Genomic DNA, 72089 nt, shown 5'->3' on the forward strand with positions numbered 1-72089 from the left:
ACCTTTCCAAGGGGAAAGTGTTTAGTAAGTATGAAAGGGAAGCTTCGTCTTTCCCTAAAGGCATGAAAAAAACAATAGACCCATCTTAAAGAAGATATTACACTATCCCGCAGAAGAACGGGATACTAGTTAGCAGACAAGTGAATGCAAAGAAAGAAGAAATAGATGGCAATATATAACTACTTTTTCCTCCCTCAGGAAAGTTTGCATGAGACATGCAATGAGACTTAAAATAACTTGCCTAATGCAATAGCTAGTAAGCGGCAGGGTTGGCATTTGAACCTAGGATATCTGAATCCAAAATCCAAACTCCTTCTGGGATGCCACATTGCTTCATACACAAAATCAGTCAACCTCTGAATGACATTCTTATTCATTCATTCACTCGGGAATAGTGATCAAGTGCAATCCAGGTACTACATAAGAGTTGAGAAGGGGAGTAAAAATAACAAAACCAAGGACCAGAGCCCAAGATTTTATACTTTAGTATAACTCATAATATAACCATAGGAAGATTATAATTGATATCCAACTATCCATACTGATATTCCATTAATTAGGTCAAACTATCAGATATTCACAGATTGAACCAAAGAAATTGAAGAAGCAGTTAGATATTATAGACCCCAAAATGCTTTGACCAGAGTTAACTCTAATTTTTCATGCTTTTAAGAGCCTCGAAATCCCTCTCTTCTGCCCCCGCCCCCCCCCCCCCCAACCAAAGTGATAGTAATCACTGCTATTGATGGTGTCTCAGTTGGTGCAGATAGTAATCCAGTAACCTTGAGAATAACTGCTTGGTGTATTTAGACCAATTATTTTGAATATATTTGAAAAAGAAAAGAAATCAAAAAATGACCTTGAGAGGAGCACTGATAAAACTTTAACGAGGACAATGCCTAAGGCTGGATTTCAATGTCACTAAAAACACACAAATTATATGCAAACCTGAGACTATGCCTCTGGAAAACCCTTGTAGAAGCCACAACTGTAGATCATTTCAAATTGATGACTTTAGGCAGTGATGACACTTTTAGGACTTTAGTCTACTACAATCTATCCAAGTAGTTTTCTGCCATAGATAATATTCTATATAAATATTGAATTAGCGTTGTTAATCAGCCCACTTAAATAATATTAGTTATATGTATAAATTATTAGGCTAAATTATGACTGCAGACATACTTTAAAAATCAAATTTTCCTCTGCTAAGTCTAGAGTTGTAATGTTAAGTGTGAAAATAAGTAATGAGTTATAAAAAGAAATTGGCAGACTCAAAATAAGCTAGGGAAATACCTTTTTGAAAAGCTAGTTACAAAACATCTAGCAGAATCAGAAGTTTCAGAACACTAAAACAGGATAAAATTGTAAATATTAGATTCCATCTAATACAAGTTAGTAAATCAATCATTCAGTAAAAAATTTACTGTGAAGAGCTAAGAGGACAAAATGTGGTCTTAGCCATTATCATATAGGGAACTTTTTCAATGCATTTGAAATACATTCTGAGCTATGGGCACCTTAGTGCAACAGAAAAGAAAGAAATTCTTCTACTGTCCAAGGCTAGGAAATCTTCACAGGTCAGACTGACCACAATCCACACCTTGAAGAAAATAAAAAGACAAGAGAAGGATGTCCTAGGGAAGGGACGACAGGCATGTGAAAATTAGTCAAACGGCAATAACACAGAAGTAGACAGGGATGGTTTGGCCTTGTGAGATGCAGGAGAAAATGGTATGCCTGACTGACACATATGGCCCAGGATAAGCGGATTATATAAATTTACATTGGATTCCTGAAGACTGAACCATGACCCCGCCACTCCCCCAAACTATGTCACATCCAGAAGTGTCCCAGCTCCGCTATTCACCATAACTGGGATTAGTGCAAACAAACAAACGTGTTCTGTTAGTCCACCTATGCTCCACAGTTTCATGGGCCCAGCAGGTATGTGCATGTGTGTGTGTTGAGGGGGGCACAATATTGTTGTGGTGGAGAAGGAAGTACATAAATAACAGCCCTATACCTTTAAATGAATGCAGTTCATAGCCATTTTTTCCAGTTTTATTCCCAGGCATAAATATTTCTAATTACGTATTGGGAATCTTGTTTGGAAAAAAGAACATTTTAGTGACCAATTTTCAGCCATTACAAACCAATCTTCTTTGCAGTACAGAATTAACCTTCATGATTGATCATGGACAAAAGTGCTTATGTTTTCAGAGAATGGCTTGACTCTGCAAATCTGGCCAAATGTTACCTATTACATAAAACTCTGTATACGGTGATTTGATGAATTTTTATTACAAATGCATAATAGAGCTGTAAATAGAGATATAAATTTGGGAGTCTTCAGAGTATACAGTATTTAACACCATGGAACATTATAAAATTACCAAGGTAACAGGTGTATCCAGGAAATATAAAAAGTGTGAGGGCTAAGGCAAGGACATAGCAATATTTAAAAGGCAGCAAGATGTTGAAGAAAACAATATGGACAGAGAGTGGAAAGGAAATACCAGGTAGGCAAAGAAGAACTGAAAGAGACTGTGTCTAGAAATGAAGATACGAACAGCTAGGTCAAACCATGCCGACACTTAAAGTAAAGCAAGGTCTAATAGTTGCTCATTGAGGTGAACAGAGTGGATATCATTGGTGAGCTCTATAAAAGCAATTTTAACAGAACAGTGAAGGCAAAATCCTGATTGAAATGGGTTCAAGAGGAAATAAATTCGAGACAGCAAGGTACAGGCATGTAGGAGCAAAGGAAGGGCAGGAAGAGTAGAAATTTTAGATTCTGAGATGACTGTTGGGAAAAGTCATCTAGAGAGGTGGGAAGAGAACCACAGATAACTGTGGAAGGCCATCGCCGGGGCCCTTTATCTCACAGTGCAAAACGCAAATGCAGTGCATTTTATTAGTTATAAAATAGTCATCTAGGAGAGTGGCAGAGTGAATGAACTAGGTGAACATGATGGGCACCAAGGGCCCACCTAAGGCTAGGGATCATGAAATTAAAGTTCAGGTGTGTCAGCAGGTTTGGGTTTCATTCTTCAGCCATGTTAAGCTGTCCATCTACATGGCGTAGCAGCAGTAGTAATGAGAGAAATATATTAAAGGGTTATAACGAGCCCGACGTCACAAAATAGGCTTTAGAGGATTATTTCATTTAGTTTTTACAACAATCCTAGAAGGTACTGAATAGTTACAGCTTTCAATTTACAACTTCCACAACTTTACAGATTAGGAAACAGCTCACCATGAGGAAGTGGCAAAGCCAGAATTTGAATGCAGACAGTAGTTAAGAGCCTGGATTCTTAACCACTCACTACTCTACAGTGCCTCAGGCACTCTATTTCATTCTGTGAACAGCAACCTCACTACCTTTTCTAAGTCTGGTTAGTAAGTAATCCCATTCTTTCTCATGCCACGGTCCAAACTTCTCCTTGGAGTTTCAGACCCAAATATTTAATGGCATAGCTGGCCTTCCCACTGGATTTCTATTTAATTCAAAATCAGCATGACCCAAGCAGCTATTTATTCCTTCTCCCCAAGCCAGCTCCTTTTTTTATTTTCCCCATCTTGTCATATAATAATTCAATAGAGTTAAAAAAGTCCAAAGTGTTTATGGTTATCTATAGTGGTGAAAAAAGGAAACAAAAAAGTCACTAGAGTGAAAATTATAATGGCCATGGAGGCATGAAAAATGGATTAATGGAATATTAAGAAATAAAAAAACCTGCACAATCATACACTTACTACAGTTAAAACTAAGTTTATATATAAGCGTCGGGGAAAAAGACTAGAAAGGAATATGTGCAAATTAAAATATTTATCTTATCAGATTAGACCATTTATGTTTCTCTTTGAAAATTACTATTTTGGTTAATTATCATCACAGCTAAGGGGGTAAAAGCAAGACATTTAACATAGACACAATATCTGACAACAGACACAAAATATCTTTTATGTGTTTTAAGAACAGAAACTGGTCTTAAAGTGTTGCTAAGTGATACTTACCTCCAAGATCATACTTGTTAAAATTATTATTTTACTCTTTCTGCTTCAGTTTCTACTTACTCTTCTTCAAGTTTACTGCTTCTTTCCTTGGCTGTGTCAAGTCTACCAATGAGCCTGTCAGAGGAATCTTTTGTGTCTAAAATCATGATTTTTATGACTAACAGGCTAGCATTTCCTTTTATCTGTTAGAGTTTCCATCCCTCTGCTTAACTCTACCATTTACTAGTATACTTTACAACTAGATCCTTTAGCAAAGTAATCATAATTATTTCAAAGTTCCTATTTATAATTCCAATATCTGGGTCATCTCTGAGTCTGGTTCTGTTGACTGCTTTTCACTTGACAATGGGTTGCTTTTTCCTTCCTTTTTAATGTGTCCTGTGATTTCTGGAATGTCAGATGTCTTGAGTAAAACAGGAGGGACTGAGGTAAATTGTATTTATACCTGGAAATGGGCATGTATCTTCTTTTGTCAGGCCATTAGTGTCTGGGATTAAGTTAATCTAATCAAGAAGGATATCTGGTTTTATTGTTGCTATGGTTATAGCAGTGTACCACAGACCTCAAATTCCTCTAGCAGTTGACTGCCATTGCCCTGTGGTTAGAGTTGAGGCTCAGTTATTAGACGGTTTTCTCCTTGTTCAGCTGTCCCTTCATTCCTGCGCCCAGGAGAACCTCTCTCCATGCACTGTTTCTTTCCCCAGAGGTAGTCTGCTATTGCTTGTACCTTGTTCTAGGCTCATGTCGTGAGTGGGGTTTTTTGTTGTTCTAGTTTCACCTAAGTCTAAGGGTTGCCTATATGCCTAAGTCTTAGAGGAGAACCTTTCTCCATCTTCCTGCCCCTCTTACCTTTGGTAGACAAATTCTGCCTTTTCTGTGATTGGTCTTGGATGGGAGTTTCTAGACTGTCTCAAGTAGCATCTGAACTCTACATGATGTCATTATAGGATCTTAGGTCCAAGGCAGTTTTTTGCCCCTACCTACAGTGGTAAAAATGTTTTCTTCTAACCTCTCCCAGACTTTGGTAGGAAAATGAGTCTGGGAAGATTTGTGCGTATCTTGTGCAGCTCACAACCAATCTTGTGTCTTGTGGGAAAGAGAATTCATTCATACTACCACAGCAGCTGTTTGTTCCTTAGGAGAAAAGAGTTTGAAAAAGTAGGCATGTCTTTGTGCCAGCCTCCAGCAACACCACCCGCACCATTGAACAAAGGCTCTCACTGGTCTCCTGCTCTGTCTTCTGTCATCCTCTTCAGCTCTTGACAAAGGCTTATGGAAAAGAGCTTACAATTGAGTGTGAACTCTCCAGCTATTTTTGAGTGATATCTAGTCCATGATTGGCCTTTGGAGCTTTGTTAAAATTTAACTGATTATGGACAGAGCCTCTTTTTCCTGTGTTCTGCTACAGGTCTGTGCTACAGTGTCTACATCTCTTTAGAGGGGCTTGCCCATTTTAGAGTTCACTTTGAGGTTGCTTTGCAACCTCTGTTCTCTGATGACAGTTTCCAAGTAAAAGTTTACTAGGCTTTTTCTCATTGTTGAAATGGAGCAATACCCTTTGTGGATTTCTATAGCTTAGGAAACCAAAATTCTTTGCACACCAGTTTTTAAAATTTTTAATGTGAATTCCTTTAGTTGAGACACACTGTAATCCCTCTCCCAGTCTCACTTATTTTTACTTAGGTTTATGAATTAACCTTAGGTTTATGGTAATTAGAGACACTTGAATTTGCAAACCCTTGTCTAATTCAATATTGTAGGAAGCCTAAGTTTTTCATAGCCTCAAATTACCTAAAACCTTAGAGAATTTAAAGACAATTATTCAATTCATTTGAAATGGTGAATCTTTATTAAAATTCATCTTTAAAATTTCTAAAATTATCTTCTACATTAAATTTTTTTTCTCTATGTATAAACTATCTTGTATATATTCATATACAGTGGGAGAAAGGTTAGGACTTCCAAAAATAGTACTTAGGAAAAGAGGTCCTAGATTGTAAACTACAAGTGCAGAAATAAAAATCATGACTCATTGATTTCCTGCTTGAGCTTTCATATTTCAAAGTTCTTTAACAACAGAAAAAGAATTGTAATCAAGTAGAACTAAAGAGCCAAATAAGGACAAATGCGTCTGTGTATCAACTTATCATTCAGGTATAACTGATTGATTAAAGCCTGAAAGTATACAGTTGCTATAAAACTGTGTGCCCAGTACTAGCTGTCTCATCAAGTTGTTCACTACAGTTTCAAACTGTTAAGAACAAAGCCTTCTAAGCTGCTGACCTCATTTACTTAGACCAGTATGAAAAGGAGGAAAAAAATATATAAGGCCTTTACCTTCATAAACTATTTAGAAAGTGCCTAGCTACCTTGAAATTCAAATTACCTAAGATCATTAAAATAATGAAACTATGAAAGCAGAGCAACCTAGTTTTCTCGTCCATGCCCTTGCCCTCCGGCAGGCATATATCCAAATATTCTAACCAAAAAGTTGACTATGCTATATTTCAGATTCTCCTAGGGTCTCTAGAAAAGATTCTGTAGAGATTCTATAGGTTTCCCTTGTAATACATTTTAGGATTCAATTTTCTCACAGGGTTAAGAGGTTACATTTTAGCTTCATAATTCAGTGGAAGATAAGGAAACGTGAACTGTATCATTTTGTGTAAAACATTATGGCCGGGAGTAAGGGCATTTGGCCTGCATTTAGGACTATTTATAAATATTTACTAGCATGCAAACACCACAGCAAATCTGAATTGTTTTCTTTCCTATGCCTGGCATAGAGTAGGTGTATCCATCATCTAGTATAACGGTAATGAAATACCCCTGAACTAGATTACAATTAGTTTGGCTCATCTAGTCTGGCCTTGGCTTGGGGCTCTGTTCAGGTAAATGGGCCATGCATACCTGATGCTTGCTTTTCTAATGATGAATCACTGTTGTGCAAAGGCAAGTCAGGTAGTGCTATAATAATACTGTATAATGAAACTCCTAAAAACTCAGTGCCTTAAAATATAAGCATTTCCCCCCAACTCAACTGTGTGTGTGTGGGGGGGTGTGGGGTGCAGCTTGGGCAGCCATGATTTAAGCTATGAACTGGCTGGAATTAGTTTAAGTTTTGGCGTTGGGTTCAAATCTGTTTTACATGCCTCCATGGGCTCCTTGAACCAGCAGTACCTAGGGCGTATTCTTCTTGAGGCAAATGTAAGAAAAGAGCCACACTGATGCTTACAGGCACACTGAAACTCTGTATATATCAAGCCATTCAGATAACTATAATCAAAGCAAACCACACAGTAAAGCCTAAGTCAATGGAGTAAGAAGTGTGCTCTGCTCCAAAGATGAGGCTGAAGTGAGAGAATATCTGCTGTACAACATGCCAGTATATTAGTGTAGGCATCTGCGTGCTGTCGTTGGAGATAATAATCACAATAGAGAACAAAAGTATTCATTGATCATTTGCTAAACCAAGCACCAGGCTAAGACATGTGTCATTTCATTTCATCCTCAGAAGACCCCTGTGAGAAAGTACTTATAAGTATCCACATTTTACAGATAAGAAAAGGGAGACACAGGGAGCATAAGTCATTTCCCAGTTATATGCAGGTTCTAAGTGTCCACGATGGTGTCTGCCCCCAGTGGTCTCTCTCTAGAACACAGCCTACAGACCACTGTGATAATGACATTGTGATGATTTAGTCAGCCCACAATCATACTTTCTGATTGGATGAAATTTTTAATCCTTATTACCTGATATGTCTTCTGCGTTATAGACAAATTTTGAACACATGGATTCACAGTATTTATAGTCTTCAGGGTAATCCCTGCAATCCCTTTAATTGGACCTTTGGGCTTCCTGTCCACTTATATTGGGCTTTTGTCCCCCAGCCTTTGTTCAGATTGTTTGCCAATTGGCTGATCTCTAAATATCCATGTGTCAATTTACAATCTTCTTGGTCTTCTAGTCAGTGATAATGTTCCATGTGTTTCACCTACCTGAGTTAGCACGTGCAGTTCAATCAAATATTTCTCAGCTTTTCTAAGAGTGTCAACATATCCACAGTAACAGAAAAATGAAGCAAGAGAAAAGATCCTGGAGAAGGCAGAAAGTGCAGACCACAGAATAGCAGAGACACTGAGGTAATTTTTCCTACATTAGAAAAGAAAAAAAGTGAGATTCAAAGAAGCTGGTTAGTTCATCCAAGGTTGCTCAAATGACAAGTTGCACAATCAAGTCTCACACCAGGGGTTATGTGATTCCTAAAATGATCTCACCTACTACCATGTCCAGCCTTCCCTAACTAGCCAGAATCTAACCCAAGTCTAATAAAATCATGTTTACCAAAACTCCTACACTCTGGATGAGAGTCACAGAGGATTTCCCCAAGTCCATTTTCTCCCTACAAGCGGGCATCTTGAACACTCTCCCCATTAATCTCCCTAATTCGTTATTTACACCACATGCTAACAAATCTAAATTCTTCCCCCTGACTTTCTTGCTCTTGATTAACTAACTATGCTTGTCCTAATCTGGTAGCATTAAAGGTAGTACGAATCACAAATGGCATTCAATCCTGCGGCCCACAGGTAGTATCCCTTATTCAAGAACACTGATAGCTCATAAATTACTCTCACTTGAATATGTCTAGGAGTCCACCAAAAAGTGTGTCTTTCTGATCTACTTTCCCTGCATGATAAAACACAATTAAATGGCACTCAAACATCAGCCCAAAGCACCAAGATACTGGTACACTGAAGCCTTATTTTTCTTTTAGCTTAATCAGTCACATATATCAAAAAGCTATGTCTTTACATACAAAGATAGGTCAATATACTTCTAAAGAATTTAGCAGAGGAAGCTACATTCTTACTCTCTCTATATCTACAGAAATAAGACAGAAAAAATAATCATAAGGAGGGAATCATAATGTGGTAGATATTATACAAGTCTAAATGTCAAAGGATATGAGTTCTGCCAATAAAAAATCTCTGTTATTTGGGAAAGTTACATCCATCATTTTCTTGGATCTCCTGGCAACTCCACTAGATCATAACTATCTCAGTGGTGATTTTCTCCCTGCCCCCAAATCTATTCAAGTGTTTCCTCTCCTAATATTGGGTTGGCCAAAAAGATGTTTTTCTGTAACATCTTACTGAAAAACACAAACAGACTTTTTGGCTAACCTAATAAATGGTTTGATCACCACCCATCCATTGCCTAAGCCAGAAACTTAGGAATCTTCTCAGTCACATCCTCTGGCTTTCCTATCACATCAAGTTAAATACTAAGTCCTACCTAGCCTACCTTCTAAGCATATTTAAAATATGTCCTCCTCTTTCTATATCAACTGTCACCACCTGGTTCAAGTCTCAATGCTCCAGCAACAACTCTTTAACTTCTTTCCCTACATCTATACTTGTTTCTCTTCAGTTCACTCTCCACAGAACAGAGTACTATTATATTTTGTTTGTAAAATATTGCCTTATTATGTTCCACTTCTTGAAAACCTTCAAAGGCTTCCCATTGCCTTAGGATGAAGTGTAAATTTTGTAACCTGAGCTACAGGCTCTGTATAGGCTAGTTTCTCTCTCTACCCCTCCCAGCCTCAACTCATAACTCCCCTTTCACTATTGTCTCCATAGCCACACCAGCCTTCTTTTTTTCTTTTATGTGAGCTCTCCTGCTTTAGGACATTTGTGTATGTTCCCTGTGTCTGGAGCTGTTCTGATCTTTCACCCTTCACTTATTATGTAATAAATCTGTTCATCCTTTGATTCTTAGCATAATGTCAAGTTATCAGGAAAGGGTTTTTAATGCCCCAGATTAGAAAATTTAAATACAGTGATATTAAACTACATCTACAAATTATGCAATACTTCTCTTTTCACAAGGTGGAGCCTAATTATACTCCTTCCCCCTTGAGTGTGGGCTATACTTAGTGACTCATTTCTCACAAATAGAATGTGGTGGAAATGACATTATGAGTAATGTGTAACTTACGAGACTAGGTCATAAAAAGGTATTGTGGCTTCCTTATTGCTCTCTTGGATCATTTATTCTAAGGGAAGCTGGCTGCCATATGATGAGAATATTCAAGCAGCCCTATGGAGAAGCCAATGTGGCAAGGAACTGAGGCCTCTTGTCAGTAGCCAAGTGAGTAATCCATCTTTAAAGGGGATCCTTCAGTCCCAGAATCTCCCATAACAACATCCCTAGTCACATATTGTCTGCAGTCTCATGAGACACCCTGAGCCAGTACCAACCAGCTGGGCCATTCTCAAGTTTCACTGTTAGATAATACATACTTGTGTTTTCAGCTGATACATTTTGGAGTAATTTATTTTGCTGCATAGGTAACTATCATGGTATTCCTAGCATGTGTGTTATTAGGCATATTCAAAATGTGTTCATAATATGTATGTTTTACAATGATAACTACATTATTTACTTACAATTTGTTTAATAAATGGCATCCCTGCTTGATAGCAAACTTCATGAAGGGAGGGACTATATGTATATTTGTGCCCATCACTTTATCCCTCTTCACTCCTCCCCAAGACAGAGCCCGTGGTACCCAATAAATATTTCTTAACTGTATTAACCTATCTGGACTAATATGTATGCTAATGCTACAGAGACAGACAGAAACCTCTGGTTATTTAATGAGTGCTATTTAAGTGATTGATTTATTCATTATGCAAAATTAGAAAAACAGATATCCTTATGGCAGAATGATTAAAACTTCCCTTTTAATGGTGCCTTCTGGTAATGAGATAAACCAGTACATCCCTATGAATGTCTGAGAAATGATCCTTTCAGCAATAAATAGAAGCATCAAAACCAACTCAGAGATTTGGAAAGAAATTATATTTAGAGTAACCAAAGGATTTAAGGAATAAATAGTTGTTATGATGAACTGCAGTGTGAAATGTGCTATCTAAAGTAACATTTCAGGGAGCTTGGCCCTTCAGCCATTGACCCAACAAAATCATTGTTTTTTTTTTTTTTTTAAACAGTCCCTAGATGTTGTGTTCTCTTACATTTGAAAATTCTGTAATGTAGCTTGAAGACGGAAAATCAGTCTGAAGCATTACAACTCTTTTCCATTAACTAGAGCTAACTAACAAGATCTCACCAAATTTTTAAAATTATACTCATGACTGTCTTTATAAACCTTCTAATCGTAATGTTTCCTCCATTGAAACATTAAATCCAATTATTGTACTTTTTCCTTGTCAGTATCATCATTGCTTGACCTCTTCCAAAATCTCCCAAAATATTGCTCTATATCTCATAGGAGCTTTGACATCTAGTTCACTGTAGTTCTCTCATTCTCATTCACTCTCATCATCCCAGGTGAGTTTAAAGCCCCTTTGTCCGTTCACTCATTCGATAAATATTTATTGCCCTTCTATTCTGTGCCATAGCATAGAATTAAGAACTAGGATTACATCATTGATGGGGCTTCTAATCTCATGGAAGAAATTGTCCTTGAACAAGTAAGTATTTTATTGCAGCTCTGATAAGTACACACTATCAAGGAGAACGTGATTCTGCAGGGCATGTATAGGAGAACCCATCCTAGAATGCTGGTTAGGGTAAAATGTAAAAATGGATGTAATGAAGATATGCATGAAGAGGGAAGCTTTCTTCAGGGAAAGCATTTCTGAAAAGTTACCTTAAACCAAGATTCCCCAAGCTCAGCACTATTTATATCTTGAGGTTACCTTTCTTCTGTGGTGGTGGGGGCTATCTTGTGCACTGTTGAATGTTTAGCAGCATCCCTGGCCTCTACCTACTAGATGCCAATAGCATCCCTTCTTGGAGTGACCAAAATTACCAAATGCACCCTGGTGTAGAGCTGTAAGATTTGGCAAATAAACATACAGGAAACTCAGTTAAATTTGAATTTCAGATAAACAACAAATATTTTTTAGTATAAATATGTCACATATTTCATGGGACATACTTAAGCTTTAACAGTTATTTATTGCTTATCTGATACTCAAATTTAACTAGATGTTCTGTATTTTATTTGGCAACCCTACCTGGATGGATGAAATTGCCCCGAGTTGAGAACCACTGCATTAAGAACTTAGTTATGAGTCCTTAGACCACCATTCTTATGGACCATTGATCTCCTAAACATCTCAGAATTTCATCTTTTGTCCACTTTATCAACTCAAGATATTCTTCTTGCTCTCAGAGAGCTTATAGACTATGAATAAACTAAGATTCTTAATCTAGCTCAATATCACCATTTTCTCTGCTTCTTTTTCCTTTTCTCTATGTATTTAAATTAGAAATAATTCTTCTAAATTCCAAACAATTTGAAATTCTTCTTATTAAATCTTCTCTCTTTAGGTGAACTCATTCACAAAAAAAGTTAAAATTGTAAAATTCTAATGATTCACAAATATTCATCACCTACTCCTAAATTCCAGACTGAAACTTACAACTGACCACTAAATAGCCTACCTCACTGAGCTTGGCTATTTGCAGACCCTCAAATTCAAAGTGACCTAAATTAAGCTCAGTACCTTGACCTCAACGCCAAATTCTGTACTGCTAATTTAATTAGAGGGCCCATTAACTTTTCTGGAAGGTAAAGCTTCTAAAAACTTTGAAGTTATTTTAAATTTTTTCTTCTCCCTGCTTCTGCAGGCTAGTGGTAGATAGAATTCTAAGATGGGCCCAAGATTGCTGCCCCTGGTATACACACACATTCTCTCAATCAATCAAACAGAAATCTGAGTGCTAGTATGAAGGGATTTTACGATTGTAATAAGGTAGCAAATCAGCTGACCTTAAAATAGGGAGATTATCTTAATCAGATGAGTCCATAAAAGGAATGACCAGTTCTTGAAATAAAGATTCAAAGTGAGAGAGACTTAATATGAGCGAGATTCCTCACTGCTGGGTTTGGAGATGGACAGGGCTGTGCAGCAAGGAATATTGGCAACCTCTAGGAGCCAAGAACAGCCTTTGGTTGACTGGAGCAAGGAAATAGGAACCTCAGTCCTACAACCACAAGAAACTAAATTCTCCCACCAGCACTCTAAGATCCAGATAAGAAAATACCCTGGCTGTGATCTTGATACTAGCTTTGTAGAATCTGAGTAGAGGACCCAAATAAGCCATACCTGTACTTCTGACCAACAGAACTGTGAACTAATAAATGGGTATTGTTTTAAGCCGTGAATTTTATGGTAATTTGTCACACAGCAATAGAAAAATAATAAAGGCTATTTTTGAGAGGGGCATTATTTCTGCCACTACTGGCTCCACAATGTGTCTCTACAAGGTATAAATCTTTCCCTTTTATCATTACCATTGCCACAAATTATCATTCAAGAACTTATCATCTCTCATGTGATGACTAAAAGCCAAGAATGGCTTCTCCATACATTCTATCCTATTAAAATATCTGCTTATCTTACAATGGTCCCAGATAATCATAGGAAGTTTAGTCCCCCCTCCTTTTGTCTAAGAACTTTTAAATCATTTTTGTCATTTTATGATAAGATATGGCACTTATTCCAATGATCTTGTAGCACAGCCCATTGTACGCACCTGTTCCTACACTATTCTCTCAATGCCTTGAGGTTAGAGATGTGTACTTAAAGGCGGCCCCCAATAATGAACAAATGTTTTAACTATGGGCTTCCCAGGGCCTCATATTCCACACCATTGTCTTGTTCACTATGTCCAGTTCTACATGATGAAATGAACACAGAACTTGGAGTTGTGCCTTCTTAAATGGCTCACTCATCTACTTGGTAGTTTTGCGATCTGGGGCAGGCCACTTGGCCTTCATGATCTTTAGTTTCCTCATCTCTAGTTAGGAAAAATAAATAAATATGAGATAATTTATAGGAAATACCTTTGCAAAAATGGGCTAATCAGGTTAGATATTACTTACAATAAAAATACTCTTTTGTCACTTTAAGCCTATAGCTTGGTTTTTCAAGAGAACTGATAAAAGTTGCTGGGCCTCATCAGCAGAGTTGGGGTAAGGAGCAATCAAGGGAAATTAGCAACTATACTGTAGACACAATTCCAAGAGCTAGATGCAGTGCTATCTGTTGATATTTCAATTTTAAAAGTCACATTTAACTTAATTTCACCAAGGCAGTCTACACTCAAAATATCTGCTACTGAAAAATTTATATCTCAGTCACCAGGACACTAGCTAGCCAGTCCATTCTTTGGCCTAAAATAAAATCTGAGTCCATCATATATGGACTTGCGGGGAAAGAGCACATGCTATTTAGGTATTAATAGTTTTTAAAATAAAAATTGAAATCCAATTAAGACATTTTCTATTTCTGGCATAATAGCACTGTTATGTTAATTATAATACAAATGCAAATGTTGAAAGAGTTTCTCTAAGCCATTCTTTACTCTAGAGATAATATTTCACTTTGCTTATAAGCATCATATTCATCAGTGAGTCATCAATCAGCTTAGATAATTATCATGTATTTCTTAAGCCTAAACCAAATGCAGGAACAATGGGGAATTAAATGCATTATGTCATTTTACTCTTGTTTAAAAATTCTTATAGGAAGTTGCCTTTCATCCCCCTTTATTTGAAAGCATTGAAATGTTTTCCATGCATCTGAAAAGCCTATGACAACTTCACAGTCCATTCCAGTTTTATCAACAGGGAGTTCACCTCTAAGAAACAATCCTATTTTTCTATTGCCCAATTTTTCTCTGTTCTTTGCAGAATAACCTCTATCTTTTTGAACTCAGTCAACTTATAGAAACGTTAGGTTTCATCAACTTCACTGACAATGAGAACCATCTAAAAAACCTAAGTGAAACTGTCAGATATTAATGTGACCTTAGGCCCTGAGCTGTACAAGCTCCCAAGATATTTTTTCTAGAAACATTTTGAAATAACTTTATATATACAATCTTTGAAATAGTCCTAGGAGATAAAGTAACCAAAAAGTTTTTGCCTAAATCTACTTTGCTGGTTGAAATAATAATATAGACTAACAAAGTGATCTGTGTTATTTATAATGCTCTATAGGATATAGTACAGAAGACTTTTTATGCCAGTATGAAAAAGTCACACAAAATTTTGGTTAATTGGTAACGTACCCCCAAATTCCTAGTGGTATATAGAGTACCTGAGTCTTCAGTGTTTCTGTAAAACTATACTTGCCCTGTAAAAGCTGTGTCCCTTTGGCAAGCTTTTGAGTTTGTCCCATCCCAATCCTTAACCTATACCCTAAATTTCATCATATTCTAAGGAAAGAAAATTTTCCCCCCAAATCTCTAGTGAGCAATCTTAACTTTACTAAACATTTCATAGAACAAAAAGGGATGGTTGTGTTGTACACTAAACAGCAAATGATTTAGTAGATACCCATCAAATATTCTTCTTTCCAAAACCCTTCTTTATATTTCCCAACCCCTTAACCCCAATCCCAACTGTTCTTGTCTGCTAGCCTCTCCCTTCTCTCTTCTGAAAGAAAGGCATCTCATCTCTTTTTAATCCTGAGGACTCCACCAGGTCCTCATAATACAAGGTTCTAGCAGACTCCTTGCTTCTTAGTCTCTTCATAGAATTATCAAAGCATTCACCAAACAAATTAGGACCTCTATCTAGGCAAGACTGGAATTTTAAAAATAATTACGTTTAAAGAAAGACTTTCTATACTAATGTGCACATTTGGTTTTGCCATTACAGAGGATCCATTAGAAGATCAAATAGATTTCTTTTTAGCTTACTATGTAATTCTAATAATCATAAACCATACAGATGACCACATTCCTTAAAGTTCAAGTGAATCGTTTCATGGCACTGTTTACAAATAAGCATGTGTCCTGCATACAGTAAATGAATGCATCTGGAAGCCTTAATGTTTTGAAGACACATAACCAACTCAAAAGTCCATCTAGATCTTTATTTTGTTAATTGGGAATTAAACTTTGTTTCTTGGTAAAAATAAAGCAAATATTTATTCTGATTGACTAGGATTGCAATCATTCAAACTGATTGCAGTATAAAATAATAAGGGATAGGTGGGGCAGTATCTTTTCAAGTTTTCACCCCCACCCTCTACTTTTTTATGCTACTTTCATCACACCTCATCAATTTACTCAGTAACTACATACTTTACACTGGGAGGATAGATGGGAAGAAGCCATAATCATGGTACTCAAAGCTTATTCAGTCTTATAAAGGGGATAAACATATACAACTCAGGTCATCTTGAATGCAAATATATGTGAAATCGTTTCTATAAAACATATTCATTCAACCATCACAGAGTCAGGAGTAAATTCTAAATCATCTTCTCTCTCTTTACTTTTTAAGTAGGCAATCTTATCCAGTCTCATGACTTTAATAAAAGCTGTAAGCAAATAACTATCAAATAAACATTTCTGAAACTCCAGATACTACCTAGAGGTTTGTCATGAAAATACCAGTTGATAATGAAGAGAAGGGAGAAAAGATGGATGAATCAAAAGGATGAAATTTGAATGGGAAAAAAATAGATAAAATAGACATGGCTAAAGAATATGGATGAGACAACCATTTCAAAGCAAGATGGAGTAATAGGAATCATATTAACTTTCTTGCCTGAAATAACCAAAAATCATAAAAAAAAAACATAAAATGAGACACTGCATATTAGATAATGAAGTACAGCGATTCCAGATAGAAGGTGGAAAACAAAGTGAGGCTTACAGAGACATGAGCTTTCTGCTTTGAGAGAGGGTCTGAGTTACGGTACAAGGCAAATGCAGCCTTCAGACACTATGAGCTGAAAAGAGAACTGAGAATAAAAGGAGACAAATATAGCTAGAATTTGTAGGACAGAAAATCAGAGAGGAGAAAGCTATACAAAGAAAGAACACTAGAGATCTGTGGAGGCTCCCCCTCAAGTATTTAGCAGAGGGCTGATCTGCACGTGGAAATGAAGAAACTTTCCAAGTCAAGAAAAGAACATTTTGAAAAGATTAGGGGGAAGAGCATCGGATACTCCATAAAGCTGAGAACAGTGCCTGCTTCCACCAGCCAGAAGAGAAAAGCTTATAACTCATGGAGCTCATGCAGAGTTCTCAAAAGGTCTTGCTTCAGAAATGGGTAGTTATTAACTCTAGACCAGTGCTTCTCAAACAGAGACAATTTTGACCCCCAGGGACATTTGGAAATGTCCAGAGAAATTTTTAGTTCTCAAAGTAGAGGTGGAGGGCACTCTGGCATTAGATAGGTAAAGCCCAGGGATGCCTATAACACCTTATAAGCACAGGACAACATCCCACAGCAAGAAATTACCTAGTCCCAAATATCAATGATGCCAAAGTTGTCCAACTCTGTCCTAGAATAAAACAGCTCTGGTCTCACCTAACAAAACTTAAAAGCAAGATTCAAAAGGATCATACTCTTTCCAAGCCACTTAACTGAGTCCCAAGACAAAGTTCAAAATATTTACATGAATACAAAACTATCCAGCATTCACAAGGTAATATGCATTGTCTCTGGCATCAAATAAAAATTGCCAGGTATGCAAAGAAGAAGGAAACAATGACTGACAATAAAAAAAACAATTAAAATCAACTCAGATCTAAAAAAGATGTTAGAATTAACAAATGTTTTAGAACAGTTACTATAACTCTTCCATTTGTTCAAAAAGTTAAGTACAAAATTGGAATATTTTAAAACATGAATCAAACTTCTAGAGATGAGAACTATAATAGGTGAGATTAAAGAATACTTGATGGGATAAATGGGAAATTAGATATTGCAGTAGAAAAGTAGTGAACTTGAATGCATAGCAATAGAAATAAATCAAATGAAAGACAGAAAAAAAAGATTTAAAAAAGAAGCAAAAGAACGTATCACCAGTAAGCTGTGAAAAATTTCAAGCAGCTACATATGCATGTAATAGAAGTAGTATTTTTCTCATTCTATGAAGAAAAGTTACATATAGATAGAATTATTAAAATGTTAAAGCTGAAGCAGGCTAATGAAGATGTATTTGGAGTTCCTGAAGGAGAGGAATAGATGAGGTAGAGACAGAAAAATGTTTAAAGATTTAATAGCCATGATCTTTCCAAATTATTAAAAAACTATAAACCCATATATCTAAAAAGCTCAAGACCTAGAAACATGAGGAAAACTACACTAAGACATGTCATAATCAAATTATCTAAAATCAATAGCAAAGGGAAGACCTTAAAATCATCCAGAGAAGGGAGGGATGAAAGTCATGCCTTAAAGTGCTTACAGTACAAAAAACTTGTCCACCTGGAATTCTGTAATCAGCAAAAGTATCGTTCTTTGTAAACTTGTATTAGGGAAAGACTGGATCAGAGGTAATTTCAAAAGCATGATCCATAAAAGAACAAAATTACAGACTGGACATCAAAATTTAACACTTCTGCTCTTTGAAAGACTATTAAGAGAATGAAAAGACAAGACATACTGTGGAAAATACTAGCAAATCATATATCTGATAAAGAACTTGTATCTAATTTAAAAAACACTTAAAATTCAATAATAAAAATAAATAAAATAGGGCCAAAAGATCTGAAGTGATACTTCTTTGTGAACATACACGAAACCAAATAAGCACATGGAAAGATGTTTAGTATCATTAGGCACTAGGGAAATGCAAATTAAAAGTATGACACACTGCTACCCACCTAATAGAATGGCCAAAATTTTTAAAAAGATTGATCCTGTTAACTGTTGGTGAGAATTTGGAGGAATTAGAACTCTGATATACTACTAGTAGGAGTGTACCATGGCATAATCACTTTGGAAAACAATGTGGCAGTTCTTAAAATATTGCACATATACTTGCCAATAGACTCAGCCTAGGTATTTACCAAAGATAAATGAAAGCATATGTTCAATGTTCATAGCAGATTTGTAATAACCAACAACTGGAAACAACCCAAATAGCAACAAGTGAATGATAATCAAATTATGGTATATTGATACAATGAGTACTCCTTAGCAAAATAAGTGAATATATTTTTGAAACATGCAACATGAGTGAATCTCAAAACTATATACAAGCAGTATATAATAGCTATTACATCAGTCATATTATATTATGAAACCAGACCCTCCCATATAATATATACTGTATGATTCCTTCCACCTATGTAAAATTCTGAAAAGTGAAAACTAATTTATAGTAACGGAAAGCAAAACAGTGGTTGTCTGAAGTTCAGGCAGTGAGAAGGGTGGAAGGGACATGAAGGTGAGATAAACAACTGGCACAGAGGCATTTTGGGGAGTTTGGATATGTTCATTGTATTTTCTTAGGATATACCTATATCCTTTCATAGGATATATCTATGAAACAGAGTTTCATAGGTAATCCATATATCAAAATACACTTAAAATATGTGTATTTACTATGTCAGTTACATTTCAATAAAGCTATTGTAAAATAAATATGTTTATATGGAACTGGATGGGTGAAAAGTAGAATTGGTATCTGATTGTTTTGGTGATCTCCAAATTTTAAGCTTGTGCTTAGAACAGTGACAGCAAAAGCATCATTTGTAGAGGGACAAAGAAGACTTTTGTGGACGACTGGTAATTTAAAAATATTTTTGGTTTAACTAATTTTAAAATTTTATATTTTTCTGTTTCTTTGTACTTTTATTTGCTTTTTCTTCATCAAAACTAACCTTGGTTTCTTAGGGAGGAAGAAGAGTCTATTTTGCAGAAAACTTTCCCCTATTTTGAAACATGAACATATGGAAGTAGTGGAAAGGGTCATTTTGTTTATTTCTAAGAAAAGAAAAAAATGTCTCAACTTCCTTCTAGCAGTTAATTCTCGCTATAATGTACAATCTTGTAAAGCATTTAATCTACCTGAATTCACTTTAATTTTTTATGAGAATAAATTATTTAAGCCAATATGTTTCCCTTATTGTTTCAAGAAGTTTCTAATCCATAGAAAATGAACATTTTCTGGTTATTTTTCCCAGGGATATTTTAGTTCTGTTATGTTATTGTGTCATCATTTTTTTTAACATGATTTTCATGTAGGAAGTACTAAAATTATCTGAAATATGAAAACTAATAAATATAAAAGAAAGCGTAAAGCAGCTGCTTGTACTGGAGTAGGCAAATCAGATCTGCTCTGTGACCTTCCTCCTGGCAAAAAATTTTGGCACTCTTGACTTAAATTTCTACAACTCTTAATTTTAAAACTGATTCAAACACATCTGTTGATAAGTTAGATATTTTCATTTTGTCAGTTTACTCACTCAGTTGTTCATCTACTCAGGATCAATGGAGAACCAATTATATCCAAAATACTATAACAGGAACCATAAACAGTTAAAAGGTAGAAATTCTAGTTCTTGTCTTTAGGGAGCTTATGATCTGGTTTGTCTATATAAGACAAATGGTAAAGAAGCAAAGCAGTATACTAAATTACCACCCAAATAGTTATATAGTTCAAGAAAAAACAAAAAAACAAGAAATGGAAGTAGAAAAGGATGGAACAGATTCATAAAGTAAACTTTATGGTACAGTTAGTGTGGTAGCTGGCTTCCAATAATCACTTCTTATTATTTATATATTTTTGTACCACCCTCCCCTCACCACATTGGCTAGGACTGGTCTATGTGATGAATAAGATATTGCAAAAATGACTGAGACTAGACTAGAAAAATCATGAGGCTTTGGTCCTTGGAGCATCCTCTGTAGGAAGCCAATTGCCAAACTGTGAAGACAACTAAGTCTTATGTAGTGGTTCACATGGTGAGTGACAAGGCCTCCAGCCAAGAGCCAACACCAATTTGACAGCCACGCTGAGCGAACCATCTAGAAGGTAGATTCCCCAGCACTTCAGACAACTGCATTTACTGCCAAAGTCAAGATTAGAAACTCATGGGAGACCCTGAACCAGGACCCCCCAGCTAAGCCACTCCCAATTTAGAAATTTAGAAACCTCCAGAAACTGTTTGAGATAACAAATATTTGGTGCTGCTTTAAGCCATGTGGGGATAATTAGTTACACAGCAATTGATGCTTAATGGAATTAGACAAAGCTTGGAATCAGAATTGGCTCTATTACCTGTTAATATGGTCAAGTCATTAACCTGTTTAAGCCTTATTTTGCTCAACTGTGAAATAGTAGTGTTATCCAACTTTGGATACTTTATGTCTTTGTGATAAATAAAAAGGTTTTTTTGAAAACAAGTATTTTATAAAACTTAGGATATCATGAATATCATTATTTGCTTTTTTCATGTACGGGTTTAGCATTTTCTGACTGTTAACCCCTTTTTTTAAGCTCTTTATTGGTATATAATTGCTTTACACTGTTGTGCCAGTTTTTGCTGTACAACAAAGTGAATCAGCTGTATTTATACATATATCCCCATATCTCCTTCCTCCTGCGACTCCTTCCCATCCTCCTCATCCCAGCCTTCTGAGGTGGATGGACCTAGAGTCTGTTATACAGAGCGAAGTAAGCGAGAAAAACATGCTGTATGCTAACTCACGTATATGGAATGAAAAAAAAAAATGGTACTGATGAACCTAGTGATAGGGCAAGAAGAAAGATGCAGACATAGAGAATGGACTTGAGGACATGGCTGTTAACCCTTTTGATTTTATTAGGAAAACACTGTCTGTGATGTGCTTTGAACTCCATAGAGGAAAGGTGGCTAGCAGAGCAAATCTTGTTGAAAAATTGTGAGAGAATAAACTTGAGAAGAGGATATATCCTCCTCCAATACTTTGAAAATTCTAGGGGCTGTAAAACTGGCTTCCTATTGGTTCTGTTACTACTCTTCCATTAATCTGCCTACTTACTCCCTCTTTTCTGCTACTTACTCTTTCTTCTTCTGCCTAAATCTCACTCTTCACAGGGATTCCTTCATAGTTAAAGTTTTTGCATTTATCATATTGATAGAAAACCTTATAACGTTCTCACCTATAAAACTGTGAGTTTTGTTTTTAAAAAGTGAAGAACGGGGGTGAAGGGGAAGCTGAGATGAAGCGAGAGAGTAGCACAGACATATATATACTACCAACTGTAAAATAGATAGTCAGTGGGAAGTTGTTGTATAACAAAGGGAGTCCAACTCGAGGATGGAAGATGCCTTAGAGGACTGGGGCGGGGAGGGTGGGGGGACTCGAGTTGGAGGGAGTCAAGGAAGGGAGGGAATACGGGGATATGTGTATAAAAACAGATGATTGAACTTGGTGTACCCCCCAAAAAATAATAAATAAATTTCTAAAAAAAAGTGAAGAATTATTTTGTGATTCTTCTTGTTCAGAAAAGTACTTGATGTGAGGCCATACCATATTTTTTCTTTCTTTCTTTAAGCCTAGAAGTTATACAATATGTATGATTTTCTTCGCTGCTGTTCCTAAAGGACATTTCTTTTTAACCTTTGTAGTATATCCCAAGTCCCCACTTGCATCTAAAAATCATAGGACCAAAAAGATTGCTCAGCTATGCTCTAAGTGCTGTTGTCATCTTTATTAGAGTGTCAGATGACAATTAGAGAAACTGAATTTTTTTATGTATGCTGCAGGTAGAAATCATCTTCGCACATATAGCTGTTACTTAGATAGCTCATTTGTATAAGAAATATAAATTATGCTCATTAACACAGCTTCCTTTTCACTTTCTGGACCTCCACTAACTTCTATCTCTTTTGGACTCTGTGAAGATAATTAACTCATTAAGTCATTAAATATATGTCATCACTCTTTATTCAATGGTCTAAGATAGAGATTAAACTTTCGCATTTTCTTCTTGTTGACCCAGAGACTATGAATGTCAAAATTAATATTTTTAAAATTGACATGAAAAAAATGTCTTTATCTTGCTAAAGATACACAATCCAATTCCTACATCACACAAAGAATTTGTAGAAGGAGGCAGGGAAGGAAAAATAGGAAGCGAGAGACCTCTGCTATATTCAGATTGTGTGTTTTTTTTACCCCCTCTCCTTTCTTTGATGCACAAAAGGCCTTAATGTGTCTGGGAATATATGACGATGTTAAATGTGCAGTCTCATTGACTGTAGAAGAGTCAGGAAAGAGGGATTTATTTTTGCTTTTCTTTGCCTTGTGTTCATTTTTCCTGTTGCATAAGCTTCTTATCGACATTAATTTTAGCCTCCAAAGATGTTTTGCATAACAGAATTATAATGTAGTGTCTAAAATAGTGCTGCAAACCATAGTTTCAAATACGTTAGGAAGATGAATCATTTCCCTAGCATGGGCCACTGTGTTATTTGAAATGATTACTTATGAGACAGAGCAATACATAATTAAGCAGTGTGTGACATGCAAAAAAGAAATCAAGGAAATTCAAACAATAAGTGCTTCTTCTGTTCTTCATGGAGGATAGGAGAAATTTGCAACTCTTTCTTATTTCCATTTTGAAATGAAGGGATGTTGAGTACCATAAGTACATATTCCACTAGTAAGTAGGAAAATCTGGACTGCAGAAATGAAGAAATGGGCTGAGGCCAATTTATATCACTTCAACTTACAAATTGTCTACAAAACTATTACTGGATGTACATTATTGGTGTTGAATCTATTTCTTATTTGAGTTTTACTGCTTTTGTATGTGCCACTTTTTTTTTTAACCCCTCTCAAAATAGTTTCAAAATCAAAATCTTATGCCAATTCTGAACAACGAGAGGAAAGGGAAAAGGGGTTAGCTATTTCTAATTCATTCAAGTGCATAAGATTCTTGGATCTTTTTCCCCCCCAGGCTTTCACTCTTAACAGCTAGAGCAGTACCACAGTGAATACTAATGAAATGTAATAAAGGGCATCAATCATAGTCCATCCAGTCTAGGGACATAACTATGTACAAAGTAATTGTCCCTCTGGCTTAATGAAGCCTTCTTAAAAAAAAAAAAAAAAAACTATTTGCATTAAGTTCAAATGAGCTATCAGAGAACTTGTAAAGGAGGAAAATAACACTTCTTATCCTGAGTGATCTCAGAACCTAGACTGTACAGTTTTTAAGGGCAGACACTGGCACAGGGAACCTCTATCATCTTACTTCTTTTCTTTCCCCTATTTATTATACCTCCTCAAAGTCTGGGCATACAATGTTTACTGAACAAGTATTGAAAAAAAACCATTACAGGAGATAAAGCATGAACGTACAGAATTAGTAAAAGGGCATAAACTGCTAGATTTCATAAGATTTATACCAGCAAATAATTTTTTCTGCAGTCTTTGAGGTTTACTGTCAGCTATGGAGTTCAAGTTAATATCTCTCTCAGACTTAAACTTCATCATTCTGCCATCTTAGACTGTCTATATTCTATATATTCCTCCTTTCTAATGACAGTCTCAGAAGAGGTTTTGAAACTCACAAACTTTGGGATCAAACTAATATAGGGTGGCATTATTGTAAAGTGAAGTTAGCACCCAAATACATATCAGAGACATTATCACAGTAGCTACATTTCTGAAACCACTGCATCAGTTTACAAAACTCACCTTGCAAGAAGCTCCTGATTGACCTTGAAAAGCACTGAAATAACAGCAAATTGCAATGTGTTAGAACACTAACAGAGAATGTGTAATTTATTCTAGCATGTCACTTCTCCCATTATCTGCTCAGGACTCTCCTATGCTTCAATGCCTTTCTTAAACTCACTCCTACCATGTAGTTTTCCAAACACATTGCAAATAAAAGTGATTATTATAGAACAGACACATCTACCCTTCATATAGTAATATATTTGATCATGAATGCAAAGATTTCTCTGGCCAGGGCCATGAGTAAATTTATTTTCTAAATTTGTTCCACATACAAGTGAGTCTCTGTCTATTTTTTCTTGTTAGTCTTACTATATACATTTTAGATGAGCTTCTATAGGAAAAAAAAATCTTAGCTGGATTCCCGTATCTATCTTAGGGAGGAAGTACAAAGAAATATGGTGTATTAGTCAAATATTGCTGCAATAATGCTGCATGACAAAGAACCACAAAATCTCAGCGGCACTCAATCATAAGCATCTATTTTTCACTCTGTCTGCACACCAGTTAGCATAGCACTATCCCAGCCTGTGTATCTACAGATCTGAGGGACTGGTTTCTCTTGGTTCTTACTGGAGCCAAAGCTGAAGTGGCAGTAGGTAAACTATGCGATGTCTCTTTAAGGCCTGGGCTCAGTACTTAACCATTGTCCCTGCTGCCCATGGTCCTCTGGATAAATCATGTCCTCTGATCTAGAATAATATCAATGGGTTAGGGTAATACACTTGCTTTGGAAGAGGGGTACATAAGAGTTGAATATATACTGAGAAATATTTTAAATCTACCCTAATCTCCATTATTCAAAAATATTCATGTCTCTCTCATTTGCAGAAAGAAAGCTCACTATCATTCCAAGAATTCCCAGTCTCTTCCCCAAGGTCTTTTCCAAACAAAGCATCAGGCTTGAAGGCCAGATGTAGTTCCTCGGGACCCACAGACCTATCAACTAAAAAGAAAAATTATCTGCTCCCTACACATGCAACACTAAACAGTGCCAAAGGGACAGGATAACTCCAGTAAACACTTCCATAGAAAAGGGGGAATCCTAGTGGGAAAATGTTACTAGGATGCCTATCTTGTAAATACAGGCTATTCCTTGAATAAGTCCTCATTCTGCTCCCTGGGAATATTCCTTAGTATTGTTTTCTATGGTTCTCAGTTTCAGCTTCTGGAATATTCTTCATGTTTCATCCTCCTCCTTGGCCACATCAAAAAAGAGCACATATCCTCTATTTCAGTTATCTAATTCTGCATAACAAACTACCACACTATCCAGTGGTTTAAAAGAACAGTGACTTACTATTTCTCATGATTCTATGGGAATATAAGTGATGGTTTTTCTACTCCATGTGGAGATTTCTAGGGTCACTCATGTGGCTGCATTCATTTGGAAACATGTCTGCGGCTGGAAAGTCCAAGATGTCCTCACTCACAAGTCTGGCAGTCATTGCTGACTGGTGGTTCCAGTAACTAGATTCTCCTCTATGATCTATGTATGAGGCTGTCATTGTTCAGTAGGATTTTGTTATGACATGTAGTAAAGTTATTTGGAATCAGTTTGAATCTTTAAATCTTGCTTTTGAGACTTCCTAGCTTAGATCCAGAGCAGTCTTTGGCTTAAGCTTCCTTTAACTGCACCAGCGAGGCAATATCTTACTCAACACTATACTGATTGCCTCATGTGCTGATTGCCTCTCTGTTCTTGTTGGTGGGAATGCAAATATTCCCTAAACATCGTGAGCTCTTGGAATCATTAATAATAGCTATTTCCTATCCTTCTTTCCCCAACTTCATAGCCTTTGGTGAAGATCAGAACTCAGTCAAAATATGAGAGCTCTTCCCCACTTTACATTTCTTTGAAGCTCTCTTTGTGTAGCTCTCTCCTTTCCCATACTTTGCCCGGGAAATTCTAGCCTGGAATCACCTCAGATTCCCTGAACTTCCATTTCTGGAAGTTCACCCCAACAATTGTGTTCTGTTTGTCTACCCACTTGCTGCACTGCAGCCTAGAAACTGCTTCCTCTAATGTCAGCTAGGGAAATTGTAGGGTTCTTTCTGTTGGTTTCCTTCTCGCACTGATGAAAGTCCTGCCTATTGACCAATGTGTGAAAACAGTTGTTTCATAGTTTTTGACTGTCCTTCTGCTTGGTTATGAGCAAGAGGCAATTAATCCTTTATTGCTGGAGCAGAGGAGCAGTACCTAAATCAAGTACTTTTTAGTAGTCCATTTTATCCATACTCTTGGCTACCTACCTATACTTTGTTATATTTTTTACCAGTCAGTTTACAATATGTAACTTTAATTCACAAAAGACTGCTTTCAAATGCTATTATTTTACTTTACATACAAGGTAATAACTGACAATATACCTTAATATGCCCTTCCTGTTCTCTGTACTGTTTTTTCATTCATATTTTCCTTGACATGTTATAAATGCTTCAACAGATTGTTATTGTTTATAAAGAGTAAATTGTCTTTTAAAGAAACTAAAGACATTAGAGAATGAGAAAATAAGTCTGTTGTATTCACATGCATGTTAACTATCTCTAGAGTTCTTCATTCCCTTGTATAGATCCAAGTGTCTTTCTCTTATTATTTTTCTTCCTCCTGATAAATTTCTTTTAACATTCCTTGGAGTGCAGGTCTGCTGGCCACAAATTCTTTCAGCTTTTGATTATCTAATAATTTTTTTTTCACATTGTTGCTGGATATAGAATTCTACATTGACTGTCTTATTCTTTCCTTCAACACTTGAATAGTGCCACCTCAACCTTTTAGGCTTGGTGTTTTCATTATATATCTTTTCCTATCCTTTTACTTTTAATCTCACATGGGTTCTGATGAGAAGGTTGCAGACATTTTCATTGTTATTACTCTGTACATAACATGCTTTTCTTTGCCTTCTTTTATATTGTGCTCCTCTGTATAGGACATGAAAATTTCCATTCTAGCCTTTTTATGCGTATAGTTTGCATGGTAATTTTTTCTCTTTCCATACTTTGAAACTCTTGGCTGTGTATATGCATATATGTATATGTCTGTATATATATATGTATTCTCTTGAGGCAGTAGATAATTGGATTTCACTTTTTTTATTCAATCTAAAATCTTTGGCTTTTAACTGGAGTGTTTCCATTAAATTACTTCAGTTGGATTTAACACTGTCCCCTCTGTTTCTTTCTTCTGCTGTTCTTTCTTTCCTTTTATAAATTAACTGTATATTTTTATAATTCAATTTTAATTATCTATTGATTTTTTAGCTATACCAGATTGCATTATTTATAGTAGTTATTCTAGAGATTAGAATATATATTCTTAACAAATCAGAATATAATCATTAACTTTTTAGTCTACTTAGTATTAATAGTTTATCACTTCACATAAAATATAGAAAGCTTGCAACCATATATGCCTACTTACCCTCCTAGTACTTTGTGCAATAGCTGTTATGTGTTACATCTATGTACACTGAAAGCTTATAATACAATATTATGATTTTTTGCATTAAAAAATAATATTTATTTAAAAATTAATATAAAAATTGTCTTTCACATTCACTGATACATTTTCACTCCCAATACTGCATATTTCTTCCTGAAATTCCCATTTTCCACCTGGTATAATTTTCCTTCAATCTGCAATACTTCATTATTTTTTATTGATCTGAAAATGTTTTTATTTAGCCTATATTATTGAACAATATTTTTCTGAATTTCAAGAATTACACATTTTTGTTTGTTTTGTTTTGTCTGAATAACTAGATGTGGATAGGCTTCAGTCAGAGTAGTTTTGAAGGAATAGATCAGTAGATTGGTGTCAGGCTTATTGATTTTGAGATCATTGAAACTCCAAGTAGGTATATAAACCTGTTGGTTGAATAACAGTCAGAACTGGACATAAAAAATTGGAATTATCAGCATATATAGCAGATACTATTGTAGAGCTGTGAGATTAGAAATAAATCAACAAGGGAGTGAGGGTAGATGAAAAAATGAACTGTGAACTGTGTCTTAGGGCACTCCGACATTAAGATGTTAGGAAGAAGAGAAAGTAGCAATAGAAAGTGAGACAACAGCAATCTACAAGTTAGGAGGAAAATCAGTAGTTTTGTGGTATTCTGCAAGCCACATAAAGAAAGAGAATTAAGGAAGACAGAATAATCAACTGTGTTAAGCACTACTGATAGATTAGATGAGGAAGGAAAATTGACCAGTAGAAGTAATAGAAGGTAGGACACTGACAACCTTGAAGTTTTGGTGAAGTGGTGGAATTAAAAGCCCAACTGAAGTGGGTAGTAAATTTTTGATTATGATAAATGTGAATAGCTAAACACTTTAACTAGAATAATGATGCACAAATATTATTACATTTCTTTTTACAATTATTTACAATATTATTATTGATACTTTATACTTTTATACTATTTGGTTAGATTCATACCCAATAGGCAACTACCACTTCTCTGAGAACTACCCTCCACATTAGGCCTTGAATGTATATAACACGAACATCTCCTCTCAGATCTAATTGATCTGACAAAATGGCCAATATAACCCAATCCAACCCTACTAGCTCATCCCTCTATTAAATTTGGGATTAAATTGGCATTCAGAGATGTTAATTAGGTTGTGCCGATTATTTGAACTGGGGACCAACTACCTGTTCAACTACATAGAATTACTAAATGAGAAAAGGAACATGTACAAAAAGGAACATGGATAATGAAGCTTCAATTCAAAATGTAGAACACTTATTTCCTGACATATTTCTAGATCCTGATTTTGGTTCCTCATGAACTCAACTGTTCTTTCTTTTCTTGGATTCCATGAAGAACTCTTGTATCCTGATGATACAATTTTTCCCTTACCAGGTGACCTCAGTATACCAATAGAAAATGAAAAGCACCCTTTCCCCACATCAGTCAGAGCCTTGAACTTTAGTTCATTTCCCTGCCAATCGCTCCCTCTCTGAGTATTCTCAAGTCAAAAATGAAAGGAGGAGAAGCCAGCCCTATCAAAATGATTAGGGTCTTTTTGCCTAAAATCAGCTTTCAGTAGAGAAAATAAGGAATACGGTTGTCATGCTTACATCTCCCTACCTCAGTTTGGTGACATCCAATGTAAACTATTTTAATAACTATATAAATATATGGGCACATTTATCACTGAAAGAGTGTTTCTTATTGTAAGTACAGACTATTTTTGAACTAAACTTTATTTTGAACATCTAAATAGCTGGAAGTCAAGTGTGATATGCAAAGATAAAGAACAACAAAATCATCATGATAATAAGGAAATAACTATGGCATTTCCCAGTGGATTTTGAAATTACTCAAATTGCTAACACCTAGAGAACAATAAGACTAGAAGGATATAGAAAACTTGTAGGTAGATTACCATCAGAAAGTAGCAGTGTTACTTTACTATGTTTTAGACTAGCTTAATTCAAATTCATTGAGGCACAATGCTTCCCTGTCTGCAAAGTAATAGCTTAAACAATTATGAGAAATTCTTTTTATGATACTACATGCACTACTGGGAGCAAGACTTTACAATGTTCAAGAATATAAGGAAAAAAACCCACAAATCATCAAACATGAATGAGAAACAGCAAAATATACATTTATATGAATATATACATACTGATATGTATATCATCATATGCTTTGATAATATAAACAACATAATGAGTCAAAAGAAGATATGGTTATTTTAATGTATCTTTAGTCAGTTCAGGTACTTATATAGGATGAATCTACTAACACCTTTTTCAGTTGTTATATTTACCAACAAATAAACCCACAGAGATCCTCCTGTAATCCTATCCACTTGTAAAATTTTAATTTTTCAATCTTTAGGAAATAATAAGAACATTCCAGTTCCAATCAATCTACTGAGTTTTGTTGGTTGATAGTCACAGGAGTCACTGGTCTTCAGTAAAGAAGGTGACTAGAGTGCTGATACAGCTAATTCTTTATTATGGCCATGTACCAGTTGCCCCCCTTTTTTAGACTGAATAAAAAAATGAATAAACATGTTCAATATTTTCCAAAGAAAAGAAAAAGATAAATCTATTGAAACCAATCTTAATGAAACACAGATAAGTGACTTACCTGATAGAGAGTTCAAAATAATGGTCATAAAGAGGCTCACCAAGGTCAGAAGAGTAATGTATAAGCAAAGTGAGAATTTCAATGAGGAGAGAGAAAACATATTTTAAAAAACACAAAAAGGAATTCATAGAGCTGAAGAATACAATAACTGAACCAAAAAATTCAATACATGGGTTCAACAGCAGACTAGGGCAAGCAGAAGAAAAGATTAGCAAATTCAAAGATAAGACAGTGGAATTCATCCAATCAGAGGACAAAAAGAATAAAGAAGGTAAAAGAGTGAAAAAAGCATGAGGGATTTGGGGACACTATCAGCAGATCCAAAAGGAGGTCCTAGAAGGAGAAAAGAGAGAAAGAGAGAGTTTAAACAAGAAATAATGGCTAACAAGCTATTTAAATGGAGTGAAGAAACAGACATCCAGCTATAGAAAACTCAAAGAGTACCAAAATCGATGAATCTAAAAAGACCCACATTTATGTACTAAAATAGATGGTTAAAATTAAGATGTTTTATCTAAACATCATGATAACCAAAAAGCATAAAAACCTATTGCAGATTCACAAAAGATAAAGAGAAAAGAATCAAAGCATGCCACTACAGAACATCATCAAATCACAAAGAGTGCAAGAGAGGAAAAAAGTAACAAAGAAATTACAAAACATCCTGAAGAGAATTAACAAGATGGCAATATAAAGTTCATACCTATCAATTATTCCTTTAAATGTAAATGGACTAAATTCTATATTTAAAAAAAACAGCATTGCCTACTGGACTAAAAATTAAAACAAAAAACAGATCCAACTATGTGCTGCCTTCAAGAGACTCACTTCAGCTTCAAGTATACCTATAGACTGAAAATGAACAGCTGGAAAAAAGATATTCCATGCAAACTGAAACCAAAAGAAATCAAGGTTAATAATATTTTCATCAGACAAAATAGGCTTTAAGCCAAAAAATAACAAGAGACAAAGCAGGTCATGAAATAATAATAAAGAGGTCAGTTCATCAAGGGGATACAATGTATTTACACACTTAACATATATAAAGCAAATGTTAACAATTCAGAAGGGAGAAATAGACAATAGTACAATAATAGCAGGGTAATTTAATACCCCACTTTCAACAATGGATAGATTAATTGGACAGAAAATGAATCAGGAAACATTGGACTGAAACTGCATGTTAGACCAGATGAACCTAACAGACATACACAGAACAGTCCATTCAACAGCATCAGAATATACATTCCTCTCAAGCACACATGAAACATTCTATATGATAGACCATATGTTAAGCCACACACGTCTTAATAAAGTTAAGATTATTAAAATCATATCAATTATCTTTTCCAACCACATGGTACAAAATAAATATCAATTATTAAAAGAACTAAAAAAATTTACAAATGTGGAGATTAAACAACATGGTCCTAACCACCAATGGCTCAAAGAGGAAATAAAAAGGGAAATTTTAAAAATCTTGAGACAAATGAAAATGGAAACACAACATACCAAAACTTATGGGATGCAGCAAAACCAGTTCTAAGAGGGAAGTTTATAATGATAAATGCGTATGTGGGGAAAAAAAAATCTCAGATAAACAACCTGACATCTCAAGAAACTGGAAAAATAAAAAGAGAAAACTAAGCCCAAAGTTAGTAGAAGGAAGAAAATACCAAAGATCAGAATGGAAATAAGTGAAATAGACTACAAAGACAATAGAAAAGAACAATGAAACAAAGAACCAGTTTTTTAAAAAGATAAACAAATTGACAATTCTTTAACTAGCCTAAGACAAAAGAGAAGACTCAAATTAAAAAAAAAAAAAAACAGAAATGAGAAAAGATACATTACAATTGACAACACAGAATTAAAAAGATTATAAAGGACTAAAATGAACAATTACATAACAACAAATTGGAAACCTAGAAGAAATATAGGTGAGTCTCTAGAAACATACTGGCTACTAAGATTGAGTTAAGAAGAAATAGAAAACTTGAATATACCAATATGGAGTAAAGGGATTGAATCAGTGATCAAAAACCTCCTAACAAATAAAAGCCCAGGATCTGATGGCTTTATTGGTTAATTCTACCAAAGATTTAAAGAAGAATTAATACAAATCCTTCTTAAACTTTTCCCAAAGAATAAAAGGTGAGGAAATACTTACAAACTCATTTTACAAAGCCAAGATTACCCTGATACTAGAACCAAACAAGGATACTACAAGTAAAGAAGAAAATACAGGCCAATATCGATAATGAATATGGATACAAAACTCCTCAACAAAATATCAGCAAATCATACTCAACAGAAATTTAAAAGGATCATATGCCATGACCAAGGAGGGTTTAATTCTGGGGTGCACAGATCATTCAACATACATAAATCAATAAATGTAGTACACCACATTAGCAAGATGAAACATTAAAAATCATATGATTGTTTTAATAGATGCAGAAAAAGCTTTTGAGAAAATTCAACAATTTTTCATTACAAAACCTCTCAACAAATTGGGTATAGAAGGTATTTCCCTCAGCATAAGTAAGGTGATATATGACAAGCTATAGCTAACATCATACCCAATGGTGAAAACCTGAAAGTTTTCCTCCAAGTTCAGGAACAACATACAGATACCAAAGCTCTCACCTCATTTATTCAACACAGTACTGGAAGAAATTAGGCAAGAAGAAGAAATAAAAGGCATCCAAACTGGAAAAAAATTAGACTTTATCTGTTTGCAGATGACATGATATTAAAAAACTTAAAGGTCTGACCAAAAACCTGTTAGAACTAATAAATGAATTTATTAAAGTGCAGAATACAAAATTAATACACAAATCTCAGTTGTGTTTCCATACAACAATAAACTATCTGAAAGAGAAATTAAGAAAAATATCCCATGCATAATTTCATCAAAAAAGAAGAAACTACTTAGGAATAAACTTATCCAAGGAGATGAAAGATCTCTATAATAAAACAGATGAAAGATTTGTATAATAAAATATATGCCCTTGATAAAAGAAATTGAAGAAGACACAAATAAATAGAAAGATATTCTATGTCCATGAACAGGAAGAATTAAGATTATTAAAATCTCCATTCTACCCAAAGCTGCTGACAGATTTAACATAATCCCTATCAAAAGTTCCAATGTCATTTTTCACAGAAAAATCAATCTTAAATTTGTATGGAATCACAAAAGATTCTGAAAAGACAAAGCAATCTTGAGAAAGAAGAACAAAGCTGGAGACATCACACTTCCTGATTTCAAACTAAGTTACAAAACTATAGTAACCAAACTATATATGGTCAATTGATTTTTGACAAAGGAGCCAAGTGTATGCAATGGGGAAAGGATAGCTTCTCCAATAAATGTTTCTGGGCAACTGGATATCCACATTCAAAAAAAATGAAACTGGGCCCCTATTTAACTCTGTATACAAACATCAACTAAAAATGGATTAAAGACTTGAACATAAGGCCTAAAACCATAAACCTTGTGTACGAAAATAGAGTGGGTAAGCTCCTTGACATTGGTCTTGGCAATGATTATTTAGATTTGACACTGAAAGCAAAGGCAACAAAACCAAAAATCAATAAATGGGACTACATCAAACTAAAAAGCTTCTGCACAGCAAAAGGAACCATCAATAAAATGAACAGGCATCTTATGGAATGGGGGAAAATATTTACAAACCACCTATGTCATAAGGGGTTATTATCCAAAACATACAGGGAACTCACAACTCAGTAGGAAAAAAGCAATAGCCCAATTAAAAAGTGGGTGAAGTATCTAAATAAACATTTTTCCAAAAAAAGACATACAAGTGACCAACAGGTACGTGAAAAGGTGATCACCAATACTAATCATCAGGGAAATGCAAATCAAAACCACAATGATGGGAACTTCCCTGGTGGCACAGTGTTTAAGAATCCACCTACCAGTGAGGGGTACACAGGTTCAATCCCTGGTCTGGGAAGATCCCACATGCTGCAGAGCAACTAACCCCGTGCGCCACAACTACTGAGCCTGCACTCTAGAGTCCGCAATCCACAACTACTGAGCCTGCGTGCCTAGAGCCCATGCTCCACAACAAGAGAAGCCACTGCAATGAGAAGCCTGCGTACCACAATGAAGAGTAGCTCCTGCTCACTGCAACTAGAGAAGGCCCACGTGCACCAGTGAAGACCCAACACAGCCAATAAGTAAATAAATAGATAGATAAATTCTTTTAAAAAAAAAACCACAATGAGGTATCACCTCACACTCTATTATCAAGAAGGCAAGAGATAACAAGTGTTAGCATGGCTGTGGAGAAAATGGAAACTTTCTACACTGTTGTTGGGATTGCAAATTGGTTCAGCCATTAGAGACAATGGTACAGAGGTTTCTCAAAACATTAAAAATGTTAGAACTACCATTTGATCTAGAAATTCTTCTCCTGGGCATTTATCCAAAGGAAATGTAAACAGGACATCAAAGAGATATATGTACTCCCATGTTTATTGCATTCCAGTATTACAATAGGCATGATATGGAAACAACCTCAATGTTCATCAACAGATGAATAAAGATGTCATCTCTCTCTCTCACACACACACACCACACACACACACACACACCACACACACACAGAGGAATACTACTCAGTCATGAGAAAGAAGGAAATTCTGCCATTAGTGACAACATGGATGTAACCTGAGGGCGTTATGCTAAGTGAGATAAGTCAGACAGAGAAAGATAGCGTATGATACCACTTATATGTGTAATATAAAAAGCCAAACCCATAAAATCAGAGAGTAGAATGGTGGTTACCAGGGGCTGGGGGAATGGGGAAGATGTCGTTTGAGGCTACAGTTGCTGAGAGAATAAATATTAATTGTTCCCACCATAAGAAAGAAATGATAATTATGTGACATAATAGAGATGTTAGCTAACACTACAGTAATAATCATACTGCAACATAAACATATCAACACACTGTACAACTTCAATTTACACAATGTTATGTCAATTATATCTTAAAAATAAGTTTAAAAATAGAAGGTACTCAACATCACTAATTATCAGGGAAATACAAATCAAAACCACAATGTTTTATTACCTCACGCCTTTTAGATGTCTATTATCAAAAAAGACAAGAGATAAATGCTGGTGAGGATGTGAGAAAAGGGAGCCCTTGTACACTGCTGGTGGGAATGTAAACTGGCAGAGCCACTACTGAAAATAATATGGAGATTCCTCAAGAAATTAAAATAGAACTACAATATGAACCAGCAATCTCACTTGAGTATATACTCAAGGAGAAGAAATCAATGTCTCAAAGAAAAATCTGTACTCCCATGTTCATAGATGCATTATTCAAAACAGCCAAGGCCTGGAACCAACCTAAAGGTTGCTGTCTGTAGATGAAAGGATAAGTGTAACATAATATTAATTGAATATTATTCAGCCTTTAAAAAAAAAAAAGGAAATCCTGCCATTTGTGACAACATGAATGAGACTGGAGGGCATCATGCTAAGTGAAATAAGCCAGGCAGAGAAAGACAAATACTGCCTGGTATCACTTACAGGTGGGAAAGAATAGTCAGACTCTTAGAGTTGGATGGTGGTTGTCAGGGACTGGGGAGGGGGGTCTGGAGAAGCTGGTTTAAACTTTCTTTTATAAGATGAATAAGGTCTGAGGATCTAATATATAGCATAGTGACTATAGTTGATAATACTATATTATATAATTGAAATTGGCTAAGAGAGTAGAACTTAAATGTTCTCACCAAAAGGAAAAAAAAGAATATGTGAGATGATATGTGTTAACTAACTCAATAGTTGGAATCTTTTCACAATGTATATGTGTATATATCATGGTGTATACTTCACTACAATTTCATTTGTTAGTTTTATCTCAATAAAACTGAAAAATAGAGAAAAACTTAAGACACACATTTTGTGCAATCAAGTTTATGCACTTTTATATGTGTGATATTTGCCTCTGTTTACAGATTCTTAGAATTGTAGTAAAACATTTTTTAATCCTTCTGCTTTTGCCTTTTCTGTTTGGTATGGTTTTCTTCTCTTAAAAAAAAAAAAATCAATCTACCTCCACTTATTTTATTTCTTTTGAGGTTTCTGTCTAACTCTGGGTATGCCGTTACTCCACACCATGTTTAAAATCATTATGTTGTTATTGATAGCATCAAAACAGCTGGTGGCACACATTTGGAGGAGATTAATAGCAATGCCACTGGAAGATTAGATCGCCAAGTCATGTACTCGAATTGAGCGTCTGTATTCATTACTGTTTTAATATGGGGAGAACTTTTCAAAGAGCCTAAAATCTGATCTGGAGCGCAGACATGAGCTTGTCTCTGGGAAATGAGGTTTGTGAAACAATTTAGGCATATGGTGATGACTTGGTAGCATAAGCCACATACCAAACAAGGTAGATGCTTACTCAGTCATGACCTTTGAACAGTTTTCAGTATGGTGTGGGAGGCATTTTTAGTAATGGAATTGGAACAAGATGTGCTTCCTCTCAAGAGTAAACTGTGAAATGAGTCTTTTAAATAGTTTCTAATTACAATTTCTGAGCCCAGTGCTTGAAGGTGCCAGTCGAGCTGAAAAGCAGTGTTGTTTATTTCATTGTCAGCGTGAGAGTATGATGGAAGAGAGTTTCTGACGTCCTTTGCAACCAATTTAAACAATCTGAGGAGAAAACTTCCCCACTTAATAATTATGTAAAATATTTTCTTTGAGTGAATTTTGGGTTAGAGAATAATTTAGATCTTCTCTGATTTCTGCTACTAACAGTTCTTTATACCTTTATTTAACATATTTAACAATAAGCAAAGTAGGAAAATTGTTTTGCAGGACCCTATTTTTTTAATCAAAAAAGTTATTTTTTGTTTTATGAGTTTACAAATATTGAAATCTAATAATTTCCTCTTATTTATATGTTTCCTTAATTTTTTCTTTTAATTTTTGTATTTTTAAAAAATTTAAGCCAGTGGCAAAAGGAAAAAAAAATAAATCAAGTAAAATGAAATGTATGTCAATCAATTAACACAAATGAGGTTTGGCCATTACATTCTAAGTCTTAAGTAATTGTGATATTTTAAAACTGGCAAAGTAGTCTGGTATTTATATGTAATCTGATTTCAAGAATCTATGAGGGACAAAAGAAACAAAACAAGTAGGAGAGTAGGCAATGGATAGGTTTTGAACTAAAAGTTTTGTTAGACATTGGGTAGAGAAGCTGATGAGGCCAAGCCATAATGAGATGGTGTGTCAGAGTGATTCTAAGTTGAGAAGATATACGGAATTCTCTGGAAAAATGGCATTTAATAAATTCTGGGACCTTGTTAGCTCTGCATTATTTTATATCATATTTGGGTTCTTATTTTTAAAATCTTTTAAATGAACTAGAGAAATATGCCATTTAACAAAACCATTTATTAAACCTTTTTGTAAAATAATCCCCTGGCAAGATAAGCCAGAGTTCTCCCCCCAATTTTTAGTATGTTTATCCATTATACACACACACACACACATATAGCTGATAAAACACTAACATACAACAGTAATATACTATATTTCATCAACTCTAAAATAAGCTTTCAAAAATTTTTGATATTTTCCAAATCAGGATGCATTTCACATTTATAATCAGACACCTACTCATAGTTTAATGATTTCAAGTTATGTGCCTTGATGGTTCTGTGCATATTGAATTTAATTGTCACTTAAAAGTCTTCAAAATGATTATCCTGTGGTTGGATATTGAAAGAAAAAGACATTATGTAATCAGCAAGGCATGAAAGCAGGGTGGCAGAGCACAAATCCAATATAAGTGAAGCAAACATTTTTGTTTAGAAAGATGACTTCAATTCCAAATTTGTTGCAAAGCAACAACATATATTACATAGCCTAAGAAAGAAAGATGTTCCGAAGTATATAAATCTGTGTTATTATTTTTTAAAATGCATCATACACCAAGTAATGCAACTGATGACAGCCAAAAAAAATATGAATACCTTAGAATAAGTGAAAGAAATTCCAAAGCAACAAACATCTATTGCGATCAATTTATGTGTCATTCTGGACTCATTTTAAAAAGCATAGGTCTTAGAATTTTTCCAACAGCATATTTTTCTTGTCTAATATTACATAAAATGATACTGTTATGACTGGTTTCATCTTAGAGTCTATATGAAACAGACTATTAGAAATCAAATATTTATAAATGACATACATATACTGTTTTATGTTAACTGTTTTTAATAGTTTTTTTACTTACATAATATCTATACATAATAATGCAAAAGTTTGAAAAATTGTGTGAATTACCAAAATGGGACAGAGAGACACCAAGTGAGCAAATGATGTTGGAAAAATGGTGCCAATATACTTGCTCTTCACAGGATTGCCACAAACCTTCAATTATTTAAAAGCACAGTATCTGCAAAGTACAATAAAGGAAAGCACAATAAAATGAGGTGTGCATGCATGAAAGTATTTCATGCACACACACATTTTCTTTCTAAATTACAAGTGGATATTGCTCATATCTTAACAGTGCATACACCACACTAGAGAACATCGATGTAATCAAATCCCTTCTAGCAGGAACGTTTTATTTACACAGGTACTAATTAATTACTTTTTATTAAATTGCTAGAGTTGAATTCTTAAAAAGAATCATGCAAATTATTATCTACATGCCTGTAGGTACTGGATAGTGTACCCCTCCCCCCAATCCTGTTTTCAAGTGTTACCACCCTTCCCAGGGGGCTGCTCATGGCTAATGGCTCATGTGGAAATACAAAGGCCTGTCTCCCATGCCTCAGTCTGAGAAAATACCAAAGGCCATCCCAGCTCCACAGGCTCTCATAGGACCTAGACTAAACCTTCAGTTGCTGCCACCTTGTGGGTCAGCATCTCTCCATACCCAATCTTGCCTTTTCACTTCATTACAGGTGTTATCTCCCAATAAACCTTCTGCACACAACTCACCATCTCAGAGTCTGACTCCAGGAAACCCTGTGTAAGACACTATATCATATTCTAATTTCCAGTGTGAAAAGAACAGTGTTCATGGAGTTTTGAATGGTATCTCATCTATAATTTTTTAAACTAAATTTTATTTGTAATAGAAACCACAGTGCCTTGAGTTAAACAAGGTAAGAGGATCACAAAGTGGTATTATTAAGGGAGGTTAGTTTGTGATTGAAGAAAAAAGGCCTGATACACCATGACTCACACACTATATTTTCTTCCCATGAAAGGATAGTGGGTCTTCTAATGCTGATTCAGTGTTCCTTTCATAGTACAGCTTCCTCAGTCCCTAGGGCATTATATCCCTGGGGCAACAGAATGGAAAAGAGGGTAGAGGGTAGGTGACACTTTCTTAAAAGCAGCACCCTAAAAATTGCATATATCAGTTCAGTTCACATTCCATTGTCCTGACTCAGTTCTTTAGCTTCAAGGGAGGCTGGGAAATGTACTCTAGGTTGGCCCTAAGACGAAGGGAAAATGGATTTTTTGACAAACTACAAGAGTCTTTGCTACATACCTTTCACAGAGGGTAAATGAACTCCCAGGAAAGATGTTCAAGTAGATATGTATTTACCTAAACTACTCAATCACATTGAAATGAAAACAAACGAACCAGTCACAAAGTACAAGACCCATTTTAAACTGAAACTCAGGAATTTTACAACCTCATACTGGTGTCATGTAGCTAGACACTGTACAATTTTAAAATGTTAGAAAAAGGAATCCAAGATATAGTACACACCTTCCTAATATAAGTAGAAAGTGAAAATATATTCTAAAATACCCACAGTCCCTACTTTGAAGGGATGAGAACTAGTAATTTGTTGGAATCTTCTAGGAAATTAAGAACCCTGTTTGAAGCCCAAATAAAACTCCAAATGAGATTTTGAAAAATGACAAGATGACTCTTCATTTGGTGTAATACATAAATGACATTAGCCAATAAAATATTGAAAGTGAAATATAATTAAGGAGCATTTATTCTTTCATGTAAATGTGCTGTGAAATAGTTGAAACACTGACACTACTATAATAATTGGCAGATAAATCAGCACTTAGTACAATGACTGACATATAGTAGGTGGTTGAAAAATAGTTTGTCGATAAATGAATGGATTACATGACAGATAATAGAGCCAGGGACTGAAAAAATTATAAATATTAATTCTATAATTAATATGGCATTTCTAATGAGTAAGGAAAGGATGAGTTATTCACTAAATATTGATAATACATTTATTACCTGAAAAATTGTGTTATATTAGAAGCAACCAATTCCAAGGCATGCATAAATATTTCATTTTTACCAAATAAATGGAAGCATAGACTACTGAAAGGACCAGTTCATCTTCACCACCTTACATTAGAAGAAAACTGATTTTAAGTTTCTATTAAAAGGCCAATTAATTTAGTAGAGAGCTATCACCTGGATATTCGATTTAGTGCTGATTCTACTATATGATGCTTTCTTCAGGAGACAGTTAAATACACATAGGCCTGATGGGAGGCTCAAATTTAATTACTTTACACTTGCATCCACAGAGACATAAATAGAGAATGGAATTAAAGGTAATTAAGCTAGAAATCCTAAAAGCATTGATATTTCCTATTTTCAAAATCTCCAGTAAAAGTAACCCAACAATTCTTCTCAGAGTGAATGTAATAGAATACTCCAAATGTCTACACTTAATCTCACTTGATACCTTGAACTTTCTTCCTCACACTCTTTGGAGTAGTTTGAGAAAAATTCTATAGAGGTCACTTTCATAGAACTTAATTTTAATAGCAATCTAGAGATGGCAAAAGTACACTTCTTCTTCAAGTAACATCATATGAGTTTGATTCCATTTTACTTTCAAACATAAGAAATGGCATTGTCAAAAGAACAGACCCTATTCAGGTATTATATTGAAATAAGAAGGCTTAGATCATTTTCTGGATTAGTTGCCATAACCCTAAAACACTTCTGTTTCTGGGTTGTGAAGTATACGTATGCTTGGTGTCCTGCTCAGTTCCCCTTCCCTGGCTGGTTCACTCCTGTCCCAGCTGCAGCTGAGTACTGACTGCAACAGCTCAGGTTTACCTGTCTCCTAAGAATTGCCACCTGGCGCGATATACCTGGTAAATGACACTATCTCCACAAAGGGTAGTCTACAGCGCCTGACTGACTGATACTGGAGTGCAAACGGTCAGCTCCTTATCCACATAGGACTTTGCATTATTATTCACGTTCCAGAGCTCACCTAGGATCAGAATGACTATAGGCTTCAGCTGAGCCCTCATCTTTGCCCAGATTCTACGTATCTTGTTTCTTTTACTCCTTTGCAGGTTTTACCTGAGTATACTCCGCGAAATCACTTGCATAAAAATTCTCACTTCAAGCTCCGATTCTAGAGGGCACAACTCAGCACAAAGAATGGACAATTTCTCTGGTCCCCACAGAAAAATTGTTTTGCTTTGAACCACAATAAAAGGTAAACAAAAAGAACCCTATTATTTGAAGATATGATATTCCTGTTTATACTGAGTGATAATCTGTTCAGTCTACTAGCCCCTAAACAGCCTTCTGAATTCCTTCTGTTTCTCCTACTTTATGACAAATGGATATATACACTTATTCCTCATAACCATCTATTTCTTCACCCTACTTAGCTTATGACACTATTGGTTTAGTTATAGCTACTTTTTCCTCAATTTCTCCTACAGAACTGAGTTATAGCTAATGCATAATTTCATGATGCATTTCACATGGCAGCAAGTAGAGAGGCAATTATAGCTAGCATGTGGCCTTGTCAACAAAGAGTGGGTCTCTGCAGTCTCTTGGAACATAGAACTGAACTATGAAAATCACATGAACAGAATGTACGGGCATTCAGTCATTCACTTCTCCCTTCAAGCATGCATTCAACAAGCGTGTGTCAAATATCTTCCATGTGCCAAGAACTATGCTAGGGCTGGAAATACAACGGCATCCCTCTCCTAACAGACATAAATCTTGCCTTCAAGGAACTTATATTCTATGGGAGGATGTAAGAAAACATTAATTCAGTAATTATAAGAAATGTTATAGGTCCTGTGATAAAAGCAGAAGGTGTTCAGAAGCACATGGCAGAATCACCATGTAACTCAGCATCCAGTACATGCCTTCCTAGTGGAAGCAGTGTCCAAAGTGGGATGTGAAGTCTGAGTCACTGTCAACAGCAAAAATGAGAAAGTGGAAATCACACTCCAGACAGAAAAAAGACCATGTAAGAGATCCAGAAGCAAAAGATGTCTGGAATATTTGAGGAAGGTGAAGTGCAGTATGTCTGGACTAGGGGAAGGGGAATGAGAGATTAGACAGAGATTAGAAAGGAAAAAGGGAACAGATAACAAAGGATTTTGTGTTATTTATAATTGACAGAATAAGATCCTTCTGTCTCACTTCATATCTAAGTCAGGCTAGCAATAAACTTCTCTTTTCATGATTACGTAGCTTTCAGAAAACAAGTAACATTACAGTTCAATAGAAACTATATATTCATATTTCGGTCAGTGACAAAGCAGGGGACTAGAAAAGCAGTAGCATTTTGAAGGTCTGAGTAGCCGTATCCGCTCTCTGTACCTCACTCATCTTTGGCCAATGTGCTCCCATAGTACTGTGGCATCCTCACAATATTGTTCATATTGGTATTGTTCTTTGACATTTACAAAGATCTTTCTTTTCTTGGGCTTAGCCTACACTTGTTTTTAGCTACTCGCTACTAGTCTTTGTTGGTTCAAGTGATACTTCCTATTAGGTGGGTCACGTAGGATAGTTTATCACAGTCATTTAAGAGGAATGACTTTTATAAATTAACAGACCAAGAACAGGTTGAAGTTTGGACACTGTCCAGGTCTCTAATTCCATGTCCAGAGCTCAGCCTAAAGCATGGCATCCATCACATGCCCATCTCAGTCCCTCCCACGGCTTCAGGTCTTCATAAAGCGGAGGGCAGGATTAAAGACTTAAAATGTTCTTTAAAATCATAGCTTTTATAACCTGAGGCATAGGATCTATGTCTATGTCCCATTAAAGAAGAAAGCCTAATAGAAATAAGGTTCTTTCTTGTCAAAGAAAGAGGGTGGGAGTATCATGATTTTTGACAGTTTAGTTTTTAAATTTTCAAGTTTTAAGTCATTACAGTATACAAGTTGCACTAAGAAATAAAAATCAATGACTAGAGTAATTTCAAATATATAAGGATTACTTCAAACAGAAAACTAATGATGTTTATCTGTCATGTGTTCAATAGAAATGGTGACCAACTGTCGACACGACCACAACTGAATTATCAAGCAATGCACTAAAAAGGCAGGTGGGGGGAATTACAATTGATTTACATTTTGCATGTTATAGTGTCTGGCAAACACCCAATTTTCTAGCAGATGAAATTGTTTTTGTTTTATCTTTCCTGAGAGTGATAAGACCATTTTGCTGGTGTTGTTCACTTTCTGGAGGAAATTAAGGATATTATTTGAGAAAATATGTAACTTTTCACATGTTGCATGGGAATAAGTTTTTTCACAGTAAGAGGTATTTAGAGATACTGATGTTTTAAATCTGTTTCCTTTGTGGTAATCACAAAGGCTCAGTCACGTAGTGCAAGTCTGTCTTGGAACTTTGATATATGTTCTATGATGGCAGTTCTTTTTCTAAGTAAAGGAAAAAGAGCAGAAAGGACACAGCATGTGATCGGTGGACATTCTTTTCAGTAGCCCAAAGTGGATACTTATTCTGAAAACAATTGTGAGATAAGAATGCTTCCTTTGAGGTCCTCCCTCATCTGTTTTGAGGCCCACTTTTATGTCATTCTTTACTGAAGCTCGCCAATCACTAGCCCTGTTTGTCTCTGTCGGACTTAGACTTAGATATCTAGTCATTCTTGTTGAGTTATTGTTTCTTCCCATAGGATGTTTGATTTTTAGTTCAAAGGTCTCTTTATTTCCACTTTCTCTTTATGTATTGCTTGGAAGTTTTGTACTCACATTAGTTTTATAATGAGAAAATATATTCCTACCTTGTGAAAATAAGGTGTCTGTGGATAAACTTTTTAAAGACAGAATTATAGAAAAAGATCAATAGGAAAATTAGGAAGATGCTGCCTCGTTTTTCTGTTCCAACACAACCCCTTTGTCTCCTGAGAGTGACAAAACACTTTGGTTATTTTCAATGGAGGGAATTTAATACTGGAGATTGGATACATGGGTGATGGAAGAGCTAAGAAGGCAAATATGGGCTCAGGAGACAACATGAAATTAATAAATCATTATTAAGTAACAGTTAAGAAAACAGTGATTGATGTAAAGTGTGTAAAAGATGATTTCAAGATTATACCATATTTCTTCTGAGATATTTCTGGGAATATGTCTGCTTTTAACAGAAATTAGGAACCAAGAGGAAAAACCTGGTTTAGAAGGAAAGATAATGATTTGAGATGATTATGGAAAATACAAGCAGACATTTTAAGTATTATTATCAGTATTTGACACATAGGAAATACCGAGCAAGTGTGCTTTGCTTTGATTTTTTTAATTATGTAAGAAGTATTATATTAAAAATAATGGTTAAATCACCTGTATAAGTTTAATATTTATCAATAGTGGATAAAATCACAAACAGTATATGTAGATGATCGATAAAAAGCCAAGGACCAGACTTAAACCCATATACAAGAGCTAGAGAAAAGAAAGAAAGAAAAAGAATTAGAAGGGGAAAATAACATATATTGTGCATCTTTGATGAACTACGTTTAATATGAGATACTTTATGAAATGTGGAAACAGTAACTCACAAAAGCCCCCTGAGAAAAACACAAAATCAGAATTACGAGTCTTTAAAAAGAAATCACATTTAGTTAAAGGGACACTACAAGGCAAATCATTTGGACCTAAAAATGTCTTTTTAAATGTTCAGATACTATGCTCTAAATTTCTTTACTTGACTGATAAGAAAAGTTAAGTGATACAAAATATTACCAACCATAGAAACAAACAAGGGTCTCCCTTTTTTTCCAGGTTTAAACTGACATAATGCGTAAGTTTAAGGTGTAAAATGTGTTGATTTGATACACTTACATACTGCAAAATAATTACCAACATACCTCAGCTAACACCTCCATCAAGTCACAATTACCATTTCTTTTTTGTTCTTAAGAATAATTTTGCCCATGTTCTCATCTCTTTCAAAATTAATAGGTTTCTTCTCATGTGTTTTTAAATTTTTCCTACAGAGATTAGGAGTTTCTTGCTGCCACATTCTTTGACTTCCGAGTCTGCCTCTACCCAGCTAGAGATGTAAACATTGTTATCAGCACAGACACCAATGTTCAGGAGACATGGTGCAGGTAACTGTGGAAAGCCATGAGTTATGGTATATTTGTTTTCTAGATTGCTGATGTAACACATTACCCATGAAGTTTGTGGTAATTTGTGGATTAAAAAAAACACAAAGATTTATTTTCTTACTTTTCTGTAGGTCAGAAGTCTGACACAGGTCCTCTGGAGGCTCCATGGGAAAATCCATTCCTAACTTTCTTCCAGCTTCTAGAAGCCACATGTGTTTCTTCCATGGCGGCCCCTTTCCTCCATGACCTAGCAACACAGTGTCTTTCTGACCTTTCTTCCATCAGGTTCCTGCTCTCACCACAGCTGGGAAAGGGTCTCCTTTTTAAGGACTCGTGTGATTACATTGGTTCCATCTGGATTATTGAGGATAATTTCCCCATCTGAAGGGCATCGGATTAGCAACCTTCATTGCATCTTTATCTTTCATTCCCTTTTGCCAAGTTTACAGGTTCTGGTGATTCGGACATAAATCTCTCTGGCAGGGCACAATTATTTTGCCTACCACCCATAGATGAGATATTGTTAATCACTTTAGTTGTAACTGAATTTACAAAGAAACTTACTGTTGTTGCTGTTGATATTTTTCCCAATTACTTTCACAACTGGCAATTTATTAGATATTATAGAAACCTGAGATGCTTCCAGTGTTTGGAATAACTGACCTTTAAGTAACTATCTCTGCTGCTGCTCTTTATAAGAAGTTTCAATGAAACTAACACGCATCTCAAGATTTACAAGCATAAAATACAAGATGAACATTTTTTCTCTCACATGTTTGTATTTATTTCTTATCAGCATGCATGAATTTGGCATGATTTTAAATCTGAACATTCAGATAACAAATGTGGTCAAATCTTTCATTAATTTGCCTATTAAGTAATATTTGGGGCATTCTAATCCTTACTGCTAATTCTTGGCCTTTTTTTCTATTCTCTTTTTTAAACTCTCTGTGATGTCATCAATAATATTATTTATTTTGTTTGGGTCTGCTTTTCCCCACTAGAAAGTGAAGTTCATGAGGTAGAGATTTTGTTTTTGTTGTAGTAGGTGTTCAGTGCTGCCCTCTCCTCACCTCCCTACACCCCAGCACCTAGAATAAAGTCAGGCCCTTCACATTAACATTCAAGGCAAGCACATGTGAAAAGACTAAAGCTGGTGTAGCGCTGTAGAAGCCAGTTTAGGTGAAGGTATCTTCTCTGCCCCAACAATGATCACATGAACCTGTTTTATGGTACCGCCACTTGTGAAACAAAAAGGAGAAACCAGTGACCCAGTGGCCAGCCTGACCTGTGGATCCTTACTCTAGGTGAAGATATAAGCACAGGTAGAGGTATATACTCACATTGGTGTGAATGGTGAAAGGTTTGTGCACCTAGAAACACTTTATGTATTTCTTATAGTACAAATGATAATTAAGTAGCTCTACCTATTTCAACTAGAGTAAACTTTTCCTAGTCATTAATTCCTTTAATAGATCTAGCATTTAAAACTTCCATAGGTTCTATCAGCCATTAATTAGCTCACAAATATTTATTAAGGGTTTTCTATGGACAAGATTTCATGTTAAGTTGGATACAAGGAATGGAGGAGGGAATCAGTGCATCTTTGTTTTAATTAGCTTCTAATGATCGCTTTAGTGTCCCCTCTGCCCCACCCCACTGAATCTTATGTTTTTTCCCCAGAGAAAACAAAAGAACTGGCCAACTCTCCCCATTGGTTTGAAAATTCCTTTGAGTACAGAATCATAAAAAGTAATTTGTAAACAGTTTGCACTAAGCCAGCAAGAACATTTGCCAAGTCGATGATAATGAGGGCTATGTTCCAATCAGAAGTTACTCTGTGAATATCATGCCTTTTGTGGTCCTAAGACGAGGCATCACATCTCATTCCACTTATCTGAGGACACAGAAAAGGGAAAGAAAAATGCTGAGACTCATCTATAATATGCTGTGTCCCTCTAAGAGAAGGGTTCAAAGTAACAATTTGGCAAATCATAATTTAGTGGTGTGAAGCTCCTATATCCCCTCTGACTTCATCTGCTACTGTGGCCACCTTGCCTGTTCTACTCAAATCAGGCTGGCTTCCTTGCTCTCTTTTAAACATAGCAGTCATGCTCCCATCTCAGAGCTGTTCCACGTCCTCTTCTGTTTCTCTGGAATGCTTTGCTCTAAGATATCCACTGGTTTCACTCCTTCACCTTCCTCAGGATGTTACTTAGATGCGACCTTATCAGCAAGACTTTCCTTGGTCACCCCTCATAAAGTTGCAAAGTCCCAACCCTAAATTCTATATTCTTTCCTGATTATTAGTTCTCTCTGTTACATTGTTATTCTCTTTATTGTCTACCTTACCCCTCCAGAGTTTATGATCATGAGGCAGAGAATGTTTGGTGGTAACTTCCTAAGCACTCAGTAAGTATCTGTTAAAGGAATAGATTTCAATGACACCTAATCTAATTCCAGAATTCCAGTTAGGTAGCTTTAGTATCTAACCAACTACTGAGTTCTTAAGGGTAGGTACTCTCTCTATCGTTTGTCTGTTTACTTTGTAGCTCCACAGTACCTGGCAAAAAGTAGTCATTTCAATGTATGTTAAATTTAAAGTTAGTTATATTTTATAATAACCCTGGAAATCTATTGTTATAAAATAGCTTCGAGTCCCAGGCCTCTTTGATTTTATGTAATAATTCATGAAATAGGATGCATTTAACACACTGAATGATTTTGTGGGGAAGAGGTAATGGGGAAGAGAGTTAAGTCCTTTCCTGATAAGAGAGAATTAACTATACTTACTTTCACTTCAAATAGTTGTACCATATTCAGGGTAGGGAGACTTAGGCTAGAGAGGGACCATAAATCCCATGAAAATACTATTCTCCTCTGAGAAGAAGCACAGTGTGTGGGAGGAAATTCTGGCAAAATGGTCACTTACTAAATTCAGCCAAAATCTTGATGGTTTAAGCAGAAAATATGGTATTTTGAAAAGTTATACCCCAGAATAGAATACTTGAAGTCTGCTTTGGTTTAATTATAGACCTTCCTGATTTCCTAAGCCAAGCTGTTGCCTGTTGATGGCCCTTCACAAAGAAACAGCATTAATATAGCAATGCTTTATGTTAGCTTTCAGTGGTTCTGCTGCTTCACGTGTTCTCCAGTTTGCTAAACTTGTCTTGCACAATTCTGATTACACTTTCTATATATGTATTTTAAAAATATTTTTCATATACTGACACCAAACTATAACATGCAAAAAGGGGGCACAAGGACAAAATAAATCCGGAAACTCTCAGCTAAGTGGAGTTCCCTGAGCTATACAGCAGGTTCTCATTATTTATCTATTTTATACATATCAGTGTATATATTGTTAATCCCAATTTCCCAATTCATCCAATCCCCTCCTCTTCCCTACTTCACTTCGCTGCACAGTAGAAACTAACATAACATTGTAAAACAACTATACCCCAATAAAAATGGGAAAAAAAATCATACATATATTAAGTTATTGTTTCAATGTAGGGATATTTTATTAATCTGGCCACAGACTGAAATCTACTATATCAATACCCATGTTCATAGAGGTGATGTGACACTAGCTTAATTTTGATAGAAAACTACTTAGAATTGGCACTTCTATCTTTATAGTCTTTGTATACTCTTGATTACTATATAAATAAACATAATTTTATGTACCTGTTGAATAATAGTTATATTTAAAAGTTCTGCAGAAAAAAAAAATCCAGAAACTCTCATATATGCTGAGGTAATTATACTAAGGGACATGTAGATTTGATTTTTTCCTTATTTTATCTCCTGCACTTTCATTCTCTACACTCTAAGTTCATTTACTGCCATCTATTAACAAGGAGTAAAAGGGATTTTGAGCTTCTTAAATCCATGATTCAATATGGGAAAGATAAAAAGTATATTTTAGGTATTTTCATCAGACCTCAAAATAGAATCTGATGTTTTCCAAGAATCTCTTTAAGGTATACTAATTGTACCCAGTTTCTCCATTATAGATTCTTTCCATTCAATCCAAATATTGTCTCCTTTCTCTGTTTAAGTATTAAGCAAGTGAGTAGCAAGTTCAGGAACATAAAACAGACATGATTTTGAAAACCTACATGGTATGAGGTTTAATAAGTTCTCTTTTCCTCTAGAAAATAATCTAACACAAAATAGTAATTAAGCATTTTTAATGAGAATGTTTTGAGGGAAGTAATATTAAGCTTTCCTATTTAGTCTGATTACGTAAAATATTTTTATTATTTTCATGAGTTAACGATATACACTATAACCAACTTTTTCTTTGGCTGAGATAATTTTATAACCAGGTGGTTTTTCCTAAAACACTTGAATCACACATATATGTGTGTATATATATCTATACACTGTAAAATGTGATATAATACAGTAAAATGAGGAAGTACTGTCCGTAAAAAGTTCAAGATTAAATCATAAGATTGTTTTTAAAGAGCAGCTAGAATTTTCAGCCTTAATGATAAACCCTGTTGCTCACATTTCCCCTAAGAATTTACATCACATGATTAAAAAAAACAGTTAAAATGGATCTGGTAGAATTAAGTTATAAATAGTAGTTCAAACCAATGTAGATGGGAATGGCTCAATTCTTAATGATGTAAGAATTGTCTGTGGATCTGAACTGGCTGTGTAACTTTTTGTTCTTTAAGAATATTTCTCTGTAATGTTACAGAGGAGAAAACCAGACAAACACTGTCTCAACCTGGTGATCAAGATTAACATCAACAGTAATAAGCTGATGGAATGTACCTTTGATATGATGTGATGAGAATTGTACTTTACCTTTGGGTCTTCCTCTCCAAAACTCATAACCCTGTCTAACTGTTAGGAAAAAAAAATTCTAAATTACAGAACATTATATAAAATGTCTGACCAATATTCCTTAAAAATGTTAAGGTCATCAAAACCAAAGTCTGAGAAATTGTTACAATCAAGAGGAGCCTAAGGAAACATGAAGACTAAATGTAGTGCGGTATCCTGCATGGTATTATGGAACAGTAAAAGGACATTAGGTTAAAACTAAGGAACCTAAATCAAGTATGTGCTTAATAAGAATAAAAATAATGTATCAATATCAGTTAATAGTTATGACAAATGTAACAAATGTAAAACATGAACATAAGGTGTTAATAATAGGGGAAACTGGATATAGAAACTGTACTATGTAACTTTCCTGTAAATCAAAAACTATTCTAAAATAAATTTATTAAATGTTTTGTAAAGTTTGCTAAATGTGTTAATATAAAATTTTCATAATATATTTATTAATAAATATGAAATGAAGTAAAAATACAAAATATTGGTTTTTCAGTTCTACTAACCATATTTAAAGTGTTCAACAGCCACATGTGACTAGAGGCAATCTTATAAGACTTCACAAGTATTGAACAGAATTTACCATTACAGAAAGTTGTTGTATGGTACAGTGCCAAAATGTAGAGGTGTCTCTCTTTCAACTCCTGACGTTGGTCTTGAGTTGAGAAATATTCTTAAAGAACAAAAAGTTACATAGCCAGTTTAGATCCACAGACAATTCTTACATCATTAAGAATTAAGCCATTCCCATTTACATTGGTTTGAACTCCTTGACACTTTGTATTTGTTGATTTTCTTGCAGGTATACATTTCATTTCACTGATTTCTATTTTTCTGTATTTTTTTTCTTCCTGTGGGTTTACTTTCTTGTTCAATTTTTTAGCTTCTTGTTAAACTAAGAATAGATTAACGCTCTCAAGTGTATTTAATTTTTAATATGTACATGTAGAGATAAACATTTCACTCTAGACATATACATTTAAAGCCTTAAGATTACCTATATCTCACAAGCTATGGCATTTTCATTATACTCAGTTTAATATATATTCTGGCTTCTATTTGCTGTCCTCTTGTCTTGGTGTAATGTTATCAAATATTTTGCTTTTGTACATGTTATAAATGTTACACAAACATAACTTTTATTGTTATTTTAAAGAATCAATATCATTTCAAAATTTTCTCACATATTTACACTTCTGGTAATCTTCATTTTTTCATGCAATTCCATGCTTATAACAACTCTTTCTGTTTTAGTGTGTCTTATTTTAGCAATGGTTGCTTTCAGCTCTTGTTTCTCTAGAAACATCTTTATCTTGATTTCATTTTAGATATTGTTTCTGGGTTTAAAATTCTAGTTTGACAGTCTTTATTTATTTGCCTTTTCAGCAGCACATTAAATGTGTCTTTGCTTCATCTTCGGGATTCTATAGTTTTGATTAAGAAACAAGATATACATCTTATTTTTTATTCTTTTAAAGTTACTATACCTTTTCTGTGGCTGCTTTTAAGATTTTCTATTTGCTTTAGTTTTGAAATATTTACTATTGTGAGCTTCTGGTGTGGTTTTCTTGATACTGATCTTGCTTAGGGTGGGCAGACAATTGTGAATCTATAGGCTTTAATTTTTCATCATTTTTTGGGAAAAATCTTTACTTTTATGTCTTAAAATATTGCTTCACCCCAATTATATCTTTTTTCTCTTTCAGAGAATCTAATTAGGTGTATATTTGACCATTTGACCCATGTATTTCTTTTGTTCTACATGTTTCATTCTTTGTTTTCCTCTGTGCTGTAATCTGACAATTTTCTATTGATCTGTCTTCAGGTTTACTATTTTTCTTCTTCTGTGTCCAGTACTGTACATTAAATCTATCAAATAAGTTAGTAATATTAGATATTTTAATTTAAAATTCTAGAATGCCCATTGGATTCTTTTTCATAGATTTCAATTTTCTGTAGACATTGGCCATCTTTTTCATACGTTCTGCTATATTGTCTTCTGTTTTCTTAATATACAGTAATCATGGTTATTTTTAAATCCCTATGTACTAATTCCAATAACTGGCATATGTGTTTTTTTCCCCTTTTCTCTTTATTATCAGTCACATTATCCTGTCTTTTCATATGTGTGGCAATTTTTTTCTTTTTTTATTATTTTCCTTTGTACATTGTATACAAAGTAATCATATAGAGAGAGGTCATTTTAATGATCTTCTAGAAAGTTTACCATACTAAAACAAACTGGGTATTAATAATGACCAATCTAAATTAGCGAAGTAATAACCACAAAACAGAAAGAACGCTCTTGGAGCTAAAAGGAAAGGTTTCCAGGGTATATTGTTAAGTAAAAAAAAGTACAATAAAGAAGAATATGTTGCTCTACATGATTAGCATCAGGAGATGCAAATCAAAATCACAGTGGGTACCACCTCACATCTGTTAGGATGGTTATCATCAAAAAGACTACAAATAACAAGTGTTGGTGAGGATGTGGAGAAAAGGAAACCATTGTGCACTGTTGGTGGGAATGCAAATCAGTGCAGCCATTATGGAAAACAGTGTGAAAGTTGCTCAGAAAATTAAAAACAGAACTACCATATGATCCAGCAATTCCACTTCTGGGTATTAACTGAAAAAAAAACAAAACAAAACTACTAATTCAAAAAGATATATGCATCCCCTTGTTCCTTGCAGCATTATTTACAATAGCCAAGATAATGGGAGCAACATAAGTGACCATGGACAGAGGAATAGGTAAAGAAGGTGGATGCAATGGAATATTACTCAGCTATAAAAAAGAATGAAATCTTTCCATTGTGGCAACATAGATTGATCTTGAGGGCATTATGCTAAGTGAAATTAGTCAGCCAGAGAAAGACAAACATTTATAATCTCTCTTATATGTGGAATCTAAATAAATATTAACCTATAATGCACATATAACATATAGTAATATATAATCATATATTTTATTATAAATAAATATAAACAAGATCATAGGAAGAACAGACTGGTGGTTGCCAGAGACAGACTGTAGAGGTGGAAGAAATGGGAGAATTTTTTTTAAGTTTAAATAAATTGAATTAAAAAAAGAAGAATGTGTTATTTTGTAAAGAAAGTACAGGTATGAGACCATTTTGGAACCATCAACAAGAGGTATTTATTTTTATTTTTTTACTATTAACCTGAAAATCCCAATAAAGATCCTGGAAAGTGCATCTCTTCATTCCTGCAGTGCTTCAGAAAAGTTATATCTCCTTTTTAAAAGGAAGAAAGGGTAGATGAAGAGGGAGAAGAATAGCAAGAAGAAACAAGTAGAAGGAAAAGGCAAGGAAAGGACCGATGAGAGGAGAAAGAGAAAAAAGTAAATAACAGAGTATCTGAAAATGACAGCACCGATTAGAGACTAAGAAATTACTCTACAGAATTGTGTCACATTCCTCATCAAAGGTAAAAATATTTGGAGAAATATTAAAGCGTTCACTTTTAATTGTGTATTCTTTTATAATAAAATTATTCATTTTTATATCAGATTGTCTCTATTTTTAAGTAACCAGCTAAGTAAATATTAGGTCAATTGCTATGCGTATGAATCAAAGCCATATCTTGACTTAATTTTGGCCCTTATTCCAATTTCATTTCATGGTATCTCATCCAAAAAGGTTAACACTAAAAAAATAATTTCTGCCCAATGAGGAGAGCGACCTCCTCAGATGCAAATGATATTCATTGCCTTGGAAAACAATACAACTTATATCAAAACTTTTATTTATACATTTACTTATGTAAAATAATTAAATTTGTACATATGTTCACAAACATAAGGTGGTAGAACTTAGAGTAACAAAGGTAAATAGGAAAAATCATAAGCCATAAATTCTTAGCATTGACCCTAAGATTCATGAAGTGATGAACATCTGACTCAATCTAGGTATTTCCTAAAATATTCATGTCAGATGACTATTAATGCATCAACTAACTGAAATCTCAGTACCGTTCAAGGCAATGCATGTCAGTATCTGACAGCTCTGACTGTTAGATATGTAATTCTTACACTGAGAAAAATTAATTCATTCTCTCCTTAGGTCATCTCACCTATTAACTAGTATGCAGACAATTCCCACACCTAAATCAACAAGCTTGTCCTCCCAAGAAATTCCAGGCTTGAATTTCAATTATCTTTTATTATCACTACCTTTTATTATCAGGTATACAGAGTCAACTCTTCTAAATCAAAGTAACCAAAATTGCATCTGAATGCCCTTATCCTTCCCACATCTGTATTACCTATTTCACACCCTCCTAATTATACTAGAAAATATCTTTAATTTTGACCTGTACTACATCACATATAGTCATTCTTTCAATAATTTATTCTGATTTTTACTTACAAAATATTACTAATATTTATTTCCTCATCATTTCCATTTTGACAGCCTCTGTAAGGCTTCATTATTTATCCTCTTCCTTTTCCTTCACTTCCTTCTACTGACTCTTGGGTGCAAATAATTGCTGTGACTATAATCCCTAGTTTATAATATACTGCCATCATTACTCAATGCCTGGATCTTTTGCTTTATTTAATGATATAAGCAACACTGTGACCACATTATTGAACCTTAGAATTAGAAAATTAATGATAACTATGTGCTTCTTCCTGATCCCAAGACCCAATTTCCCCTCAATTCCAAATGTACCAAATAACCTTCACTTCTATGGCTTTATAATAAGTGATAATATCTGATATGGCAATCTCTCTCTTTATTATTTTTATCAGACATATCTCAGTTTCTTGGTTATTTACCCTTCCATATAAATTTGAAATGACAGTTCAACGTCATGTTTCATGAAAACTCTGGTAATATATTTTTATTTATAGTATCATTGAATCTATAGCACTTAGGGGTGTATTGCTATTTCTACAACTATAATTTTATCGATGAACAAAGGCTCTCCATTTATATGTCTTCTCTATTAAATTTTATTAAAGTTTTATTTTTTTCTATATAGGTTTTACATATCTTTTTTAGAATCTTCCCAATTGTTTTTTAGTTTTATTTTATTACTATAAGTGGTGTCTATTTTTAAACAGATTTTTATTGAAAAATAGTATACATACAGAAAATAAATATATCAAAAGGGTATAGCTTAATGAATTTACATTTTAAGTAAAATTAAATTGATGAATTATAGTTAAGTTTAAGTATGTTCAGTTTAAATATGTAACCAGCATCAGATCAAGATAGAGAACATTTATTGGTCTTTTTAAAAAAATTACATTTTTTAAATTTTTATTGCATGTTTTTTACAGTGATCAATTCCTGTATGATATATTGGAATTGAGACAATGACTTAAATTCTCAGGACAGAGTACCAGAGAGGAGAGAGCTTTACAGAGAGTGACCTAAAGATTTGCAGCTGAAAACCCTCTGCAAATCTTCAGGTCATTCTGCAAAGTCCTAAGAACTTTTCCATCTTAGTCCCCTCATATTGTCATTTCCAAGGCATGAAGGCATCAACCTATGGCAATCATAGGGTTCCTCTTGTTTGTCACCCATTTCTTGGGGATCACTGTCCTTTGTTGCCTGATGTGCAGTGCTTACAAAACAATTTCCACACACTTTTTTCTTTTTGTTTTTCTGATTGTTTCAAGTGGGATTGTAAATTTGATTCCTATTAGTCCATCTTGAAGGGAACATGAATTCTCCTTCCTGTTTCGATTTTAACTCTCTTTTTCTGTCTAATAAACCAAAGAACACTTAAGCCAGAAGATAGAAAGTGTCAAAGAGAATTCAAGTTGTAGAAATAACTGTTAAAAGAAAAAAGGGAGGGGTCTAGAATATATAGGACCTTCCCTGAAATATGAATTTTGCTTTCTGAAAAAATTTATTGACTCTGAATTTGACCTACTGGAATTAGCATTTGAAGGGAATATTGTGAAGAGTCATCATAATTTCTCTTAATCTGATATAAAACTATATCAAGATAACATATAAAGGTGATATTTATAAAAATACTAGAAATATTAGATATGTTTATAATAGACAAGAGAACATCATAAAATAAACTCAATCCGAAAAGACTTTACTCTTGCTGTTTTCTTAGCTTTTTTATCCTGCATTTCATATCTTCAAATCCCACTCAATGTTTGAAGATTAGTTTCAGTCCTACCTTTAAAAGAAAGCCTTACAAACAGCTCTAGGCTTTTAAAATTTTAGCATTTGTAACATAAGACAACAAATTTCAGTTTTTTATATTATTCTGTCAGGTATTATTAATTTCTTTATATCTTAAAATGCAATGACAACAGAATTAACTGCTTTGTCCATGTTATTAGATATCTACATACATTTCTTTACTTTCTTTCCCTTATAACTCTTAGACTAATTTACTGGGTATCTTCTTAATTAAGATGTTATGTTTATTACAAACTATACATAATAACTATTTAGTTCAGGTTCTAAATTTCAACCTGCCTTCATAGGGTAGGTGAGACCAAAGGGAATGGGTTGTAATTCTACTTTTTAAAATGTATATATTGTTAATAGAGGCTCCTTGTGAGAGGCCAGTAATAAGAGGTCTAACTAAATTCAGGATAAGGAACACTAGTAACAGAAATCTAAACTAAAGTCCTTTAGATGGAGCCAATAACCAGCAAAAAGGGAGACAGAAGGATAATTTCAAGTGTTACAGACACAAATAGGATTGTAGCTGACACATAGAACTAAGATTCAGGAACAAATTGAAACTTGGATGAAAAAAGAGAAAGACTGGGAGAATTTGAAGCAAGGCAAAGAAATCTGTCTTAACCTACTCAACTCTTTAATCCATTAGAGAATTTTTGAATGGTACGTGGAGTGGATCAAAATTTTGCCCCCAATATTAATGTTCGAGTCAGCATATTTATTAGGTAGACCCTCCTTTCTTTCATTGTGTTGTATAATAGTACCATTGCCATGAATCAGGTGATCATTTATATGTAGGTCTGTTTCTGGCCTTTATTCTGTTCCATTTGTCTATCTTTCAAAGTTTATACTTGTATATTCTTAGAATTAAATTGCTAACTTTCACAAAAGAAAAGCTCCTAGTATTCTGATTGGGCTTTAACTGCATCTATGTATAAATTTGCGGGAATTGATATTGTTACCCTAGTGACTTTTTCAATCATGAACATGGTTTATAATTCCATTTATTTGTCTTTGTTTTTGCTCCACAAGAATTTGTAATTTTCTGTGCAGAAATATTTTCATGTAACTATAGTAGTCCCCCTTTATCCATGGTTTTGATTTCCAAGGTTTTAGTTACCCGCGGTCAACTAGGTGAGAAAATATTAAATGGTAAATTCCAGAGGTAAACAATTCATATGTTTGAAATTGCCCTTTGTTCCTCGCAGTGTGAAGAAGTCTCATGTCAACCTGCTTCCTCTGGCCTGTGACATGAATCATCCCTCTGTTTAGCGCATCCCACCCATTAGTCAGTTAGTTAGCCATCTTGGTTTCAGATCAACTGTCTTGCTGTGGCAGTGCTTGTGTTCAAGTAACTCTTATTTTACTTAATTATGGCCCAAAGTTCAAGAGTAGTAATGTTGGCAATTTGGTTAAGCCAAAGATAAGCCATAAAGTGCTCCCTCCCTTTAAGTGAAAAGATGAAACACGTTGCCTTAACAAGGAAAGAAAAAATACTGTTTGCTGAGTTTGCTAAAATCTATGGTAAGAACAAATTTCCTACCAGTCTGAAATTGTTAAGAAGGAAAAAGAAATTCATGCTACTTTTGCTGTTGCACCTCAAACTGCAAAAGTTGTGGCCACAGTGCATGACAACTGTTAAGGGGGAAAAGGCATTAAATTTGTAAGAGGTTTTGAGAGAGACCACATTTACATAACTTTTATTACAGTATAGTTATAATTGATCTATTTTATTATTAGCTATTATTTCTAATCTCTTACAGTGACTAATATATAAATTAAACTTTATCATAGATATGTATGTATAGAAAAAAAAATACGTAGGATTTTGTACTATCCACAGTTTTAGGCCTCCACTGGGGGACTTGGGATGTATCCCTCACAGATATGGGGACACTCACAGAATGGGATTGGTGGGTGACAGGGCAGTTGCATGTTTAAGTTTACTAGAAATATCCAAACCATTTCTCTAAGTGGTTTATATTATCTATTTCTGTCAGTAATGTAATAGAATTCAGGTGGCTCTATATTTTTACCAACAGTTGGCATTAAAAGTCTTTTAAAATTTATTTAATTATTTTATTTTTTTTATATTGAAGTATAACTGATTTTCAATATTATATTAATTTCAGATGTACAACATACTGGTTTGATATTTTTATATATTACAAAATGATCACCAGAATAAGTCTAGTCACCATGTGTCACCAAAGTTATTACAATATTATTGTCTATATTCCCTATTCTGTACATTAGATCCCATAGGGATCTAATTTTATAACTGGAAGTTATACATTATTTTATAACTGAAGTTCCCACCTCTTAATCTTCCTTACCTATTTCACTCATCCCCCAAACCCCACTCCACCCCGGTAACTGCCAGTTTGCTTTTGGTATTTATGAGTCTCTTTATGTTCTGTTTGTTTGTTAGTTTTGTTTTTTAGCTTCCACATATAAGTGAAATCATGCAGTATTTCTCTTTGACTTTTTTCTCTAGGCATAATACACTCTAGGTCCATCCCTGTTGTTGTAAGTAGCAAGATTTCATTTTTTTTTTTATGACTGAGTGATATTCCATTGCATATATATATCACATCTTCTTTATCCTTACATCTATCAATGAACACTTAGGTTGCTTCTGTATCTTGGCTATTGTAGATATTGCTGCAATTAACATGGAGGTGCATATATATTTTCAAATTGATATTTTCATTTCTTTGATACATACCCAAGAGTGTGTATATCCTATGGTAGTTCTATTTTTAGTTTTCTGAGGAAACTCCATACTTTTTTCCATTTATCAATTTAAATTCCCACCAACAATGTACTAGGATCCCCTTTTTCTCCACAATCACTTCAATATTTATTATTTGTGGTCTTTTTGATGACAGCCTTTCTGACAGGTATGAGGTAATATCTCATTATGAATTTGATTTGCATTTGCCTGATGATTAGTGATGTTAAGCATATTTTCCTGTGCCTATTGGCCATCTGTATATGGAAAAATGTCTATTCAGGTTTTATGCCAGTTTTAATTGGTTTTTTAATTGAGTTGTAGGAGCTGTTTATATATTTTGGATATATATAACCCCTTATCAATAATATTACTTGCAAACATTTTTGCCCATTCAGTAGGTTGTCTCTTCAATTTTGTTGAAGGTTCCCTTCACTGTACAAAAGCTTCTAAATTTAATTAGACATTTATTTTTTATTTTGTTTCCCTAGCCTGAGGAGACAGACATCCCCCCAAAATATTGCTAAGACTTATGTCAAAGAGTGTACTGCCTACATTTTCTTCTAGGAGTTTTATGGTTTCCAGACTTAAATTTAGGTCTTTAGTCCATTTTGAGTTCATCTTTGTGTATGGTGTGAGAAAATGTTCTAATTTCATTCTTTTACATGTAGCTGTCCAGTTTTCCCAGCACCACTTATTGAAGACATTGTCTTTTCCCTATGGTATGTTTGTTGCCTTCTTTGTTGAAGATTAATTAACCATTTGTAAATGGGTTTATTGCTGGGCTTTCTATTGTTCTATTGATGTACATGTCTGTTTTTGTATCAGTACCATACTGGTTTTTTTTTCTTAAGTTTTCTTTCTCTTTTTTTTCCTCTTAAAAAGAATTTTATTGAGATATTGATATATAATAAAACATCTATTTAAAGTGTACAATTTGACATTTTTTTCTTATTAGTCATGTATTTTATGTATATTAATGTATATATGGCAATCCCAATCTCACAATTCATCCCTCTCCAACCCCTCCCCCTGTTTCCCCCCCTGGCATCCATATGTTTGTTCTGCAAGGCAGAAATAGAGACACAGATATAGAGAACATACTGTTTTGATTACAATAACTTTATAGTATAGTTTGAAATAAGGGTAATACCTACAGCTTTCTTCTCCCTCAAGATTGTTTTTTGTTATTCAGGGTCTTTTGTGTTTCCATACAAATTTCAGAATTATTTGTTCTAGTTTTGTGAAAAATGCCATTGGCACTTTCATACGTTTTACATTGAATTGGTAGATTGCCTTGGGCAGTATGGTCATTTTAACACTATTAACTCTTTTAATCAATGAGCACAGTATATCTTTCCATTTGTTTGTGTTGTCTTCAGTCTCTTTCATCTATTTCTTATAGTTTTCTGATTACAGGTATTTTACCTCCTTGATTAGATTACTCCTAGGTATTTTATTCTTTTTGATGAAATTGTAAATGGGATTGTTTTCTTAATTTCTCTGTTAGTTTGTACTTAGTGTGGGGAAACACAACAGATTTCTGTATATTAATTTTGTATCCTGCAACTTTACTGAATTCATTTATTAGTTCTAATAGTTTTTGTTTTGTTTTGTTTTGTTTTTTTGCTGAAATGCTTAGGGTTTTCTATGTTTAGAAAACATAGAAAACCCATAGAAACCCTTCTTTCTTTGCAATTCTGATTCCTTTTATTTTTTTTCTTGTCTGATTGCTGTGTCTAGGACTTCCAATACTATGTTGAATAAAAGCGGTGGGAGTGGGAATCCTTGACTTTTGGCTGATCTTAGAGGAAATGCTGTCAGCTTTTCACCACTGAATATGATGTTGATGGTAGGTTTGTCATATATGGCCTTTATTATGTTGAGGTGTGGTCCCTCTATACATACTTTGTTGAGAGTTTTTATCATGAATTGATGTTGAATTTTGTCAAAAGCTTTTTATGCATTTATTGAGATGATCATGTTTTTTATTCTTTAATTTGTTAATGTGGTATATTACATTGAGTGATTTGTGAATATGTAATCATCCTTCCATCACTGGAATAAATCTCACTTGATCATAGGGTATGATCTATTTAATGTATTGTTGAATTTAGTTTGCTAATATTTTGTTGAAGATTTTTGCTTCTATGTTCATTAATGATATTGTCTGTAATTTTATATGTGGTATCTTTCAGAACTGGATATCAGAGTGATGCTAGCCTCATAAAATTAATTCAGAATCATTCATTACTCTTCCACATTTTGATTCATTTGAGAAGGAAAGTGTTCATTCTTTAAATGTTTGGTAGAATTCATCATATAGTTCTTGACTTTATTGTTGTGAGTTTATTACTCATTCAATTTCATAGCTTGTAATCAGTCTGCTAATTTTTTATTTCTTCCTGATTCTGTCTTGGAAGACTGTCCATTTCTAGAAATTTATCTATTTATTCTAGGTTATCCACTTTGTTGGCATATAATTGTCTGTGGTGATCTCTTGTGATCCATTGTATTCCTTTGATGTCAATTGTAACTTCACTTTTCTCACTTCTGATTTTATTTATTTGGGCCCTCTCTTTTTTTTATTGATCAGTCTGATGAAAGTTTTATCACTTTTATTTATTTTTTCAAATAACTACCTCAGTTTCATTGATATTTTCTATTTTTTAAATTATCTTTTTCATTTATATCTACTCTAATCGTTATAATTTCTTTCCTTCTATTAACTTTGGGTTTTGTTCTCTTTTTCCAGTTCCTTTAGGTGTAGGTTAGATTATTTATGTGAAATTTTCTTGTTTCCTGGGGTAAATTTATACTGCAACAAACTTTTCTTTTAGAACTTTTTTTGGTTTATCATATAGATTTTGGATCACTGTGTTCTTGTTTTTGTCTCCAGGTATTTTTCAATTTCCTCTTTGATTTCTTCAGTGACCTTTTAGTTGTTTAGTAACATATTGTTTAGCTTCCATATGTTTGTGTTTTTTGCAGTTTTTTTCCTTGTATTTGATTTCTAGTCTCACAGTATTGTGGTCAAAAAGTATGCTTAATATGATTTCAATCTTTTAAAATTTACTAAGACTTGTTTTATGGCCTATCATGTTATCTATCCTGGAGAATGTTCTATATTCAATTGAAAATTATGTGTATTCTGCTGCTTTTGGATAGACTATTCTCTCTCTCTCTCTGTCTCTGTCTCTCTGTCTCTTTTGCTCTTGCTCTCACTCTCTCTATATATATATATTCATTTGATATAATGTACCATGCAAGGCCAGTGTTTTCATATTGATTTCCTGTCTGGATGATCTGTCCATTGAACTAAGTGGTATGTAAGTTTCCTACTATTACTGTGTTCTCTTTTTATAGTTGTTAAAAAATTTGCTTTATGTATTTAGGTGTTCCTGTGTTGGCTGCATATATTTTTACAATTGATATATCTTCTTGGATTGATCCCTTGAACATTATGTGATGTCTTTGTTTATCTCTTGCAACACTCTTTGTTTTAGTCTGTTTTGTCTGACATTAAATCAGATGGACTTAATTGATATTTATAGAGCATCCCATTCAAAAGCAGCAGAATATGCATTCTTCTCAAGTGCACATGGAACATTCTCCAGGATTGATCACATGCTGGGCCATAAAGCAAGTCTTAATAATTTAAGAAAATTGAAATCATATCAAGCATCTTCTCTGACCACAGTGCAATGAGATTAGAAATCAACTACAAGAAGAAAAAAATGTAAAAAACACAAATATGTGAAGGCTAAACAATATGCTATGAAACAACCAACAGATTCCTGAAGAAATGAAAGAGCAAATAAAAAAATTCCTAGAGACAAATGAAAAGGAAAGCATGACAATCCAAAACCTATGAGACACAACAAAAGCAGTTCTAAGAGGGAAGTTTATAGCAATACAGTCTTACCTCAGGAAACAACAAAAATCACAAATAAACAAAATAACCTTACACCCAAAACAGCTAGAGAGAAAAGAACAAACAAAACCCAAAGTTAGTAGAAGGAAAGAAATCATAAATATCAGAGCAGAAATAAATGAAATAGAGATGAAGGGAACAACAGAAAAGGTCAATGAAAGTAAAAGGTGGTTGTTTGAAAAAAATAAACAAAATTGATAAACCTTTAGCCAGACTTGTCAAGAAAAACAGGGAGAGGGCTCAAATCAATAAAATTAGAAATGAAAAAGGAGAAGTTACAACAGACCTCACAGAAATACAAGGGGCCATAAGAGACTACTACAAGCAACTACATGCCAATAAAATGGAAGAAATGAACAATTCTTAGAAAGGTACAATCTCCCAAGACTGAACCAGGAAGAAACAGAAAATATGAACAGAACAATCACAAGTACTGAAATTGAAACTATGATTTAAAAATTTCCAAGAAACAAAAGTCCAGGACCAGATGGCTTCACAGATGAATTCTACCAAACATTTAGAGAAGAGTTAACACCTATTCTTCTGAAACTCTTCCAAAAATTTGTAGAGGAAGGAATACTCCCAAACTCATTCTACGAGGCCACCATCACCCTGATACCAAAACCAGACACAGCTATCACAAAAAAAGAAAACAGGCCAATCTCACTGATGAGCATAGATGCAAAAATCCTCAACAGTACATTAAAATGATCATACACCATTATCAAGTGGGATTTATCCCAGGGATGCAAAGATTTTTCAATATCCACAAATCAAACAGTGTGATATACCACATTAACAAATTGAAGAATAAAAATCATATGATCATCTCAATAGATGCATAAAAAGCTTTTGACAAAATTCAACACCCATTTATGATAAAAAAAAAAAAAAAAAAAAAAAAAAAAAAACTCTCCAGGATGTGGACACAGAGGGAATCTACCTCAATAGTATAAAGACCATATATGACAAATCCACAACTAACATCATACTCAATGGTGAAATGCTGAAAGAATTTCCTCTAATATCAGGAACACAACAAGGATGTCCACTCTTGCCTCTTTTTACAACTTAGTTTCAGGAGTCCTAGCCATTGCATTCAGAGAAGAAAAAGAAAAAAAAGGAATCCAGATTTGAAAAGACATAAAACTATCACTGGTTGCAGATGACATGATACTATGCATAGAAAATCCTAAAGATGCTACCAGAAAACTACTAGAACTCATCAATTAATTCAGTAAAGTTGCAGGATACAATATAAATACACAGAAATCTTTTGCATTTCTATATGCTAAAAAGAAAAAATCAGAAAGAGAAATTAAAGAAACAACCCCATTTAACATTGCTTCAAAAAGAATAGAATACCTAGGAATAAACTCACCTAAGGAGACAAAAAACTATAAGACCTGTACTCTGAAAACTATAAGATGCTGATGAAAAAAATTGAAGATGACACAAACAGATGGAAAGATATACCATGTCCTAGGGTTAAAAGAATCAATATTGTGAAAATGACTATACTACCCAAGGCAATATACAGATTCAATGAAATCCCTCTCAAATTACCAGTGGCACCTAAAGCAACCAGGGAAAGCAGAAAAAAAAATCTTAAAATTTGTATGGAGATATAAAAGACCCTGAATAGCCAAAGCAATCTTGAGAAAGAAAATTGGAGCTGGATGAATCAGGCTTCCTGACATCAGACTGTACTACAAAGCTACAGTAATCAAAACCAGTATGGTACAGGCACAAAAACAGAAATATGGATCAATGGAACAGGATAGAAAACCCAGAAATAAACCCACACACCTATGGTCAATTAACGTATGACAGTGGAGGCAAGACTATACAATGGAGGAAAGACAGTCTTTTTAATAAGTGGTGCTGGGAAAACTGGACAGCTGCGTGTAAAAAAAATGAAATTAGAACATTCTTTAAAACCATACACAAAAATAATTTCAAAATGGATTAAAAACCTAAATTTAAGACCAGATACTATAAAACTCTTAGAGGAAAACATAGGCAGAACACATTTTGACATAAATCGCAGTAATATCTTTTTTGATCCATCTCCTAGAGCAATGGAAATAAAAACAAAACAAACAAATGGGACCTAGTTAAACTTAAAAGCTTTTCCACAAAAAAGGAACCATAAACAAAATGAAAAAACTACCCACAGAATGGGAGAAAATATTTGCAAACAATGTGAACGACAAAGGATTAGTCTCCAAAATTTACAAACAGCTCATATGGCTGAACATAAAAATAATGATAAATCCAATAAAAAAATGGGCAGAAGACCTAAATAGACATTTCTCCAAAGAAGACATGCAGATGGCCAAGAAGCACATGAAAACATGCTCAATATCGCTAATCATTAGAGAAATGAAAATCAAAACTAAAATGAGGTATCACTTCACACTGGTCAGATGGCCATCATTAAAAAATCTACAAACAATAAATGCTGGAGAGTGTGGAGAAAAGGGAACACTCCTACACTATTGGTGGGAATGTGAATTGATACAGCCACTACGGAGAACAGTATGGAGGTTCTGTAAAGAACTAAAAATAGAGCTAACATATGATCCAGCAATCCCACTCCTTGGCATATATCTGGAGAAAAACATGGTTTGAAAGTATACATGCACCCCAAAGTTCACTGCAGTGCAGTTTACAATAGCCAAGACATGGAAGCAACCTAAATGTCCATTGACAGATGAATGGATAAAGAAGGTGTGGTACTTATATACAATAGAATATTACTCAGCCATTAAAAAGAATGAAATAATGCCATTTGCAGCAACATGGATTGACCTGAAGGTTATCATACCAAGTGAAGTAAGTCAGATAAAGACAAATATCATGATATTGCTTATATACAGAATCTAAAAAAATGATGAAAATGAACTTCTTTACAAAACAGAAACATACTCATAGACTTATAGAATAAACTTATGGTTACCATGGGGAATGTTGTGGGGGAGGGATAGATTGGGAGTTTGGGATTGACATGTACAAACTGCTATATTTAAAATCGATAACCAACAAGGATATAATGTATAGCACAGAGAACTGTGTTCAATATTCTGTAATAACCTATATGAGAAAAGAATTTGAAAAAGAATAGGTACATGTATACATATAACTGAATCACTTTTCTGTACACTTGAAACTAACACATTGTTAATCAACTATGCTCCAATATAAAATAAAACAAAAAAATAATTCATAGTATATGGAAAAAAATAAAGTTTGTCTTTGATATAAGTATTGCTACCTCATCTTTCTTTTCATTTTCATTTGCATGGAATGCCTTTTCTATCCCTTCACTTTCATTCTTCATACCTCTTTAGATCTGAAGTTAGTCTCTAGTAGGCAGCATATATGTGGTTCTTCTTCTTCTTCTTTTTTTTGTATCCATTCAGCCATTCTATATTTTTTGATTGGAGCATTTAGTCCATTTACATGAAAAGTAATTATTGATATGTATGTACTTATTGCCATTTTGTTAACTGTTTTCTGGTTGTGTTTGTAGTCCTCTTTTTCCCTTACCTTCCTCTTTGGTTCATCCCTTTTGATTTGATAACTGGCTGTAGTGTCCAGGGGCACATAGGGCTGGTGCCAGCCTCCTGGTGGGCAGGAAAGCCCTCAGCATTAGTAGGCTAGAAGGAGGATTCCAAAATGGCACACGCCAGCACCAGTATCCTTGTAGTACAATGAGCTTGCTCAAAATGGCTGTCACCAGTGTCTATGTCCCCAGGGGGAACTCCAGTTGCTTCCTGACTCTCCAAGAGGAACTCCAAGATCAGCAAGTGGGTATGACCAAGCTTCCTTCAAATTATTGCCTCTGCACTGGGACTCAGAGTGTGTGAGATTTTGGGCACACCCTTTAAGAGAGGAGTGTCTGTTTCCTACAGTCCTCGGACTCTCTCATATGTAAGGCCCACTGGCCTTCAAAACCAGATAGTTATTATAGGGACTCATCTTCCCAGTGGTGGACCCCTGAGCTGGGGAGATTGATGTGGGGGTAGAACTTGGGGGGAAACTCTGCAATTGATTATCCTTCCATTTCTGTGTCACCTCCTTGGGGGTGTGGGTCTTTACTATACCATGATTCTGCACTTCCTACCCATTTCACTGTAGTTCCTTCTTCACAGCTTTCATTGTGAAAAATCTTTCTTGCTACCCTTCAGTTGTTCTAATTGACAGTTTATCTGTAAATATTTGTAATTTTGGTGTGCCCATGTCTGGAAGTGAACTCAAGGTCTTCCTACTCTACCCCTGTGGCCACACTGAAATCAAACTGGCATTATAAATCTTTTAATTTTGGCCATTTTGGTGAGTGTGTAGTGTTATTTCTTTGTGATCTAATTTTGAACTACCCTAGTGAGTAATGGTTTTGATCATCTATTTTTATGGTGATTGTTCTCTCAAATATCATCTTTTGCAAGGGTTCTCTTCAAGATTTTAAGCACTTTTTTTTAAATGAAGAGAGGTGCCTTTTTATTGTTGCATTCTTTACATATATTATGGATACAAGTCCTTTTGTCAGAAATATATATTATACATATTTTTATCCAGTCTGTGGCTGACTTTTTCACTTTCTTAACATTGTGTTTTCTCCTATTTTTTTTCTTTCTTACTCTATTTTGAAATAATTATATATTTAATAGAAGTTGGCCAAAATGTACAAGCAGGTCCTTTGTACCCTTTATCTACTTTTCCAACGATATCAACTAGCGTAACTATAGAACAATACTGAAACCTAGAAAATGACTTTGGCATAATGCACAGAGCTTATTCAGATTCCACCAGTTTCACATGCATTCATGTGTGTGTATGTGTACGTCTATGAAATTTTATCACATGTGTAGATTCATGTAACCACAATCAGAACTGATTCATACTTTAAAATACAATTATGCAATGCATATACATTTTTGACAAATATTTAAATTATTGCAGTCATGGGGGAATGCAGGAGTCATAATAATACCTATACAGCACTCATGTTTTTTCTTAATCATATCAACATCAATTTAATATTTTGAGTGATTTCCTATATCAAGGTAAAAATTCCACTTTTGTAAACCATACTTTTACTGTTCATTTATGCCAAAGAAAAGAAATCCTCTTAATGAAACTAAAGTTGGTATCAAATATGATTTATTTACTTAACATCTTTGGTTCTAATATTCACAAACATAGCTACTTAAATGTATAATGAATAATAGAAGTTTCATCAAGTGCTCCTCTATATTCTTCAGTGCCAAGTGGTATATCTTTACATAGGAGCGTATTCTTTTTGAAGTCATGCATAAGAGTAACTGTGATACAGCTGTTAAAGGGCACATGGGGATGGGAGAAGAACCAACAGAATAAAGACTATCACATTTTTCTTGTCATTTACCAATCATTATTTGGCCTGACAATACAGTGTTGAAGTAAAAAGCCCTTACCCATGATACATCTACTAGATCCATAGGACCCCATATATTACCTACCAGTGGAGAGCAGAAAGGATGCTACTAGGTGGATAAAGAAGGGACTTTTGAAGCCTGAGGATCTAGCTTTCAACAAGCCCAGAAAGAACTAAATAGTCTTTCCCAAGAGGAACCATATCCACCCAGATGATACAGTACCACCTAACAAAAGTGCTGATGATTTCTGAGCTTCTTTGCTGACTAGGGTGGAATATCATTCACTAGAGATCAAGACCTGCCTTATAAGATTAGGGCACTAGTAACTTCAGAGATGTTTAGTCTAACTTGAGAAGATCAAACTGCTGGTACCAATTTGTGGACTTCCGTAAACTCTACAAGTTCAGGACTAAATTCTATTCCTCTGCCACCAGTGAGACAGTATTGTCCCAGATGAGATACAGAGATGATCTCTACAGAGTCACTCATTTCTGCCTGTGGAATAGGCCAAAGGAACCTTCATACCTATAATTCTATCTTATTTTGACTACTAGTGAGCATGATGATATAAATTCCTTTCCCAGTCTTACTACTTCCTTTTTGGTCTGATAGAACCAGTGTTTATTTCTCTACCCATTTTGGACTGTGTATTTTTCACAGACCCAGATCTTCAAGAGATTCTTCAAATATTTTATGCTGCAGTAAAAACCAGAACCAAGACTCTTTTTTTTTTTTCTCTTGAGAGGGAAAATTAATTCCTTTATCTTATTTTGCAGGTATATTTACAAACAACAACAAAAAAGGGCCATTCATCAAATTCTTTTCAGAAATCTACCTTTTTATTTCTCTATATATAATGCATTATATTTAAAATTCATTATATAAAGATATTGATAGAAAAATAGAATGATTTTCCCCCTTTCCTATAGAGTATGCATCTACCAAAAGCTTAATTTATTAAAGAATAATAAATCATTTTGGGGTTGTAACAGGCTTTGAATTCTTGTGATTCTAATTTATATCAATAAGAAGTCTGGTCTGTTGGGACAGAAACTCAATTAACAGTGCGTGTACCTTGATATCAGAATGAGCTTTGCCTTAGTTTCCTGAGACTTTTGGAAAAATCCCCAAATCTGACATGCTTTTCTTTGAAGGAGTGCTTGTCTCTAAGGGGATTTATAAGAAACAGACTTCTGGAAATGGGTCCAACAAAAAGCAATGTATAGTGATGACAGATCACACCCAGCAGGTGGCTCGGGATGATGCCAATAGAAGCCCTGAGGGACAGAAAATCATTGTCAGACATTCCTGTTGGTTCACTGAAACCTTGGAAAACAATCATTGTGAACTAATCATTGTCATCTACTTCTAGTGATTATTAGTTAAGGAGAACTTTGAAAAACCTCAAGTGGAAAAGTCTCTGAACACTTACAGCCTGGAAAAGTAATCTTAGTATGTAGTTCACATTTTGTTTCAACCTAAACACTTACACAAAATCCCAATTTAGAAAACTAACAAAAACAGATCAGTTTTTGCAATGGGAGAGGTCCTGAAACCCAACTTCTCAGCTTAATAGCATCAACTTGTTGGGTTCTTCTTAGAGATCTAGAATAAGCAGAAAAAAAGGCATAGAAAAATAAATACTTTTCTGGAGGATTACTTATTACTGGTTAGGTCATTTCCAGGTATTCATTGTTACTCCACGTGTGTCTTCCTACTGAGCTTCTTGAACAACACCTATGACTTTTTTTTGGTGAAATATTTTTGATGATGAATAGATTCTCAGTGAGCAATCCCAAATGTTGAGAGACCCAGGAAGGTGACCTCTGAAGTAGTGCATATTGAATACACGTTTTGCAACAACAGAATATCAGTCTACACCCACCCTTTGCCACATTCATGGCCCATAGAGAACAGTCCTGGAGCCATGCTTTCCCAAGAGTTCTTCCAAGAATAAGGACAACATCTTCTGTTTCTTTTCAATATCAGATTCATTTGATTGTATTTCACTGCTGAACAGTATCACATTCTTTTTTGGAATAGGCATTTTGGGTTTTTTTTTTTCCCTATTATTTCTCTTACCATATAAATATTTAAGGAGATATTTGATTTCTGGAAGCTCCTATAATTCTCTTGTTTATGGCAGACCCTCAATGAATGTTTATAGTGGTAAGGAGGTGGGATTTGAAGCCAGAAACATTGGGTTTGAATATAGCAACTACATAAGTTAGCTGCGTAACTTTGGTCAAGTCAATCCATTTCTTTATTTATAGTCCTTAGCTAAAAAGTAGCTAATGAGGATAATAATTCTAAACTGGGGGAGGGAGGTTGTGAGGATTAGAAATAATTTTTTGCATAGTATTATCTGGCACATAGTAACCCTCTGAAATTCTAGTTGCTTTATTTTTATGAATATGGTTAAGGTCACTGCTGAATTACCTCATCATACCTAATTCAGTTTCATAAATGCTGTTAGCCTACCAGATGTAGCTTTATTTTTAGTTAGACATGAGATGCTTAAGCAAGAATAATTTCTTTATTGTTTGGCTAACTTTATTTGTGCAAGAGAGAAATACTAGCACATGCTGGAGCACTAGAAAAATTCAGTTCCGTGAACCCTTATGAATACTTCAAGGGAATGAACCAACATACAGCCATAGGTAGTATCACTAATCCTCAGATTATTTGCAGCCTTTTATTAAAGGATACAGGAGTAAAACACAATACTTAATAAGTTCTTAAAAATGGATCACTTTTTATTGTATAGTTGGAATCATCCTAGAATATCAGATTAATTAGATTAATTCTGACCTATTTTCTATTTTATCAATTTCCCTGAAATGGTAGCTAAATTTTATGCTTAATAATGTAATGTATT

Source organism: Hippopotamus amphibius, chromosome 7 (genome assembly GCF_030028045.1).
Source record: "Hippopotamus amphibius kiboko isolate mHipAmp2 chromosome 7, mHipAmp2.hap2, whole genome shotgun sequence".
In the NCBI taxonomy this organism is placed as follows: domain Eukaryota; kingdom Metazoa; phylum Chordata; class Mammalia; order Artiodactyla; family Hippopotamidae; genus Hippopotamus; species Hippopotamus amphibius.